The sequence below is a fragment of the Acipenser ruthenus genome, chromosome 25 (genome assembly GCF_902713425.1).
Source record: "Acipenser ruthenus chromosome 25, fAciRut3.2 maternal haplotype, whole genome shotgun sequence".
NCBI classification, from domain to species: domain Eukaryota; kingdom Metazoa; phylum Chordata; class Actinopteri; order Acipenseriformes; family Acipenseridae; genus Acipenser; species Acipenser ruthenus.
In genome coordinates, this window is record NC_081213.1 from 9,995,643 (window position 1) to 10,067,731 (window position 72,089).

The following is a 72,089-nucleotide window of genomic DNA, read 5'->3' on the forward strand; positions in this document are numbered from 1 at the left end:
CAGTTCTCAGCCATTCATATACATAAATATTCATATCCAATCACTCATGTATTGAAGTCAACCCTTATACAAGTTTACCACTTTAACAGCACAGCAAAGTGTAGTAAAGCACAGTGAAAGTAGGGTAAAGCATACAGTAGGTAAGCATTGTAAGTCCAGCGAAATGTGGTAAATCAGGGTAAACTATGGTAAATGCTTAGTATAACTGTGGGAAAACTGAAAAAAAATGGTGTAAAAACATCATGGTAAACTTTTATAAGGAATTAAGCAGTCAATAGATATGCAGTTGGGGTGTTGGGATGTTTCCATGGTTACACATATTATATATTTATTCATGCAAAAACCAAAGGCAGATTCCAAAGGTAAGAAGCTTGTAGTGCTGTTAGCTCTGTCTGTCCAGGACAAGAGCTCTGCTCCACACAGTCGAGGCGCTCAGCCTGGCCCCGATGGCAATCGTTTTCGGCCCGCCTGCCCTGCTTAGATTGGTGTTGAGATTGGGCTATCCCTGGCTGGAGTCTGCACCCAGGCCCCTGCCCTGCTCCAGCTCCCCTGTCACGAGGACTGAGATCTGGGCAGTAATTCAGGTACTCAGGCTGTCAGGATCACAGACCTATCTGCGTCAGACGGTGTTGTGGCTTTCAAGCAAACCACTAAGCTTAAAGATAAACATTTCTCACAGTCATTAATTCATGCTTTTAAAAAGAGCTTTATTTTCGTTTCTGCAACCGCATTATTGATTTGTTTCTCTGTGAACGTCTAAGATTTCTCGCCTCAAAAAAGGTTGCGTCTGTGGGAGTTTAGACCCTGGTTAGTAACAAGTGTTGAGGCTGATTAATGCTGCAGAACCGCTGGGGGTGGGGTAGAAGGTGTGCTGGGTGAGCCATACAGTGCAGTTTCACGTCCAAAACCGAACCAGGTAACTACAGACCAGTAAGCCTGACTTCTATTATATGTAAACTTATGGAAACTATAATAAGATATCAAATGGAAAATTACCTATATGGTAACAATATCCTGGGAGACAGTCAGCATGGCTTTAGGAAAGGGAGATCGTGTCTAACTAACCTGCTTGACTTTTTTGAGGATGCAACATTGAAAATGGATAACTGCAAAGCATACGACATGGTTTATTTAGATTTCCAGAAAGCTTTTGACAAAGTCCCGCATAAAAGATTAATTCTCAAACTGAACGCAGTAGGGATTCAAGGAAATGCATGCACATGGATTAGGGAGTGGTTAACATGTAGAAAACTGATTAGAGGAGAAAACTCAAAATGGAGCGAGGTAACCAGTGGAGTACCACAGGGATCAGTATTAGGTCCTCTGCTATTCCTAATCTACATTAATGATTTAGATTCTGGTATAGTAAGCAAACTTGTTAAATTTGCAGACGACACAAAAATAGTAGGAGTGGCAAACACTGTTGCAGCAGCAAAGGTCATTCAAAATGATCTAGACAGCATTCAGAACTGGGCAGACACATGGCAAATGACATTTAATAGAGAAAAGTGTAAGGTACTGCACACAGGCAATAAAAATGTGCATTATAAATATCATATGGGAGATAGTGAAATTGAAGAAGGAATCTATGAAAAAGACCTAGGAGTTTATTAAAATGGGGTCCTGAATCACTCAAGACACAGCAGCGTGCAGGTGGACCAGCTGCTCACTGGCCTGAGCCAGGTTTAGCAAGGGGTTTAAAATGAAGTCATTAAGAGCAGGTCATGCTGATAACAGGTTGGAGTCTGTCGAGGAAGGTGTAACATCTGGATAAACAAGATAGGAGTGCCACATAGATTTGCTGCAAACTGTTCAAAAGGCTCCCAGATGTTTAAAAAGCAGAGGTGCCATTGAGAACTAGTTAGGAAGCCCTTTTTTACTGGCCGTCTGCTCGCAGGGACGGTCCTGTGCCTCTCAATCCTGCTCCTTGTAAGCAGAGGCGAGCACGGCTCAGACCACGTTTACCTTGGCCTGGCTGTAGCATTTTTGTAAAACCCCAACCCCCCCCCCCCCAATCCGAGCCCTACAGATCCGCGATCGCTGTCTAGACAACCGACAGAGAAGAAGACCAAACACAGTGGGTTCATGCATGAACCTTCACTTGAAAGTGCTCCAATGAGGGGTGATGGGGCACAGTGCTACCTGAACATGACACGCAACACGACCCAGTATGTGACAATACAAAGAACTCTTTTCTGAGAGGAATAAAACGACTTTAACTTTATAAATCTAGCAGAATCATCTTGAAAGAGCAATGCAGTATTGTTCTGGCTAGTTTTCTATTGTTCCTCATTATGGATCGCTACAGCTAGAGATAGCAAACATGTCCACACTCTTTCACTTGTTAAATCACTACTGTAGCGTGTAGCAAACGAGTCGTGCTCTGTAGGGTGAGATTTCTTTGTTAAACACGTTGGGATGGCGTGGCAGGAGAGACGCTATATGTTAAACCTCACTCTCTCACACATCAGTCAGATGTAGAGTTCCATGTGACAGGATTCTTGTAACGAACCCTCCACATAATCAAGTTTGACTGGCTAAGCATCACAGCACTTACTGTAGCAAACACAGTACGATGACGCAATTGGAAAATAAATGCCAACAAATTGGCATCTGATCAGATTGACTTCCATATGAAACAATGCAAACATTTTAAGACATTATAAAAAGGAACCTGTTTTTATTGGCTTAATTGTACTTCTGCCTGTATAGAACATTGAATTAATGAATTGAAACTCACCAAAAGTTTTCTAACTGTGAACATTTTTATTGGGGGGGGGGGGGGGATGCAGGTAATGGGGAGATCGAACACACTGCAGCGCTGTGGCAGGATAGGTGAGCTTGTGCACAGAGCCCCGGAAGCAGTCACACAGCTCCTCAACTCAACCGACCCCAGATCTGCACACAGGAGCCAAGAAGCAGGATTTGAAAGAAGAGGCAGATTTTATTGCATCGATACAGAAAAGGGCTTTACTACAACAAAGAATTACAGGCACAACACTGGTTACAGCCATTGGACTGCGGAGGGCTCCTTAGTTAAATTAAAAGTGGTTATTTTGACACAAGGTATTTAGAGTGTGTTGCCGCTACAGGAAGTGGCTGAAAAATTGGACTTTTTAAAGATTTTGAGCAAAATGTAGGGACACCGGGACCTTTGATGGAAAACCGGGACTGTCCCAGCTAAACTGGGACGCCAGGTCACCCTACTGTAAACCGGGACGCCTGGTCACCCTACTGTAAACCGGGACGCCCGGTCACCCTACTGTAAACCGGGACGCCCGGTCACCCTACTGTAAACCGGGACGCCTGGTCACCCTGTGTATCCAGTTCTCACACGCAAGCTGTAATATGGAGCTAACACATACAAAAACAATACCATACTACTACAGTAAACCACGGAGCTGGCTGGCTGGCAAGAAGCAGATGCAGGGAGCCCCATCGCTGTCAGCTGTTTAGGGTCCCTTGTAGGCTGGGGGGTCCCCTTTGGAGGGCAACATCAAGGCCTCATGGTAGGAGGGAAGCACAGCCTGGGGGAGGGCAATGCAAGCGTTATCATTAGGGCTGTATTTTATTTCATGGTCAAAAATAGGTGTTTCATGATTAAACAGAAAACAATGGTGTTCTCACATTCAGAATGGATCATTTTCTCTAGAGATATTAATGTTCCTACATATTGAAAGGCTGAAAAATAGTCAATCCTAAATTGTAGAATATTTTTTTATATCCACCTTTTAAAGACATTCTATTTTCACCATCAGTGAATTATCAAACAAAATAAAAACATAAATACATGTAAAAATAACAACAGACACATGCAAAGTCCCCTTCATGTACTGGTCTCAATGACGGCCGGAGTGGGTGGCGTCAGACCAGAAGCAGGAAATAAACAGACAGAAACTTGGAGTTTTGACGCGCTCAGCATTTAATAATTAACAGACCAGAAAAACAAAAGGTTTGAACACAAAACACAGGACAGGACACGGCACTATACGCCAAAATAAAAAGACAAACAAAACGAACTATACCGACAAAACACGGTGAGCAGATTTTAACTATTATTATTATTATTATTATTATTATTATTATTATTATTATTATTATTATTATTATTACCTCCGTCTCCAATCCCGTTCTCCACTCACCGAACACCCAACCCCGAGTGAATGAAAATGTGTCTATATATACTGTTGTGCTGGGATTCAATTACTAATTAATTATTCACTTGAATCCCAGCACGTGAATTAATTCTGTGCAACCCCATGCTCACATATTACATTTAACCAGCACGTGAAGTGATTTGTGCCCTCCTCGTGCCTAAATATAAATCTACATTTTAAATCACACGTGAAACACAGACCCGTTTATATCCCGTGTACCAATGACTATACACCAACATTAACACACGCACCATACAACACATAACACACACATGCACACAGGGGCGGGGCGCGTTGCCACAACTGGACAGAGCGATCTTCAGCAGAAATATTTCCGATCTTCGATGCAGCTGGCGTCTGTTTCGTTGAATCATTTACCAGGAAGGAAGCAAACTAAACCGGCTGCAAGGTTCCTAAATGCAGTGTAACAGGCAGTGCATCAATAAGGCAAACGATTGCTGTATTTATTTTAGTAATAAAAAATCTGTGTATATATACACTATTCTTTCAAAAATGGGAAATACATATTATACGGCATTGAGTATATTTCACGGAAATGGTGAAATCCGTGATGACGGTGAAAAACTGCACCCTCTGCTTATCATTGTGGTTTATCAGCCTTCTCGTTCCTCTTCTCCATCTGCTGTCTCACTCCTTCCTGTCACATGATAACAGCTTCTGAACGAGGCGATGATTTAAATGCCCTTCTCCATGTTTTTCAGTGCTCTGCTTCTGAACGAGGCGATGATTTAAATGCCCTTCTCCATGTTTCTCAGTGCTCTGCTTCTGAACGAGGCGATGATTTAAATGCCCTTCTCCATGTCTCTAAGTGCTCTGCTTCTGAACAAGGCAATGATTTAAATGCCCTTGTCCATGTTTCTCAGTGCTCTGCTTCTGAACGAGGCGATGATTTAAATGCCCTTCTCCATGTTTCTCAGTGCTCTGCTTCTGAACGAGGCGATGATTTAAATGCCCTTCTCCATGTTTCTCAGTGCTCTGCTTCTGAACGAGGCGATGATTTAAATGCCCTTCTCCATGTCTCTAAGTGCTCTGCTTCTGAACGAGGCGATGATTTAAATGCCCTTCTCCATGTTTCTCAGTGCTCTGCTTCTGAACGAGGCGATGATTTAAATGCCCTTCTCCATGTCTCTAAGTGCTCTGCTTCTGAACGAGGCGATGATTTAAATGCCCTTCTCCATGTTTCTCAGTGCTCTGCTTTGCTCAGGGTGCCAGTAAACAAAACAAAGCCATTCTCTATACTCCACAAACAGAGCCACAGTGAACCTGGCTCTTTTCATTGCCAGATACAATGTGTTATAAGGGTCTACATTGCTTTAGTTCTAGTATTAGAAATGTTTCCTTTGCCTTTCCTTTCCTTTTATGGATGCTTCAGTAGCTGGACAGACATATGAAAGACAGACAGATAGACAGCTAGGAGGCATAGGCAGACAGTGAAAGCAGACAGACAGACAGACGTGTGTAGATAGACAGCCAGCTTAATCTTACCATGGGCTTGCATTCGTTGTCGCTGGGAGGCTGGTTGCGATTCTTGATGAACCTGTAGCACTTCCCCACACAGCTCACAGTGTAGATCTGAAACAGAAGCAGACCACACCAGTGAGCGCACGCTTCACAATGGCTGGGTCTCAATATAGAGCTAACCTACTAGACACATTCTCAGTGTAGTTTTCTTAAACATTGTTATGCCTGCACATTAATAACCGTTTTTGTGAGGCAGGACTGGGTGTGGGTTGGCAGCAAACTACTTGCTCCATCTCTGATGTTCTCACCAAGAGGTAAGTTTGTAACAGCAGTGTTTAGACTTGCTTAACACCCCTTTAAAAGGGCAGGCTGGGTTATTAATAGTGCTACTATTACATGTGTTTTACAGGCTTGCCTAGCACTCCTTTTCGGTGTGGGAACCAAATCGACTGGAAAATGTCCTTCGTTTTACTCTGTACACAGAGCTCAGTCAATACGGTCGGCAACGGAATACACTGCATGAGGTTTTTGCTGCTGTGATCTCTTAATGATCGTATGCCTCCGTGTCAAGCAGACAGACAGCCAAGGAATGTACTACCTTTCCAGGTCAATACAAAAGGAGTGCTGCCCTGGCTCAGAGAGCTGAAACCAGAGTGCAGGGCAGCCAGAATTGCATTAGGAGCAAGTGTGCCTCCCTGCCTGCCTGCCTGCCTGCATCCCTGCCTGACTGCTTCCCTGCCAGCATCCCTGCCTGACTGCTTCCCTGCCTGCCTGTCTGCCTGCCTCCCTGCCTGCCTGTCTGTCTGTCTGTCTGCCTGCCTGCCTGCCTGCCTGCCTGCCTGCCCCCCTGCCTGTCTGCCTGCCTCCCTGCCTGCCTCCCTGCCTGCCTCCCTGTCTGTCTGTCTGTCTGTCTGTCTGCCTGCCTCCCTGCCTCCCTGCCTGCCCGCCTCCCTGCCTGCCCGCCTCCCTGCCTGCCTGCCTCCCTGCCTGCCTGCCTGCCTGCCTACCTCCCTACCCGACTGCCTGCCTACCTGCCTGCCTCCCTGCCTGCCTGCTTGCCTGCCTGCCTACCTCCCTCCTTCATTCCCTGTCTGCTTTCCTCCCTGCCTCTCTGCCTCCTTCCCATCTGCTTGCCACCTTGCCTGCCCAGGAGCCCCACATGGTGTATGAGTCGATTTGGATGTGGAACAAAATCTGCCAAGCAGCTGAACGGAACGGCACTAAGAGCAGGATGGAATGTGCAGTACTTTACCAGGCTGGCATGGGCCCTTAGAGGCTTGTGAATAACTTTAGTAAATGCTCTCCTACCAGTATAAGTAAGGTTAGCAGGTGAAAGATATTATGTTCTGTTGCACTGTGGGCCATAAAAATGTGATGCCCGCCTCTGTACCACTGATTGGCTGTGTGCACTTTAGTAAGTGATGGGTGGGTGTGAGGTCCTACAAAAGAGGGATGTTTGGTAGCGGGTGACAAAACCCTCCTCTCTCCTCCCCTCCCTTTTCCCTGGAGATGTTTTTTTAGGCAATTAACTGTTTAGGACCGAATTGAGTGTAAATGTGTTGGTGTGTGTGGGGAATATTGGGATGGCAGGGAGGGGTTCAATTCCTCGCTGCTAGAACACACGTGGGAATGTGGCTGGGGCCATAACTGAATGATTAATGATTAATTAGGCTCCAGCCACAGGTGTATAAACAGGGAAAAATCTGTGTTGTTTGGTGTTGGTGTGTAGGTGAGTGGAACCAGTGGAGGTACTCTGTGTTAGGAGTTTATGGTGAAGGCGAATGTCCAGTCGTTTTTGTTGTTTTGTTTTGGCCACCTTGCCTATTTGTTTGTTTGTTGTGTTTGTGTATTTAAACATGCGCAATAGCGCTCAAACTGCAGCTTGTTGTGTCTGAGCCTCTCTCCCTGACGGAAACAAGCCTTGCCAGTGACGCTACCCTGTCACAGTCCTCTTGGTCGTTCTGCAAAAAATTTGGGGGAAAGGGCAACCTCATTGCACTTGGGTAGAGAATACAATTCCTGTTAATTTCATTCAAAATTAAGAACAGAATTGCTCAGAATTACAGTAACCCCTCCCCCCTGCTCTCTGGTCCAGTATTGGGGCCTCTATGGAAATGGGTATGCATACCTGAAGGGCTGTACAAATACCTTGGGATAAGTCAATAAATTCCTCAAACAGTCTCTCTTTCTCTGAGTCAGTCCTGAGCAGACTGGGAGGGGGGGTTCGATTCTCGAGACTTCAAGCCGCAAAATTTTAAAAAAGCAAATCAACACGTGTTTTATTCAGAGCAACCCACCAAAAATCCACAAATCGGGCCTAAAACAACGCAGAGCTGTTAGGTAAAGAACCGGAATGTATGTTTAAAAGAAATGAAAACAGCAGCTTGAGAGGGAGGGCATCTCTGGAAGCACATACGGGGCAGAGGGGGGGCATCTCTGGATGCACACACAGGGATGGGGGGCATCTCTGGAAACACACACGGGGCGGAGGGGGGGCATCTCTGGATGCACACACGGGGATGGGGGGCATCTCTGGATGCACACACGGGGAGGGGAGGCATCTCTGGAAGCACACACGGGGCGGAGGGGGGGCATCTCTGGATGCACACACGGGGATGGGGGGCATCTCTGGATGCACACACGGGGAGGGGAGGCATCTCTGGAAGCACACACGGGGCGGAGGGGGGGCATCTCTGGATGCACACACGGGGATGGGGGGCATCTCTGGATGCACACACGGGGAGGGGAGGCATCTCTGGAAGCACACGGGGAGGGGAGGGCATCTCTGGAAGCACACACGGGGAGGAGGCATCTCTGGATGCACACATAGGGAGGGGAGGCATCTCTGGAAGCACACGGGGAGGGGGGCATCTCTGGAAGCACACACAGGGCGGAGGGGGGGCATCTCTGGAAGCACACGGGAGGGGGGCATCTCTGGAAGCACACACGGGGAGGAGGCATCTCTGGATGCACACACGGGGGGGCATCTCTGGAAGCACACACAGGGAGGGGGCAACTCTGGAAGCACACACGGGCAGGGGGGCATCTCTGGAGGCACACGTGGGGAGGGGGGACATCTCTGGATGCACACACGGGGAGGGGGCATCTCTGGAAGCACACAAGGGGCGGAGGGGGGGATCTCTGGAAGCACACACGGGGCAGAGGAGGGGATCTCTGGAAGCACACACGGGGCGGAGGGGGGGATCTCTGGAAGCACACACGGGGCGGAGGGGGGGGCATCTCATTAAAGGGGTCAGTGTCTCAGCTTATACAAAGTTTGAAGTTGCCTTTTCTAGATGTAGACTTGGGGAAAGTTACTCCTCTTTGCTCAGCGTCACGTTTGGGGTTTTATTTACACTGGGTATCTCTCGCCCATTTCCTGTCTGGAAGGAGGAGTGCAGAATGTTTTTAGAAATGTTTATTAAGAAAGGGAAAGGTGTATGTGTATGTATATATATATTAGATGGGCTTCAGTGAGTTACAGGAAAATAATTCCATCTAGAGTTTCTGTGATGTCATAAATTACAAGACCGAAGGTTGATTGCCTTTAAATTGTTTTCATTTTTTTTAACGTATTCTCATTTTGTTAATCATTAATGAACATTTCTGTACTGTGGGTGTTGTCGAGTGATTGTAAACTGGACATTTTGTGTTTGAATTGTGATGGTCTCGAGGAGTCGAAAGTTCAAGTATATTTTCTTCTAGAGAAATTATAAGCGGGGCAGCAGTGTGGAGTAGTGGTTAGAGCTCTGGACTCTTGACCAAAGGGTCGTGGGTTCAATCCCTAGTAGGGGACACTGCTGCTGTACCCTTGAGCAAGGTACTTTCCTAGATTGATCCAGTAAAAACCCAACTCTATAAATGGGTAATTGTATGTAAGAAAAAAAATAAATAATGTAATTATATGTAAACATAATGTGATATCTTGTAACAATTGTAAGTCACCCTGGATAAGGGCATCTGCTAAGAAATAAATAATAATAATTATCACTTTTTGACATCACTACTGTGGTATTATGCCTTTTTTTCGAATGGTTCAGGATGCAAATACAGCCTTCATCCATGTATTATATATATCTCTGGAAACATATATACAGTGCCTTGCGAAAGTATTCGGCCCCCTTGAACTTTGCGACCTTTTGCCACATTTCAGGCTTCAAACATAAAGATATGAAACTGTAATTTTTTGTGAAGAATCAACAACAAGTGGGACACAATCATGAAGTGGAACGAAATTTATTGGATATTTCAAACTTTTTTAACAAATAAAAAACTGAAAAATTGGGCGTGCAAAATTATTCAGCCCCTTTACTTTTAGTGCAGCAAACTCTCTCCAGAAGTTCAGTGAGGATCTCTGAATGATCCAATGTTGACCTAAATGACTAATGATGATAAATAGAATCCACCTGTGTGTAATCAAGTCTCCGTATAAATGCACCTGCACTGTGATAGTCTCAGAGGTCCGTTTAAAGCGCAGAGAGCATCATGAAGAACAAGGAACACACCAGGCAGGTCCGAGATACTGTTGTGGAGAAGTTTAAAGCCGGATTTGGATACAAAAAGATTTCCCAAGCTTTAAACATCCCAAGGAGCACTGTGCAAGCGATAATATTGAAATGGAAGGAGTATCAGACCACTGCAAATCTACCAAGACCTGTCCGTCCCTCTAAACTTTCAGCTCATACAAGGAGAAGACTGATCAGAGATGCAGCCAAGAGGCCCATGATCACTCTGGATGAACTGCAGAGATCTACAGCTGAGGTGGGAGACTCTGTCCATAGGACAACAATCAGTCGTATACTGCACAAATCTGGCCTTTATGGAAGAGTGGCAAGAAGAAAGCCATTTCTTAAAGATATCCATAAAAAGTGTCGTTTACAGTTTGCCACAAGCCACCTGGGAGACACACCAAACATGTGGAAGAAGGTGCTCTGGTCAGATGAAACCAAAATCGAACTTTTTGGCAACAATGCAAAACGTTATGTTTGGCGTAAAAGCAACACAGCTCATCACCCTGAACACACCATCCCCACTGTCAAACATGGTGGTGGCAGCATCATGGTTTGGGCCTGCTTTTCTTCAGCAGGGACAGGGAAGATGGTTAAAATTGATGGGAAGATGGATGGAGCCAAATACAGGACCATTCTGGAAGAAAACCTGATGGAGTCTGCAAAAGACCTGAGACTGGGACGGAGATTTGTCTTCCAACAAGACAATGATCCAAAACATAAAGCAAAATCTACAATGGAATGGTTCACAAATAAACATATCCAGGTGTTAGAATGGCCAAGTCAAAGTCCAGACCTGAATCCAATCGAGAATCTGTGGAAAGAACTGAAAACTGCTGTTCACAAATGCTCTCCATCCAACCTCACTGAGCTTGAGCTGTTTTGCAAGGAGGAATGGGCAAAAATTTCAGTCTCTCGATGTGCAAAACTGATAGAGACATACCCCAAGCGACTTACAGCTGTAATCGCAGCAAAAGGTGGCGCTACAAAGTATTAACTTAAGGGGGCTGAATAATTTTGCACGCCCAATTTTTCAGTTTTTTATTTGTTAAAAAAGTTTGAAATATCCAATAAATTTCGTTCCACTTCATGATTGTGTCCCACTTGTTGTTGATTCTTCACAAAAAATTACAGTTTCATATCTTTATGTTTGAAGCCTGAAATGTGGCAAAAGGTTGCAAAGTTCAAGGGGGCCGAATACTTTCACAAGGCACTGTATAATATACACACCCCAGTCTCCTGTTTGCTAGGACTCAAGGGAGACACATTGTCTCTAGAGGAGACACAGCAATAGCTTGTTGCTTGTCCAGATGGAAGATCCCTTAGCCAAGAACTACATTTCCCAATAACCTCTGCTGCACTGTCATCTTCTCAGTGTGTTTCATGTTAATGTGTCTGTTGCTTTTAGCACTACTCTACACATCTTGAAATCGGGTGTTTAAAGTTATGGATGTACAATATAAAATCCAAGCTTAAATCGTATTAGTCTTCTTCAAAAAAGAAAGTCATTTACATAAGAAAGTAAATAAGATGACAGGCGAGAGCCCATCACTGCTTGTCTGGTTCCTAGTTGCTGATTGATCTCAAACCTTTTTCAAGTTGGGTCTTAAAGGATCTCAGTGATTCAGCATCAACAATATAAGCCATAATCTCACCATTGTCTGTGTATCTCTTACCCTCTGTCCTATGCCTCTCCACTTAATTTCTAGCTGTGTCTTCTAGTCCTGGTTTCTGTGCTGTGCAGAGCCCCAGGGAACAACACTACCCAAGGCCCTGATTTATACAACCATAACTCTTGCTACAAGCCAAGACTGAGCACCAAACCAGCCCTGCATTTAAAGGGTCAAAGAAATGGAAGGCCTACCTTAATAAGCAGAACCAGGATGAAGATGGTGGAGAAAATGATCATGAACTTGTTGACGTCCTGGGGTGAGAGCTCATGCGCACCATTCAAGTAGATCTAGAGGGAGACGAGGGAAGGGTTAGTAACACTCTGCCAGCTGCAGGAGAGAACACAGTCAGAGACCGACCAGAGACCTGGGCCTGCCGTCTCGGGTAAAACAAGCCAGACACAGTCAGATCCATCAACAAAGTTTACTTTTCATTTTTTTTGATAAATACAATCTTTGGAAACTATGGGAAGTTTTAACAAGAATATTAAGGCATCTCTCACCCATTTCTTGAGGAGCTCCTCATAGTTGAGGGTCCCTGGGAGCCCCATCTGGACGTAGAAGAGAGACAGAACGCTCAGGACAATGTCAGCGCTCTGCAGGACCAGGAAGCAGATGAGCAGGCCCTCCCGCTGCTGCAGGGGAGAGAAACACAGTCACCCCCTCAATCGACACAGCGCCAGAAACACAGTCACCCCCTCACTCGACACAGCGCCAGAAACACAGTCACCCCCTCACTCGACACAGCGCCAGAAACACAGTCACCCCCTCACTCGACACAGCTCCAGAAACACAGTCACCCCCTCACTCGACACAGCGCCAGAAACACAGTCACCCCCTCACTCGACACAGCGCCAGAAACACAGTCACCCCCTCACTCGACACAACGCCAGAAACACAGTCACCCCCTCACTCGACACAGCGCCAGAAACACAGTCACCCCCTCACTCGACACAGCGCCAGAAACACAGTCACCCCCTCACTCGACACAGCGCCAGAAACACAGTCACCCCCTCACTCGACACAGCGCCAGAAACACAGTCACCCCCTCACTCGACACAGCGCCAGAAACACAGTCACCCCCTCACTCGACACAGCGCCAGAAACACAGTCACCCCCTCACTCAACACAGCACCAGAAACACAGTCACCCCCTCACTCGACACAGCTCCAGAAACACAGTCACCCCCTCACTCGACACAACGCCAGAAACACAGTCACCCCCTCACTCGACACAGCTCCAGAAACACAGTCACCCCCTCACTCGACACAGCGCCAGAAACACAGTCACCCCCTCACTCGACACAGCTCCAGAAACAGTCACCCCCTCACTCGACACAGCTCCAGAAACACAGTCACCCCCTCACTCGACACAGCGCCAGAAACACAGTCACCCCCTCACTCGACACAGCGCCAGAAACACAGTCACCCCCTCACTCGACACAGCGCCAGAAACACAGTCACCCCCTCACTCGACACAGCGCCAGAAACACAGTCACCCCCTCACTCGACACAGCGCCAGAAACACAGTCACCCCCTCACTCGACACAGCGCCAGAAACACAGTCACCCCCTCACACTTTACTTATCATGCTATAACATGAACTGTGATGCCAGAGCTACAGCAGCCAGCATCCCAAGACCAGTTCCACTCCCATTTCTACCAGCAATCACAGCAATGACACCAGAATGTTGAAAAGAGAAACCAGACACATGACTTTTCAAGCTGTGTTGTCTCTTGTGGTCATGTCTTATATTTCGGTGTGTGCAAGTCATCACTGAGGCTCTGTTCCCATCTCTGATCTATCTCAGCCATGGAGGGCCGGTGATCAGGGGTTTCACTGCAGCTCACACGTTCCGTTTGCTCTCGCAGTCTCAGCAACAGGAGCTCATTTTATGTATTTATTTTTGTGCAAGTTTCCTCAGTAATGAGCCCTCACATTCAGGGGCCCGGCAGATACCTGTAATTTACTTTCCACTAGAAGCTATTTCAGAAAGGGGAATTTCCAGGTAAACACTGTCGCACAAAAGGATCAATGTTAGACCCTGTTTGGGGATTCCAGGATCGGAGCAGTGTGGAAGGGAGCATGGAGAGGGTGTGGAGGTGGAGATCCAATCAAGATGGGAAGAATGGATAGTAAAGCACTGAGCAGCTTCTGAGTCCAACACACACATACTAGATAGAAATCTCTTTCTTTACTTCATAAAAATCTATTTATGGATGACTAGCGCTTTGACATATTGACATATTTTAGATGTAAAGACTGAATATCTGTAAGAAACAAACTAGAACATGGATATTTAAAGCATTGGTGGTGATCACTCTTTCAGTTAATAAGACTATAATGTAGCCAAGTCCACAGGAAACACAACTGTGGTGCGGATATGAAAGCAACTTCCAACCGAGCACCGTATCAGCTCTCTGGCAAAATAAATTTGCATGGTATTTTTGCAGTTTACCCATGGTTACACTATGCATTTAGCACAGATTAACAAGGCTTGTAATATGCACTACTATACCTCTGTGTTGGCCATGCTTTCACTATGCTTCACTACACTTTGCTATGCTCTTGCTCTGGTAGGCTTTAATAAGGGAAGACTTGTTGAGGTTGTTTAGGTAGTGAGGTCGACAAGCATTTGGAATTGGAACTGCACACATGAACGACTTTCATACTGGTGACTGCAGTGCCTTTACAAACCAGTACCTGCAGTGCCTTTAGAAACCCAGTGCCTTTACAAACCAGTACCTGCAGTGTCTTTACAAACCAGTACCTGCAGTGTCTTTACAAACCAGTACCTGCAGTGTCTTTACAAACCAGTACCTGCAGTGCCTTTACAAATCAGTGCGCTTTCCTTTAATACAAAGGGCAGGCCGGGGAGTTCCTGACACACCTCCACGCGGATGCCTCCCTGTGTAAAGGAAGAGTGGAACACCCACTAGTCTGGGGCTCAGGCCATCAGTGTAGCTACAGAAGAGAGGCAATCGCCTACAACACTGTAGTGAAAGAAAGAAGTGGACTTTCACATGTCAATGTAAAAGAACAATATACCGGCTGCCCAATTATCTCAACAGCCGTGTAGCCATTATGGTTTTGAAATCAGTTTACCTACCCTTTATTCTACAGCTTCCGTATTTTAAAATAAATAACACTTGTTTATTTACTTTGTAATGGATCTCCTCCTAGTAGTTGATTAGTTAATAACACTGCGATCTGCATAGGACCCGTGCCTACCTCTCTACACAGCCTGCTCTCACAGGACCTGTGCCTACCTCTCTACACAGCCTGCTCTCACAGGACCCGTGCCTACCTCTCTACACAGCCTGCTCTCACAGGACCCGTGCCTACCTCTCTACACAGCCTGCTCTCACAGGACCCGTGCCTACCTCTCTACACAGCCTGCTCTCACAGGACCCGTGCCTACCTCTCTACACAGCATGCCCTCACAGGACCCGTGCCTCCCTCTCTACACAGCCTGCCCTCACAGGACCCGTGCCTACCTCTCTACACAGCCTGCCCTCACAGGACCCGTGCCTACCTCTCTACACAGCCTGCCCTCACAGGACCCGTGCCTACCTCTCTACACAGCCTGCCCTCACAGGACCCGTGCCTACCTCTCTACACAGCCTGCCCTCACAGGACCCGTGCCTACCTCTCTACACAGCCTGCTCTCACAGGACCCGTGCCTACCTCTCTACACAGCCTGCTCTCACAGGACCCGTGCCTACCTCTCTACACAGGATGCTCTCACAGGACCCGTGCCTACCTCTCTACACAGCCTGCTCTCACAGGACCCGTGCCTACCTCTCGACACAGCCTGCTCTCACAGGACCCATGCCTAACTCTCTACACAGCCTGACCTCACAGGACCTGTGCCTACCTCTCTACACAGCCTGCCCTCACAGGACCCGTGCCTACCTCTCTACACAGCCTGCTCTCACAGGACCCGTGCCTACCTCTCTACACAGCCTGCTCTCACAGGACCCGTGCCTCCCTCGCTACACAGCCTGCTCTCACAGGACCCGTGCCTCCCTCTCTACACAGCCTGCTCTCACAGGACCCGTGCCTCCCTCTCTACACAGCCTGCTCTCACAGGACCCGTGCCTACCTCTCTACACAGCCTGCTCTCACAGGACCCGTGCCTACCTCTCACACAGCCTGCTCTCACAGGACCCGTGCCTCCCTCTCTACACAGCCTGCTCTCACAGGACCCGTGCCTACCTCTCTACACAGCCTGCTCTCACAGGACCTGTGCCTACCTCTCTACACAGCCTGCTCTCACAGGACCCGTGCCTACCTCTCTACACAGCCTGCTCTCACAGGACCCGTGCCTACCTCTCTACACAGCCTGCTCTCACAGGACCCGTGCCTACCTCTCTACACAGCCTGCTCTCACAGGACCCGTGCCTACCTCTCTACACAGCATGCCCTCACAGGACCCGTGCCTCCCTCTCTACACAGCCTGCCCTCACAGGACCCGTGCCTACCTCTCTACACAGCCTGCCCTCACAGGACCCGTGCCTACCTCTCTACACAGCCTGCCCTCACAGGACCCGTGCCTACCTCTCTACACAGCCTGCCCTCACAGGACCCGTGCCTACCTCTCTACACAGCCTGCCCTCACAGGACCCGTGCCTACCTCTCTACACAGCCTGCTCTCACAGGACCCGTGCCTACCTCTCTACACAGCCTGCTCTCACAGGACCCGTGCCTACCTCTCTACACAGGATGCTCTCACAGGACCCGTGCCTACCTCTCTACACAGCCTGCTCTCACAGGACCCGTGCCTACCTCTCGACACAGCCTGCTCTCACAGGACCCGTGCCTAACTCTCTACACAGCCTGACCTCACAGGACCTGTGCCTACCTCTCTACACAGCCTGCCCTCACAGGACCCGTGCCTACCTCTCTACACAGCCTGCCCTCACAGGACCCGTGCCTACCTCTCTACACAGCCTGCCCTCACAGGACCCGTGCCTACCTCTCTACACAGCCTGCCCTCACAGGACCCGTGCCTACCTCTCTACACAGCCTGCCCTCACAGGACCCGTGCCTACCTCTCTACACAGCCTGCTCTCACAGGACCCGTGCCTACCTCTCTACACAGCCTGCTCTCACAGGACCCGTGCCTACCTCTCTACACAGCCTGCTCTCACAGGACCCGTGCCTACCTCTCTACACAGGATGCTCTCACAGGACCCGTGCCTACCTCTCTACACAGCCTGCTCTCACAGGACCCGTGCCTACCTCTCGACACAGCCTGCTCTCACAGGACCCGTGCCTAACTCTCTACACAGCCTGACCTCACAGGACCTGTGCCTACCTCTCTACACAGCCTGCCCTCACAGGACCCGTGCCTACCTCTCTACACAGCCTGCTCTCACAGGACCCGTGCCTACCTCTCTACACAGCCTGCTCTCACAGGACCCGTGCCTCCCTCGCTACACAGCCTGCTCTCACAGGACCCGTGCCTCCCTCTCTACACAGCCTGCTCTCACAGGACCCGTGCCTCCCTCTCTACACAGCCTGCTCTCACAGGACCCGTGCCTACCTCTCTACACAGCCTGCTCTCACAGGACCCGTGCCTACCTCTCACACAGCCTGCTCTCACAGGACCCGTGCCTCCCTCTCTACACAGCCTGCTCTCACAGGACCCGTGCCTACCTCTCTACACAGCCTGCTCTCACAGGACCTGTGCCTACCTCTCTACACAGCCTGCTCTCACAGGACCCGTGCCTACCTCTCTACACAGCCTGCTCTCACAGGACCCGTGCCTACCTCTCTACACAGCCTGCTCTCACAGGACCCGTGCCTACCTCTCTACACAGCCTGCTCTCACAGGACCCGTGCCTACCTCTCTACACAGCATGCCCTCACAGGACCCGTGCCTCCCTCTCTACACAGCCTGCCCTCACAGGACCCGTGCCTACCTCTCTACACAGCCTGCCCTCACAGGACCCGTGCCTACCTCTCTACACAGCCTGCCCTCACAGGACCCGTGCCTACCTCTCTACACAGCCTGCCCTCACAGGACCCGTGCCTACCTCTCTACACAGCCTGCCCTCACAGGACCCGTGCCTACCTCTCTACACAGCCTGCTCTCACAGGACCCGTGCCTACCTCTCTACACAGCCTGCTCTCACAGGACCCGTGCCTACCTCTCTACACAGGATGCTCTCACAGGACCCGTGCCTACCTCTCTACACAGCCTGCTCTCACAGGACCCGTGCCTACCTCTCGACACAGCCTGCTCTCACAGGACCCGTGCCTAACTCTCTACACAGCCTGACCTCACAGGACCTGTGCCTACCTCTCTACACAGCCTGCCCTCACAGGACCCGTGCCTACCTCTCTACACAGCCTGCTCTCACAGGACCCGTGCCTACCTCTCTACACAGCCTGCTCTCACAGGACCCGTGCCTCCCTCGCTACACAGCCTGCTCTCACAGGACCCGTGCCTCCCTCTCTACACAGCCTGCTCTCACAGGACCCGTGCCTCCCTCTCTACACAGCCTGCTCTCACAGGACCCGTGCCTACCTCTCTACACAGCCTGCTCTCACAGGACCCGTGCCTACCTCTCACACAGCCTGCTCTCACAGGACCCGTGCCTCCCTCTCTACACAGCCTGCTCTCACAGGACCCGTGCCTACCTCTCTACACAGCCTGCTCTCACAGGACCCGTGCCTCCCTCTCTACACAGCCTGCTCTCACAGGACCCGTGCCTGCCTCTCTACACAGCCTGCTCTCACAGGACCCGTGCCTACCTCTCTACACAGCCTGCCCTCACAGGACCCGTGCCTACCTCTCTACACAGCCTGCTCTCACAGGACCCGTGCCTACCTCTCTACACAGCCTGCTCTCACAGGACCCGTGCCTACCTCTCTACACAGCCTGCTCTCACAGGACCCGTGCCTACCTCTCTACTACACAGCTGTCTCTCTACTTGAATGTGAAGACGTTCATTTTGACCCGTATGGTTTGCATCCAGCCCTCGCCTTCCCATTCAATTCAGTGGGCTGAGATGCCAATTCATTACAAACTTCTAAAACTGTTAAAAAACCAAGGCTTTAAAAATAAAAATAAAAATGTTCATCCCCACAACACCATCCTATCAAGTCCTCTACTGTGTTTCTGTTCATCTTTTTGTTTCCAGACTTCTTTATTTTCACTGCAACTCCTGTGAAGCCCATTTATCCAGCAACACAACACCATATTCACTTTCTGTGTCACAAGTAATAGAACCCTTCCTGCACCTTACACTTCTCTGTGGACTCAGCTGGGGTCATATTATCTGTAACACAGGAAGGAAGTGACATGGGGAGTGGAACTGGGGAGTGCTGCGGCAGGATAGATCTTCACCAGCATCTACATGAAAACAAACCTCCCTGGTCTGGATTGTGAAGAAGTAGAAAACATAGAAGAGGAAACTGAGAGAATCCTGCGATAGTGCAACACTGAAGACCGTACAGGACCCTGAAGTCATCGCTGTCCTCAGAAAGGGAGGCTCTTACCTTGAGCACCCCATACAGCAGGCTGAGACCGGTGACAAACATCCCAAAGATCAGAAAGAAGTTGGTGGTTGTATCCACTAAAGGAGAAAGCAAAAGGGGGCATAGTTACTGTATCACATAACATTTTAACTGGTAACACTTGTGATAAAGTGTGGGGTAAAGTGATGGAGGGCAGGTACATAGGGCCACGCCTGGAAAGAAGCATATACACTTTCTGACCACTGATATAAGAAATGCAGTTCAGGGAGATAATGGCGGCGGGCTAAAAGACTACATTTCTCAAGGGGCTTCGAGTGGCTAGAGTACAGGAGAATGGGTTGCACCTGTGCTTAATTAATGATGGGTATTTAAACGCCCCACCTGAGGGGTTCTTTGGCAGTGTGGTGCTAACGTCTGTGAACAACAGAGGAGACTGGAGTGGAGGAATATTAAACACGGTAATAACGACAACTACTGTAGGTTGTGTGTGTCTGTTTTGAAACCAGCAAGAAGCTTAGCTGCCTGGGTGACAGTTAGGGTAAATGGCTGTTGTGTTAGTAAGTTCTCCAAAAAGGAGATAGAGTTTTATTTTGTTTTGGAATTTTTGTTTAAAAATTGGTGACTCTGTGTCCCCATGGCAGGACACAGTAAAACTAATTAAACACACAGGTCCCGCCCTGTAGAGGACCGCTGTGAAAGACCTGCTGAGTACTGTGGTAAATAACACCCCACATTGCCACACACTTTGCATGAGAAGTCTCTAATGATGGTGTATTTACATAGTAGTTACTTAGTAAATACATGTGTACTTACACATTATTACAATGTTATTATGCATAGTTACAATGTGCTTAATGTGTAAATCTTTTTGCATGATATAACCCTAACCCTTTTCTGATAATTGTGCACTTACATATACAGTATTTCAGTAGTTCGGGACAAACACCAATCACAAAATGTTTTAGTACAAATATTTATTGTAGAGAATGCGGAGTATGCGATTTAACAGAAAAGTATGCTGTATATACACATTCATTTGGCATCAAACCTAACTTGGTTTGAGGGTTCGCTGCCTGGCCAACTGGACGAGGCTGAGACCCCCATTTGATAAAATATAAAAACTGTTAAGAAAGGAGGAGATGGGGAGGTGGTGGGTTACGATGAAATCAAAACACAACTGAGAGATAAGTGAAGCGGGTATTTATAGTGCTAACAATTTAAATTAGCTAATGTGTAAATTGAATGATTCAATTTGGTGACGCGGAGATTGGTGTCTGACCCTCCTCCCGAACTTTAATTATAAATTTCATTTCAGTAGTTCGGGACAAACACCAATCACAAAATGTTTTAGTACAAATATTTATTGTAGAGAATGCGGAGTATGCGATTTAACAGAAAAGTATGCTGTATATACACATTCATTTGGCATCAAACCTAACTTGGTTTGAGGGTTCGCTGCCTGGCCAACTGGACGAGGCTGAGACCCCCAAAAAGAACAAGCCGGTCTCAATGCCACAATTAGAATTGAATATAGCCCACTTGAAGGTTTAGCCAACCTTTAACAAATGATCATCAGCACGCATGAGAGGAAAACAAAACCCATTTTTGGGAAATAAACCTCTGGGAATCCATGGCTGATTCGATTGCCCTTCCTCCAGGCAGGCTACTAACACTTAAGAGCACATTTCTGTAAAAGCATTTTTAGGCTCCATAATATTTGTTATAATATAAACTTGGTAAGCACTGGAGGATCAACAACCTAACCGTTTGATAAGAGAGTCTGGAACTCAGTGGAAAAAAGCTGCTACGATTCTGAAGGAAGGACCGGAAAACTGCTCAGCTGCGAATCCGGACCTGGAAATAAATCAGGTGAAAGAAGAACAAATGTTGGGCGACGATTGTTCAGTTTTCGTTAATAAACAGCGGGCCTGAGGGTGATGCGCCCTAACAAAGATGGAGATGGACAAGAGAGAAAGGGGTCATATGGGCTAACATGGGAGTTTAATTTATAAACAAATTGAAAAGCTTTCTCTAATCTTCCTGGTCCGTTTTACTTCTTTTGAGCAGGAAGGAAAGGGTATCAGATGAGGGGATTGCTAGGTCAGAGATTAAGGGGTGAATCTGGGGGTTGAATTTGAGAGCGATGTAGACTCCCAGCACCTATGGGAACCCAAGAAGGCTAAGAGAAAGAGCTGTAAGGTTTTATCTAAAACAGGCAGGAGTAGCTGGAGCAGACGAGAGGCACGAAGAGAGTACATTGATGGCAATAGGTAGGCAAGCAGGAGGAGAAAGAGATTCTGATAGTTGAAGCCCTTTCAGCATTAGTGAAATTTGTGAGTTGCAGAGTGTAGAGCTGGGACACTGAAATTGAGTTTGTAGAAAAACTTGATGCCGGAAATTCAAATCTTATAGCTCTGTTCTTAAGGGACAGAAAATAGGATGACGCTACGGGCACTGAATGATGGAAAGGAATGTTGAATGCAAAGTGAAATTTTAAAGCAATTCCAGGATGACCAGTACATTTGCAGTGAGCGGGGAGTGATGCTGAGAAGAGTTGTTTCTTGAGCCTGCAGAAATCAGGGAATGCAGCAGGTGGCTCACGTGAATGTCAGGTCTGAAAAATGAGGCATCTGAGTTTGCAGGAGGTCTTCTTTGGAAGCCAATGCTCTGAATCTCTGCGTTTGGAAACAAGAAAGAGAATCGATTATATTCAGGTGGCCGAGAATGTGTTGAGCTCTGAAAATGAACTGATGAGTAACAGGTAATCCTTCTGAATATTCTCATTATATGGTGGGAGAATGAACGATCTTGTTAAAGATTTAGACTGTAGGTGAATTATGTAAGTGGAGAAAAATGGATTTTGAGCCCAGGAAGACCCCCAAAAGGAGTGTGGCTACAGCAAATGGACACATTTTGCGCAATGACGAGGAGTGATCGGTTATAGGAATAATGCTGAATTCGTTGGGCCATGGAGCAGAAAACCAATTTTCCCTTGTAGTATCCTCCAAAGCCAAGAGAGGGAGCTGCATCTTTGAACGGCTGAATGTCTTTGTGCAGCAGGAGACAGTTGTCATAAAAGAAAGTACTGCCATTCCTTTCTTTTAGTAGGAGCTCCCACAGGCGGAGTTCCTTGCGAAAAAAAGGAACCAAACCATGAGTATGACATCATTGAGGGAATCGACAGAAAGGATCAAATAGAGAGAAGGTAGGAGATAAAAGCTCTGCCTCGAGGATTTATCCTCATTGCGTACAAATTGCAAAGCATATGACATGGTTTATTTAAATTTCCAGAAAGCTTTTGACAAAGTCCCACATAAAAGATTAATTTCTCATATTGAACGCAGTAGGGATTCGATGAAATGCATGCACGTGGATTAGGGAGTAGTTAACATGTAGAAAACAGAAGGCCTCCAGAGTATGCAGTATTGCGGCCCTGACTGATATTCAAAGAAATGGGAACGGTTTTGAAAGTGTTTGAATAAACTGCAGATAAGCTGAAAGAAGAAAAGCATCTCACAGAGAAGAGACCACTATGGGGTCATGCTGGACACCCATGGCGGCCAGGGAGGTCACTGCAGGGGCCTGCTGAATGCCTGCAGTGAGGGGAGGGTAACCTAAAAGGTTACATTTGGAAGACCGCGGAGGTAAGGAATAGAAGGGGGCTGTGGGGCCCTGTTGAAGCTCACAGCTGGTAGAAAACCATTTGACAGAGAAGGGAGCACTATGGGGGCCTGCTGGACGCCCATAGTGGCCAGCGAGGTCACTGCAGGGGCCTACAGTGATGGGGGGTGGGGAACGCGGGAGCAGCCGCTCCCAACTGTAATTACTGATTAGAGGAGACATCAAAATGGAGCAAGGTAACCAGTGGTGTACTACAGGGATCAGTATTAGGTCCTCTGCTATTCCTAATCTACATAATGATTTAGATTATGGCATAGTAAGCAGACTTGATAAATTTGCACACAACACAAAAATAGGTGGAGTGGCAAACACTGTTGCAGCAGCGAAGGTCATTCAAAATTATCTAGACAGCATTCAGAACTGGGCAAGCACATGGCAAATGACATTTAATAGAGAAGTGTAAAGTACTGCACACAGGCAAGAAAAATGTGCATTATAAATGTCATATGGAAGATACTGAAATTGAAGGAATCTTTGAAAAAGACCTAGGAGTTTATGTTGACTCAGATATGTCTTCACCTAGACAATGTGGGGAAGCTGTAAAAAGGCCAACAAGATGCTCGGATATATTGTGAAAAGTTTTGAATTTAAAATCAAGGGAAGTAATGTTAAAAATGTACAATGCATTAGTAAGACCTCACCTAGAATATTGTGTTCAGTTGTGGACACTTCATTAAAAAAAAAAAAGATATTGCTGCTCCAGAAAAAGTGAAAACAGCGACCAGAATTGTCCCGGATTTAAAAGGCATGTCGTATGCGGACAGGCCAAAAGAAATGAAGCTATTCAGACTTGAACAAAGACTACGCGGTGATCTGATTCAAGCATTCAAAATCCTAAAAGGTATTGACAAAGTCAACCCAGGAGACTTTTTGAACCAGGACCAGGGGTCACAAATGGGAATTAGACAAAGGGGCATTCAGAACAGAAAATAGGAGGCACTTTTTTACACAGAGAATTGTGAGGGTCTGGAACCAACTCCCCAGTAATGTTGTTGACGCTGACACCCTGGGATCCTTCAAGAAGCTTCTTGATGATACTCCGAGATCAATAAGCTACTAACAACCAAACGAGCAAGATGGGCTGAATGGCCTCCTCTTGTTTGCAAATCCTCCCATGTAGTTTAAATGGCCTAGGAGGGACAGAAGATTGCGTTTAGTAGGGGGGGGGGGGGGGAGGGGGGACCGGACAGAAAAGTGGAAATATAAAAAATACAATCCCCTGAGGACAGGCTCAATGGGCATGATTTTAAATGTGTTTGATATATTGGCTTTAGCCAGTCATGCGTTTTTCCCAGCAATTTTGATTAAGAATATGGCGTGGTTGATTTGCATATTGCAGGGAGCAATCTTCATGAGGGACTGTTGATGCTGGATGTGATGGAGTTACGGTGAGCGGAAATGAAGGAAGTTACAGGCGGAATAGCACAGGTTCCTTCAATGAAGTTATTACAAATCTGGCAAAACAATCTCTAGATACAAATGCTCAAAACTGCCGATGAGCAAAAAGAAAAGCATTTCACAGAGAAAGAATCACTACGAGGGCCTGCTGGACGCCCATAGTGGCCAAAGATGTCACTGCAGGGGCCTGCTGGACGCCTGCAGTGAGGGAAGGGAACCAGAAAGGTTATAGTTGGGGTGAAGGGAGCACTATGGGGGCCTGCTGGACGCCCATAGTGGCCAAAGAGATCACTGCAGGGGCCTGCTGGACGCCTGCAGTGAGGGAAGGGAACCAGAAAGGTTATAGTTGGAGGTGAAGGGAGCACTATGGGGGCCTGCTGGACGCCCATAGTGGCCAAAGAGGTCATTGCAGGGGCCTGCTGGACGCCTGCAGTGAGGGAAGGGAACCAGAAAGGTTATAGTTGGAGGTGAAGGGAGCACTATGGGGGCCTGCTGGACGCCCATAGTGGCCAAAGAGATCACTGCAGGGGCCTGCTGGACGCCTGCAGTGATGAGGGGGTGTAACCAGAAAGGTTACAGATGCATATTATACAACAGTGGCGGGTGTCAAAACCCCAGGATAGATCGCGGGAGCAGCCGCTCCTAACTGTAAAAACAATCTCTGGATACAAATGCTCAAAACTGCTGAAGCGCAGAAAGAAAAGCATTTCACATAGAAAGGATCACTATGAGGGCCTGCTGGACGCCCATAGTGGCCAAAGAGGTCACTGCAGGGGCCTGCTGGACGCCTGCAGTGAGGGGAGGTAACCTGAAAGGTTATAGTTGGAGCCAGAATGCTCAGGAACTGCTAAATGAGCCTTTGATTGACAGGTGCGATGGTCCTGCTTTCGGATTTTTCCAGTAGTAGAAGCGCTTCGTGGAGATGCAGTCGGTGCGGGCGAGGTGTTTCGAGTCCGCTTATAATACGCGTAAATTGGGCTAGCTTCTTGAGTCGCGGGTTGGAATTTGTAAAAACACCCATACTGACATGGGTTGGGCTTGTTTTGCGATACTTGGCAACACTGGGTAAAGCAACAATCAGTGCTGACGTCATAGCGCCTGCGACGGGAAGGATGAAATAAAGTAAACAAATTCTCCTTACGTGCTGTAGATTTGAATGGGATGTTGTTGCTACGAAGATAAAGCTGGAGCCGGGAGATCGTCCAGTCTCTGATGTCAGGAGTTGCGGAGGAACGAGTGGCCAGGCAGGAGCCACGGCAGACAGGAGAAGCAGACATCTGGGCAGAGAAGTTTGGAGTGGTAATACCGCCGACCGAAGTTGTCGTGGAGTTGGCCCGGGAAGGGCTGGTTGAACTGGTTGCGTGGATCTCGGCTCCGGGGAAACGGCAAACAGATCATCATACGTAGAAACGGAATAATCCAGAATGCAGCCCATGATGCGTGCATGTACGATGAAATCAAAACACAACTGAGAGATAAGTGAAGCGGGTATTTATAGTGCTAACAATTTAAATTAGCTAATGTGTAAATTGAATGATTCAATTTGGTGACGCGGAGATTGGTGTCTGACCCTCCTCCCGAACTTTAATTATAAATTTCATTGTGCAAAAAAGATTTAAACATGAAAGACGTTGTAACTATGCATAATAACAAGTAACTACTATGTAATACCACAGTAATTAGAGACGCTTCATGTAAAGTGTTACCTTTTAACCTTACTAATTTAAACAAATCATGGCTTAGAATTACATCACAGTGAAAAATAGGGCCCATGCAGCATTTTATTTGAACTGCTTCAGTTTATGTTCCTTGGAGCAGTGAACTCACAGACACGTTCCTTGAAGGAGAGGAAGGGGGGGTGAGGGAATCCACAGCTGTCTTTCCCATAGGAGACTTTCACAATGGTGTCCATCAACAGAGTGCAGCTGAACATCTGAAACACATGAGCGCAACACTGAGTTCATTGTATTGGTTGTTTTAAATGTTGTTGAATTTACCATAGTTCACCATGGCTTGCCATGTTTTTAAATATGTTTTACCGTACTTCTCTGGGCTTTACAATGCTTACCTACACTTGACTGTGCTTTATTACACTTTGCAATACTTTTACTGTGGGACACATTTTTATAAGGGTTGACGACGTTGCTAGCGACAGTTGACCTGTACACCCATCCAAAGTTATACATCTATGCAATGTCTAATACATACAGAATCAACACACACATTCCTCTTCATGGGACCGCTAAGAGATCCTTCACACTTTATCAACCAGAACTAGAGTCCACATCACCCAGTGATATAAGAATATAAGTCAATCTAAAAAGTGTCATTTAAGTGTCTTATTAAGGTTCTACTCCCACCTCGTGGCATTCTGGGGGATGTAGTCCTGCAGCAAGCTCCTGGACTACAGCTTTCCTCCCCCTGCTCTGCCTCACCTGTCACAGGTATATTTTTGGTCAGAAGGTTTCTCTTATTATCCCTGGGGAGGAGATGTTGTGGAGGCGGTACTACGTATGTCACACTTCACATTTTTCCACATATCTGGAGAATCGCTTCTCCAGCTGTCTTGAAACTTGATATTAACGTTATTTAGCAGACGTTCCTGAGAGAATCAGATGATGGGGATACAGGGGGAGGGTGTGTCTGTCAGTACGTGGTCACTGTTTTATACTGATAGCTCGGATTTTGAATTTGCAAGCGTGGTGGAGGATGTATGTTACTTGTTTTATTACCAAGTTCCTTAGTTTTATCGATAATAAACTCTGAGATATAGATGAGAGATGCTACTTGGAGGTTTTGTGGCTAACACTGCCCTCCTGACTCATTTCCTGCTGTGTGCAGCCTCATCTTGATAGAGCATTTTAAATACCAGAAAAGCGGAAGTGTTGATTTCTGAAATGCCTGTTCATCGTCAGCAAGATATTGAGAGAGAGCTCAGAATTTAGCAAGATCAACGCAAGAGAGGGGGAGGGAGATATAGGCGCAAACCAAACCAGTAAACTTGTTTTTGTGATTAAAAATATCTCAGCTCTGTTGCGCTTCCTATTTTCTGTGCACTGCTCAGAGCCTCGAGGTCACAGCAATGAAGACAGCTCCCCTACTAGTACAAATAGTCATACAATTACATTGTAATAAACGAGCCATTACCAATGCTTCCTGCTTACCTGTTACTAGCAATGTTAGACAGGAAAAATACAACCTTTAACCTCCTCGCTTATTCTAACTGTTAAACTCCACAAGCTTGTGTTTCAAATTCAACAACATACCAAATATTACTGGTACCATAGCAATGTATTAGCCCTTTCAAAGAAGTCGCATTTAATGTTATGTGAAGACAATCAGGGAGAGAGATGACAAAGGGAGGGAGGCGTTGCATTTAATGTTATGTGAAGCCGTACAAGGCAGGAGTTGGCAACTTGTCCATATGTGGACACGCATGTCCGTGGCAAAAGTTATCAGTGTCTGGCAAACAGTGTGTGGAATGCAGCTATATCTGAAAATTGCAAGCATGCAGTACCACAGCACCAAGTGATTGGAACATACTGCACTGCTCTACATCCAGATTGCATTCCCTTAGTGCACACCCTGACACTGGGCAACCCATGCAAGGGGGCAATGAGAAAAAGAAAAAACAAAAGAGAAAAGAACATGAAGAAAAAAGGACAAGAAACAGCTGGTAAACAAACATACAAACCCTGAAGTTCTTCTTTTTAAAAACCAATAAATCAGGAAGTGGGCTGTTTCTACACTAGCCAGAAAGACAGCTGTGTTAATGTAAAATATACAGTGAAACACACAGTGAAATATGAGCAAAACAAGACTGAAGATACTCAGCTGAATCTGACTTCTTATTGAAAACGCGTTTTGCTTACTCCAGTCTGTATTATTATTATTATTATTATTATTATTATTATTATTATTATTATTATTATTATTATTATTATTATTAATGTAATGAACTCCTGCCTCTTTAAATGAGAAAGTTTCACTTTACACTCACAAAATGAGACTCGAGTGTTCTCAAGAGGCATTGAATGTATATTTGTTTTGGTTAAAATTTTGTAAAACAAACAGCTGTTTTTCTCCTTTGATGAAAAATAAGAGTTACACACTGGAGGAAATGCTTTGTAAATTAATCCCCCAGAAACCTGATAATACAGAACAGAGCTCCTCTAAATGAAACCCGATAATACAGAACAGAGCTCCTCTAAATGAAACCTGATAATACAGACCAGAGCTCCTCTAAATGAAACCCGATAATACAGAACAGAGCTCCTCTAAATGAAACCCGATAATACAGAACAGAGCTCCTCTAAATGAAACCGGATAATACAGACCAGAGCTCCTCTAAATGAAACCCGATAAAACAGAACAGAGCTCCTCTAAATGAAACCTGATAATACAGACCAGAGCTCCTCTAAATGAAACCCGATAATACAGAACAGAGCTCCTCTAAATGAAACCTGATAATACAGACCAGAGCTCCTCTAAATGAAACCCGATAATACAGAACAGAGCTCCTCTAAATGAAACCCGATAATACAGAACAGAGCTCCTCTAAATGAAACCGGATAATACAGACCAGAGCTCCTCTAAATGAAACCCGATAAAACAGAACAGAGCTCCTCTAAATGAAACCTGATAATACAGACCAGAGCTCCTCTAAATGAAACCCGATAATACAGAACAGAGCTCCTTTAAATGTAACCTGATAATACAGACCAGAGCTACTCTAAATGAAACCCGATAATACAGAACAGAGCTCCTCTAAATAAAACCTGATAATACAGAACAGAGCTCCTTTAAATGGAACCTTATAATACAGAACAGAGCTCCTTTAAATGAAACCTGATAATACAGAACAGAGCTCCTTTAAATAAAACCCGATAATACAGAACAGAGCTCCTCTAAATAAAACCTGATAATACAGAACAGAGCTCCTTTAAATGAAACCTGATAATACAGAACAGAGCTCCTCTAAATGAAACCCGATAAAACAGAACAGAGCTCCTCTAAATGAAACCTGATAATACAGACCAGAGCTCCTCTAAATGAAACCCGATAAAACAGAACAGAGCTCCTCTAAATAAAACCTGATAATACAGAACAAAGCTCTTTTAAATGAAACCCGATAATACAGAACAGAGCTCCTCTAAATGAAACCCGATAATACAGAACAGAGCTCCTCTAGTCTAAATGAATCACTCATTCTATTTTTGAAGTAATATAGTCTCAATACTCAATTCTAGCCCTGACCTCACTCATATCTGCTAGAACAGCATTATACTGTAGCCAGGACTTGCTCAAATGATGTGGGTCTTGGAGTGGTTCATTATATCAATGTTTTTTCAGTCCAAGTCAGTGTTTACAAGTGTAGAATGAAATCCCTGGAAAGACAATAATAACCCAGAGTGTTGTAATAAATGGGTGAAGTTGTCCTTCATTTAGAATATAATAACCCAGAGTGTTGTAATAAGGAAAAAAATCCCTCATTTAGAATCCATGTGTTACTGTCACGGCAAAACTGCACAACAGGGCTAAGAATCAATAGAACAATTATGGTTCTAGAGTCGTCAGCATTGCAATACTACTTGAGCTGTGAGTAGAACCCTACAGAGCACTACACTCAGCCCAGAGTCACCTACACCAAAGATGTTACAGGACACAACAAGATACTCATTCAGATAGTCTATGGACTTGAACAAAAAGGAATTCAACAAATACATCATATTAACAAAATAACATTCAAAAAGCCCAAGCTGGAACACAAAGGCCTCAGCTGTCTTATTTGAGATTGGCGTTTGGAAATATTTCCAGCCGCATATTATTTCATTCACACCAGCTGCCAATACCAACAGCCCTGCTTCTACTAGGTGCGAACATAACAGGAAGCGCCAATGTTTTCAGAAAAATAACTGCAAACCAAAAAAATATTCTTTAAAAAAAAAAGACTTTGTTTTAAAAGAAGATGAAAGAGCTTCTGGATGTATCTGTGGTGCTGCAACTGGAGTTCAAGAAACTCCTTCAAAACTAGATCTAAAGACTTGCATTGAGACTCCATCTCTCTCTAGTTCTCTCTCTCCATTCTCCAACATGAAGACAATGGGGCTGACTTTCAAAGCACCTTTACTCAAAACAGTAAAAAGAACAAACTCCGAAAGGGCACCTGTCAAAGTTACAAACACAGCAGGTATTCCTTTTAACTCAGTTTAAAATGAGTCTCACTTTTAGCAGTCAAGATAATACAACTGGAGCCCTGGGGAGTGAGTGGTGCAAGGCTGGTGTTCAGACTAATTTTAGCCTTTAGCCTAGCGCTGTACGGTGAAAGCCTTACCATGTGGACGAGGCCGATGGCCATGGCCGAGGTGCGGACATGGCAGCACAGGGACCTGGAGGAGTCCAGCAGGGTCAGGGGAGAAGTCTTGGAGGAGGTCATTTCAACGCGTATCTCTCGACCGGGTTCCAACAGGACTGCTCAACACTGCGGGGATGCTTGTTTCTGAGTTCAGACTTCCTTCCTGTGCTGTGGCTTTATCACGTGGCTGCACTGCAGTGCATCACACGTATTCCACTAGAAATGTTTTTTTTTGCTTTTTTTAGTGTGTGTAAAAATGAAGCTTCCCCATGGGTATAATGTAAGGAGATATCAAGAAATGAACCAACCCATCTTTGATTTAGCCATCTCTGATCGAATTGTTTATAATAATGAAGTAAAATTGATCTGTGAAAGAGATTCTGTACCATTGATATGGCTAAATTATGTGCTGGTGAAACTGTTCATTTTTACTGGACAGCACAGGTAATGGAATCATAGAATACAGCTGTGTAACCCTGCAAATATGAAGTCAGCATCTAAAATGGTCTCTGAGATATGAGGAGAATTGAGAGTGTGGTGACGAGCTTAGATTAGATAAAGGAGCATTCAGAACAGAAAATAGGAGGCACTTTTTTACACAGAGAATTGTGCGAGTCTGGAACCAATTCCCCAGTAATGTTGTTGAAGCTGACACCCTGGGAAGCTGCTTGATGAGATTCTAGGATCTGCAGTTATGGATAAGTGTAAGTGTTCCTAAAGGTGCTAGCGCTAGGTTCACAATAACCAAAATGAAATTATTGGAAGGGGAGAGGGTCTTAATACCACTGTGTGGCAGGGCAGATAGCGCTGGTCAGCAGCAGGAAAGCAAATGAGAGTCAGGAAGCTACAGTTTTAAGCGCAATGTGCACTTTTATTAACAAACAGAAAAAACTAAACAACGAAACAAGGCACAGGGGCCAAAATAAAAGGTTCAAACAACGCACCAGAAACACAAACTCTCCCATCAGGCTGGGCAGTCATCTTAACTAATGGTTTTCTCCTAAAAACAAAGGATTCAGCTCCCTTTTTATACCATGTGGCTGGGACTTGATTGATGATCAATTATTCAATCAAGATCCAGGCACACTCCACACGTGTATCTGCAGGGATGGCATTAACCACACACCTTCCAAACTTAAATACAAAATACCCCCACACTATTTACACCAGCGGGCTTCCAACCTGCTACACACTGATAGTGACAGGATTAGAAAGGGACACTCCCCACTGTTTAATATGTCTTTACAGACAGAATTAGACTGGAGCAGGGCTAAGCTACCTAGTCTCTTCCAGTCTATTCCATTGCAGGACTTTGTTCCAACCAATCCTGTTCTTCATGTGTTCATAGACCCTGCTGCTGAAGATCCAGTCAGAAAGGCCTGGTTGAAGCAATGGGATGGATTGGAAGAGCCCACAATCTTGTGTTCAACATGCATAACTTAAACCCCATGCTTTCCAGTTTGACCTCAAGAATAGGAAGCTCTGAAGAAATGACCTGTGATCTTGGGAGTGCAGGTTCGTCTCCTGGCTGTGCGAGGTCTTTGCTGGGGATTCCAGAGGGAGCTCTGTCTGTCTTGGCTAAAGCTGCTCCAGTGGGTTAAGGAGGTAAAGGCAGCAGGAACTGTTTCTCCTCGTCATGCTACAGCAGACCCTGCTGGCCAGGCTCCCAGTGAGCTCCAGCAGGTACCTGCAGGGCTGGCCTTTGTCCTCCAGAGGCCAGTAGCTCACTGACATCTGCTCGGGAGCTCCTGGGTGTGAAGAGTCCATTGACCTGGTCATGGAATTGGAGGACACCCACTGACCTCCAGCTCTCCTGAGCTGTTTCTCCCAAGTGGAGACCATGGTGAGGGGGTGTAATTGGGGAGGAAAGCAGAAGTAAAAATAATTGGGCACTCTAAATTAAAAAATAAGTTAAAAAACTGCCTATGGTCTCATAAGATTCGCTCAACATGAATGGAAATGGATTCTTGCAGTACCTCTTATTACATGGATGAAACGATGAGCTGAAATATTTTACATGATTTGAATTGATTGATTCCGGATGGATTCACTAGCGTTACAATATTTGAAGCGATCTGTAAGTAAATTGAGAGTGCTTCTGAAGTGTTCTGAAGCTGACACAAACAAGCAGACAGGCTGTCAGCCCCACTGCGAGGGTCCTGTACAGTACAGACTGCTTTATTGGTTTTGGAAAATGAGTGAGTCCAGCTCACCTCCCAGGGCTCAGTCCCGAGTGAGCAGAGCATGGCTTGGCAGGCAGGCGAGGTGGAAGGGGATCCAAGATCGACCGAAGGAAACAAAAATTACCGTGAAAAGTCAAATCAAAATAAATAAATAGGTTGAAACAGACGCTTACAAGCCAGCTAATCGTCAGAGGAATGTTTTCATCAATGTACCCTGTCCCCAGAGCCCCAGAGCCCCAGTCTGCACTGTCTCAGATACTGTGTAAACACCACAGCCTTGCTGAGTTAGATAAGGACAACACAGCAACGAGACCAAGGAAAGAGGTCTCATTTACCACTCGCAAACCCCGGTATTATTATAGAGAGCCAGATTCACAAAGCTTCAACTGAGGAGATACTGCAAGAATGTTGGAGTCTGTTTTTAGCAATAAAATTCATAGAAGAGAATCCATTACTTGTTCATGGAATACTGCTGTTTTTCCATGAATGAGGATGGCTCGATGAAGGGAGCAAGTGGGTTGTTTGTTGGTCCGTCCGTGAGTGGAATAAACACAGCACTCCCTGTACATTCACAGAGTGTTCTGTGTGTATGACAAGCACAATACATAATTAGGCTGTGTAATTATACCTAATGACCAGGAAGTGTAATTAAAACTAATGGAGTTTCTTTAAGTTTTATATTCCAAACAACACCATTTTAACTAACAAGTAGCTTCAAATGTAATTTTAATTAGATGGTGTTGGCAATCATTTCATGTCTGAGTGGGGGTCCTGCACTCCCCTGACTATATGACTCGTACCTTGAGCAGGTGAGTCATTGTTCTTGTAAGTTCTTGTAAGCTTGTTGGAGGCCTCAGCTACGAGAAGCAGTATTGCCAAAGATACAATCGAGCTGCAGACATGACTGCAAAGAGTTTCCAAAGCAGGGCCACACCACTTCCTTTCCTGAGATAAAGCCTGTTGTCAATCTGCAGATCTGGGGGTGTATAGCTGGGTAAGCACATTTCCTATAAGAAGCAGTGTGGCAGGGAAGCGTTGCAGTTTTGCTCCACAGCTTGAGTTCGCATGTTATCAAGCTTCTTGTACTTCGATGGTTCCCGGCGTCTCAATGGTCCTTTGTGAATATACTGCATGCGGGAGCTAGAGAAATGACAGGGCAGCTTGTAGCCTGCCTGGGAATTGAGAAACCAAAAATAAAACGTATGCTTGATTCCACTCACCTGCAATGCGTGTTTGTGACTGGTGAATAAGCAACTGGAGTCTGGATTTTAGAGTCTGGATTTCTCTGCGCCATCTTAGTCCCCCTCAACCTAACCTATCAATTTATCTAGCTATCAAACACAATTTTTGAAGGTGACTATATAATAAATAGAATATTCCGTGTTTGGAGAGAGTTGGGATGCTTTATATTGCTATAAGAAAGTGATCAACCTGGAACATATAGTATGTACATGCAGGCCTTTTGTTAAGTATATTCCATCTGCAATATTGAAAGTACTCATGACTTCAAGGTCATGTTGCATTTTACTCACCCAAAATACATTTTACTCACATAGGGCCCTATTTTGGTACGTGACTAAATTGACTAAAGGTATGTTTTTTTTAGACAGGTGTAGTCAGGGCTGGTATAGCCCTGATTTTCTAAGTACTAAGATGTACTAAGATGGGCCAGTCGCAGCGCAAACATACCGCAATCTGCATTTTCCTCGCAACAATTCGCATAGTTTGCGTGTTGTTGTATGTACTAAGAGAAAATACTTTAATAAAGAGAGCCGTAATATACTCATTTAAATATCTGTTGCGTCATCTTGATTCTTAGTGTTAGATCTCCCTCCCGACCTGAGAGGGTGCTGTGTAAAGGGAACAGAGTACCCTGGACTGGATGGCCTGACAATTCATTCCCAGGGTTAGGTGGAAGTTGGCCATCTAGAAAGGGGCGGAGCTACGGTACATGAAATCATCGATCGGGAAGGGAAACAATGTGGCATCTGCGGATTGGAGGAGTGGTTGCACTTGTTAACGAAGGGGTCATGGTTGACGGTATTTAGGCGGACGTAGTGATGTGATCTGTTCCTTTTTGTAATGGTTGAAGGAGAACCAGCACTAAAACAAGACAACACTTGTTTCACACTTTGTTTCACTGAAGAACTGTATTGTCACCACGAGCACTAGAGCACACACTGTGGACTGCGTCTGCGTTACGTGGGGGTGAATAAGAACGGGACTGTTTATTATTTCAGCACCAACCCGTGGATTATAAACAGGGTAATACACGCCGCTGCATTGCCTGTTAACATTGGTATTGTTTACTGCTGTTTCACCATCAGGCAATTGGATTATGAAAATAAAACACCATTGCACCTGGATTGTCTGTCTGATTATTGATCACCTGCACCTGCATACTGTTAACCACTTTGCCACAGGACCCCACCTTCACCCCCAAATAAAAATGTGTTTCTATCAAAAAAGCTTTTCATAATCATACAGTAGCCCCTCGCTAAACCCAACATGTTTGTCCGACATATGGAGGTAGTAAAATTAAATGAATACCTAGTCTTTAGACTGTAGGCTACCGATAACACAACATACATCATGCTGCTGCACTGCACACATTGGTGTACAATGTGAATAAAAGATTATTTTAAATTGAAACTAAATGATTTTAGCGGTTTTTTATTATTATTATTTTTAACTTGGCCTAATTAGTAGCCTAGAGACAATTAACACACAACAGATAATGGTGCCGCATTGACAAGTTATGATACTTACAGGAGGACAGTCAGTTCTCGTCAAACGAATTTTAAGGGACCAGCAACACATTTTGCATTATACCACTAATTCATATTATCATAAGAAGCCTATAAGTCAAATGCATACTGTCAGTTTTTATTTCAGATAGTCAGGGGTGCAGTGCTAAATTGTGCAAAATTACAAACCACCTGCACATTAATAGAATAGGTGTGTTTCCTGTTCCTATACAGATGCTCAGAATGAGCTGGAGGGGTTAGCAGCACATGTGTGCAGTCTATTGCTCCCAGCACGCTGGGGAAACCAGAAATGTCATAGAAATTTGTTTTCATCAAGGCTTGTAAGTACACCCTGCTTTTAGGGAAAAATAGGTATTTGGGCTTCCAAAAAACATTGAGCACAACTGGCAATAAACGAGAAATAGCATCTTGGGAAATGCCAGCAACAATTGCGACTGTTTAAAATGTGCTTTCAAAAGTTCTTAACAAATTGATGCAATTGTAAGTGTTGTAATTGCCGGCAGCTTTAGTACATCTCATTATAATATTTGATATCCCTGATTTGCACTATAACCCACACACCCATAATTACATATTCATCTAAGGCTGAACCACAAAGAAAAACTGCTGCTGTAAAGCAATCCCTAAACAGTCGCTAACAGCATTGCGCTTGTTTAGTACAATTCACCCCAGGCTTCTGACTCGTTTGCAGCTGGTTTGAGACTATTACGACAGCCGCAAAACTTTAGTACATCTACCCCTGAGTGTTTAATTACGAGTTTAAGCATTTAAATCACTTATGCTCAAGATGACTAAATAATCTCCTACAGGTAAGCTTGATTTAGACCTGTCAATATGTAGGTGTGAGTTTTGAAACCTGCAGTCACTAACGTGCTCATTGATTAGGCAGAATATCACTTCGGATGGTAATGAGCAGACAGGGCTCAGAATTGACTATATTTTCTTTCTTTAGTTGTTTGTAAAGGTCATTTGCATTTCTGAAAAACAAAAACAAAACAGGAGATGTTCTTCACAATAAATAGCTGCAAACCCCAATACAACTGGAGAGTCTGCCTCTTCGGTTTTGGAGAAAATCAAAAAGGACAGGAAACCTCATTTTTTGTCTGAGGAAGTAGAAATACTTGTTGATGCAGTTCTTCATTTATATAAAATCTTCCCGCAAGGCAAAAGATCAACAGATAAAATCAGAGCGATTGTATAAAATGATTATTTTGTTTTTTGTGACAACTGTGCAGTTTTCAGAAAAGCATATATATTTATTCACGTCTCTTTAGTCACTATTTTGGACACGGTGGACTGGCTTATACCAGAGTTGTCTCCTATGAATCTTTGATATGGAGAATATTTTACGCCAAAATGGGATAAGAGTGTTTTTAAGCTATTTTAAACTGACTATCAACTACTAATTTATGAAAGCTATGTTTGGATTATTTTAAAGGGGCTTGACCTGCTTTTATAACTTGTTGGTCAAAGAACAACTTGGACTTCATGTAGCTGGTTCGTGAGAAGAATATATTATACCGAGGATATTGATAGCAAGTGTAAAGATTTGTTTGTGGCAGCTCTTTTCCTGGTTCCTTCCCTCTATTACAATAGGCTCCCCTCTATCCATTCACTTCGTTCCAGTCTCACTATCTTCAGTTTCACTACATTTTTACCTCATACCCCTCCCCTCTCTATCACGTCACTGCTAGTTAGTGTGATTCAGTGCGCTCCCCCTCTCCAGTACTCTGGTGGTAGGGCGTGTCACTGCCATCCAGTGTGCTCCCCCTCTCCAGTACTCTGGTGGTAGGGCGTGTCATTGCTAGTTAGTGTGATTCAGTGCGCTCCCCCTCTCCAGTACTCTGGTGGTAGGGTACATCACTGCTAGTTAGTGTGATCCAGTGCGCTCCCCCTCTCCAGTACTCTGGTGGTAGGGTACATCACTGCTAGTTAGTATGATCCAGTGCGCTCCCCTCTCCAGTACTCTGGTGGTAGGGTACATCACTGCTAGTTAGTGTGATCCAGTGCGCTCCCCCTCTCCAGTACTCTGGTGGTAGGGTACATCACTGCTAGTTAGTGTGATCCAGTGCGCTCCCCCTCTCCAGTACTCTGGTGGTAGGGTACATCACTGCTAGTTAGTGTGATCCAGTGCGCTCCCCCTCTCCAGTACTCTGGTGGTAGGGTGTGTCATTGCTAGTTAGTGTGATTCAGTGCGCTCCCCCTCTCCAGTACTCTGGTGGTACGGCGTGTCACTGCTATCCAGTGCGCTCGCCAGTAGTCTGGTGGGAGGTGAACCTTGTATCTGTTCTAGTAGAGTTTAAGGAGGAGTTTGTTACATCTTAGCACAATGGTTATCTTCACTGCCACAGGAACAGCAAAGCTGTGCATGTGGGTCTCCAAATCCTCTGATAACTCCTCACATAAATCCAATATTGCTTGTGTATTTAGTTGAAAACGATTAATAATCGGATCATCTGTTTGGTCCAAAAAACTAATAGGGGTCTGTATGATCTAGAAAAAGGTTACCTCCTCATTCTCATTATCCTCCTTCTTTCTGTCTGCACTGCAACCATTTCAAAAAAGAATCTGGTTTCAAAAGGGTAATGAATGTCTGTCTTTTAAAAATAGCGACTAAAGGTACACCAAGTAGAAGCAGGTGTAACTCAGAAAGTCCTAAAAGCCTAATAACAGCCGTGTAAATGCTTTGGAAATCCCACGTAGCGGTATGTCAGCTAATTTAACTCGCCGTTAATAGCTTAAAATAGTCAGACGACTAAATCCCACAAAGCATGCGTACACGTTTGAAAATCACACACACAACAAGTCACCTGTCTAAACGACCAAAACGCTTACACCCCTTAGTCACGTACGAAAATACAAACCCTAGTGTCTAAATTGGACAGCAAATGACCCAAAACCTTATTTGGAGTGCTGGGTATGGTGGAAAACGATTGTGTCCTCCAGGAGACAATATAGTCCTCAGCATTTGGATTTCGACAATATAATCTCCTGTCAAACACTGTATCACTCGGAGACAATATTTTTCCACTCAGCCCCAGTCCACAGCGTTGAAGGGGACAGTTTTGAGACCCACGGTGGTGCTCATTAAAATACAATGCTCAATTACTTTTTCCCCAGTTACCAAATTAAATAAATCAACTGTGCGCCACATAGTCTGTAGATTACACATTCCTGTCTCAACATCGCGGACAGAGCCTCTTTGCAAAAACTACATAAAAACTACTCTTTCGGACATGGGAAATAAATATGTCAGTGCCCCAAGGTGGTCACAAAGCACTCTCTCCTGCTGTGAAAACGACATCTCTTTTTTATTTCTGTAAAAACACGGCGGCTCGTTTTTTCTTTTTACAAGCCGATAGACTGCAGGGACACGTATAAATCATGAAGTTATAGGAAGAGATGGAATTTCCTGCTGAAATAAAAGCGCGTTCATGATTTAAAGCTGGCTGGCTTGCTATTAAAACCCTCTGCCTGTATAGTTTCCATCCTGTGTGTGCATTTCTGTGTGGTAGCACAGAGCTGCGCTTGTCTGAATCCTACAGCTTGTGCAGTGGCTGTTCCTGTGTTACACACACAGCCACATTCACTGGGGAGAAATGGACATTCAACTCATTATTGTAAATGATTAAGGGAGTGATGACCAAGGCTTTATGATCCCCTCACATACCAGCTCCAGACAGAAATCCTCTAGACGAGAAACAAGCGGGACGTTTATCGTCTGACTGCGGCCCAGCATATTAATTCCATTTCACTTATGAAAATATCGTAAATATTTTTTTAAACTTTGCTGACTTGCTTTTTATCATTTTGTATAAAAAGCAGCACAATGTTTTAATTTGTACTGTGGAGAGTCATTGCTTCTCATCAACTTAAGTCTCAACTAATTTCATGAACCTTCCTCTCCTTTCTTAAATGCACAAACCTGCTGGCTTGGTCGTGGGATTGGAAGATGCCCACTGACCTTCAGTTGTCCTGTGCTGTTCTGGGGAATTGCTATGGTGAGAACTCTCTAAATTGGTGAGAAAACTAAGGGGTAAAAAGAAAAAAAAACAATAGTAATGGTACTCAGAACAACAGAACAATTGCAAATATGTCATTTGAAGTTACTCTTAAACCTACTCCAGTCAAAAGAGGCCAACAAGGGGGCTCCTGAGTGGCGCATCCAGTAAAAGCACTCGCTAGAGTGCAGGATGCGCTCTATAGCCTGGATGTCGCGAGTTCGAATCCAGGCTATTCCACAGCCGACCATGGACGGGAGCTCCCAGGGGGCGGCGCTCAATAGGCCAAGCGTCGTCCGGGGGGAGGGAGGGTTAGGTCAGCCAGAGTGTCCTCGGCTCACCGCGCACCAGCGACCCCTGTAGTCTGGCCGGGTGCCTGCGGGCTTGCCTGTAAGCTGCCCAGAGCTGTGGTGTTCTCCGACGCTGTAGCTCTGAGGTGGCTGCACGGTGAGTCTGCAGAGTGTAAAGAAGCGGGCGGCTGACAGCACACGCTTCAGAGGACAGCGTGTGTTCATCTTCGCCCCTCCCGAGTCAGCGCAGGGGTGGTAGTGGTGAGCTGAGCCTAAAAATAATTGGATATTTCAAATTGGGGAGAAAATAATAAAAAATAATTGGCAACGACTAAATTTATAAAAAAAAAGAGGCCAACAAAAAAAAGTCTGAGTACCCTTTCCCCTCTCCCCTCCTCTCCTCTCTCAGTGCTGTGATTGTGTCTGGCTGGTGTCTCACTCTCTCCTCTCTAATTGAGTGTCTGGGCAGTGTCTCACTCTCACTCTCTGATTGAGCGATTGAGTGTCTGGGCGGTGTCTCACTTTCTCCTCTCTGATCGACTGTCTGGCTGCTATGGCATTGGCTCTCCTGGGTGTATTAGAGGTGCAGAGCTTCAGGAAGTGGGCTCTTGACCACAGGAAACACAACGGCAACACTGTACTGCACTGCACGGTACTGCACTGCACTTTACTACACTGCACTGTTCTGTACTGGAATGCACTGCACTGTTCTGTACTGTACTGCCTCCGCTCTTTTCCACTAACCAGGACAATGTGTCTGTGAGTCTGGTGTGGCTCCTGTGCTGTACTGAACTAAAATAGATAAGCAGCCCCCATTTGCACAAACATGTGGACTCCACTCCAGTTTCTTATAGCACTCAGGCTGGTTAGTTCAGGTTTCACTGCCCACATTAATTGTCCCCAATGACTGCTTTGCTTATTATTTTCCAAAAGGACCTGTAAGAATTTAGGAACTAATATTGTAGTGACATTACCCAGCAATATATGCACTGTAAAACAAATGTCACAGTTTAGTCTAAAATGAATTTGAGCAAAACCAGCCACCTGTAAGCATACCAGATATGAGTCAACAATATATATGTCAGTTCCTGTTTGAGAGTGCTAGAAGGCGGCAGTACCCCAAGGCTTGGAAATAAAAGGAGGCTTGTGAATGGGGAGGAGGAGGAGAGGGAGGGGGGGAGGAGAGGGGGAGGAGGAGAGGGGGAGGAGGAGAGGGAGGGGGGGAGGAGAGGGGGAGGAGGAGAGGGAGGGGGGAGGAGAGGGGGAGGAGGAGAGGGAGGGGGAGTGCTGTACATTGGCTCGTTTCAAACTCTGTGTTTTTCTAGAAAATGTTAGGGAATACTGCGGGCCTTACTGCTACATAATTTAGTACACATATTAATCAAAAGAAATAAAGAAGGTACTTTGAGGGGAGATTGTTTCTCTAGGCGTATCGAAGCGCATTTTTAACATAGCAATGCAATCTGTGCCAGACTAACCTGGGGGGGAGAGATTTCAGGGCAAAGCGGAGGAATTTCTATAGGACTCTTCTATATGTACCATAGTTCATCCATTACTTTAAACATGACCTCAGTGCTCAGGCACACAGTGTTCATTTCAGAGGTCACCCTGCTGTATGAGAAAGTCAAGCAGTCAAACATGCATTCTGTGGGACCATTCCATCAATGGCAGCCTAATTCCATTGCACCTCAGTACAGGACTAGGGGTACAGAATCGGGGCCGGTCATAAAATCTGCATGAACATAATGAAGCTAAGAAACTTTATAGCATAGTACTGGGCATAGTATGATGCTTAGTTTTGGTTTGAGGTTTTCAAGTTAGTTAATAGCATACCTTACAAAATTACATTTTACCATATCTAAATGCATTTATGTTTAAGATTGTGTTCAGTGTGTTGATTCAAAAAACTAGTATGTTTTTGACTATTTTGGTGTTTTATTTATTTACGCACTTTATTATGAATCAGAAAATAGTTTAAACAGCTAAATAAGTATGTATTTGTTAAGTACAGATTTGCAATTTGACAGTCTGGAGTAAATAAATAAAAAAGTATATTCCTTTTTCTATTTGGTTATATTATATATTTTTTGAAGTTATGTATGTCATTTTAATATAGCTGTTGCTTTGTTTATATTCCTATGCATGTTATTCCTATTCTTGTTTTAACTTCCTTCTGAACATGTGGTCTATGGTGAGCTACACTGCCCAGTATAGAGGCTTGACAGCAGAGCATCGCCGGTCCTCAACACAGTGACTCCCAATACAAAGTATGAAAACACTGAGAGGAATCTGGAGACGGCCGGCAGTGGGACACGGCATTCTTCCGCTCAGTATCTGGAGACATCTGGCAGAGGGACACGGCGTTCTTCCGCTCAGTATCTGGAGACATCTGGCAGAGGGACACGGCGTTCTTCCGCTCAGTATCTGGAGACATCTGGCAGAGGGACACGGCGTTCTTCCGCTCAGTATGTGGAGAGGCTGGCAGAGGGACACGGCGTTCTTCCGCTTTGTATCTGGAGACGGCTGGCAGAGGGACACGGTGTTCTTCCGCTCAGTATCTGGAGACGTCTGGCAGAGGGACACGCCGTTCTTCCGCTCAGTATCTGGAGACGGCTGGCAGAGGGACACAGTGTTCTTCCGCTCAGTATCTGGAGAGGCTGGCAGAGGGACACTGCGTTCTTCCGCTCAGTATCTGGAGAGGCTGGCAGAGGGACACTGCGTTCTTCCGCTCAGTATCTGGAGAGGCTGGCAGAGGGACACGGCGTTCTTCCGCTCAGTATCTGGAGAGGCTGGCAGAGGGACACTGCGTTCTTCCGTTCAGTATGTGGAGAGGCTGGCAGAGGGACACGGCGTTCTTCCGTTCAGTATCTGGAGAGGCTGGCAGAGGGACACGGCGTTCTTCCGCTCAGTATCTGGAGAGGCTGGCAGAGGGACACGGCGTTCTTCCACTCAGTATCTGGAGAGGCTGGCAGAGGGACACGGCGTTCTTCCGCTCAGTATATGGAGACGGCTGGCAGAGGGACACGGTGTTCTTCCGCTCAGTATCTGGAGAGGCTGGCAGAGGGACACTGCGTTCTTCCGCTCAGTATCTGGAGAGGCTGGCAGAGGGACACTGCGTTCTTCCGCTCAGTATCTGGAGAGGCTGGCAGAGGGACACGGCGTTCTTCCGCTCAGTATCTGGAGAGGCTGGCAGAGGGACACTGCGTTCTTCCGTTCAGTATGTGGAGAGGCTGGCAGAGGGACACGGCGTTCTTCCGTTCAGTATCTGGAGAGGCTGGCAGAGGGACACGGCGTTCTTCCGCTCAGTATCTGGAGAGGCTGGCAGAGGGACACGGCGTTCTTCCACTCAGTATCTGGAGAGGCTGGCAGAGGGACACGGCGTTCTTCCGCTCAGTATATGGAGACCGCTGGCAGAGGGACACGGTGTTCTTCTGCTCAGTATCTGGAGACGTCTGGCAGAGGGACAGGTGTTCTTCCGCTCAGTATCTGGAGAGGCTGGCAGAGGGACACGGCGTTCTTCCGCTCAGTATCTGGAGAGGCTGGCAGAGGGACACGGCGTTCTTCCGCTCAGTATCTGGAGAGGCTGGCAGAGGGACACGGCGTTCTTCCACTCAGTATCTGGAGAGGCTGGCAGAGGGACACGGCGTTCTTCCGCTCAGTATCTGGAGAGATACTTCCTGGTCCCATCCAGGAATTGATTTTATTAGTACCATGTCAAAAGAAAGAAAACATGCCTGATTTGGGTCTAAAATTGGAACTGCAGGTTGTTTGAATGGATTATCACACAGGTAACACAGCAATAACAATCTATGATGTGGAAAGGAACAGAAAAGCCAGAATTTTGCGGTGACCCCTCAATTTCCCGATTCTGGTGAAATCCACGAAATCGTGAATTAGATAGATCCCTAATTATGAGTGATAGGCAGATGGAAGATTCAGCCTGGCAATGAACAGTTTCTAAAAAAGGGACCCTATTACCAGGGGTTAATTTGTAACGATTTTTTCTGACAAGTGAGAATTATACAGTTTGCAAATGATGAACCTCTGAAAAAAAAAACAAACGTATTTTTTGTTGTAAAAAAGAACTCTATATACATAACTTGAAAAAAAAAAAAAACCTGCTTTCCTGTCTCATGAATGAAATGATGAAAGTCTACCGTAACGATATATGTTAGGCTGCAACATTACCAGTATGTTTACAACCCAAACAGCGAACACCAAAAAACTAGCGCTCCCCCTTTAAGGACCACACATTTTCCAGGGGGATGCTCCCCCAGGACCAGGGGTTTTTCTGGCTGTTCTTGACTGTCTTCCTATAAAAATTCACAGAAAATCTATTTTTACATAAGCACCTTGGAATTATTGTCCTTGTTTTCAGAACACTCTGGGGAACGTTATAACATACTTCAGAACCCATAAAAGCTTCTCTCATTTTTTTCAAAACTATAAACTATATTTTGGGGGGGGGGGGGGGGGGGGTAAATACATAAATAAAACGTTGAGGTTTTTTTTATGATTATGTATTCCGCTTAGTGTTTTCAAAGAGATAAATGTATAAAGGCATGTTATTCTATGACCTGAGTGACCTGAGTGATGTTTGGGCAAATTACAAGACAATTGTTTCACCTGAATGATGTTGTGATGTTTTGCCTTTCTGTCTTTGAAATTTATCACAAAATACTACTGATTTTCCACTCCAATAAGTAAATTAAAAACTGGATATTTTTCAAAAACGTAATTTGTTTTTAAAAATGATTATTCAGTAGACTTCAACTGACATTGAATTCTGTTACCTGAAGGGCCTAAAACACTCCCTGAAACTGTTGAAACATTTTGAAATATGGGCAAAATATCAGACATTCTTTCACCTGAGAGTGATTTGATGAAAAAGCAAACATCAATACATGGTTTAGAACATTTATTTCAAAAATAAATAATACTGAGAGCACCTCTATTATGTCAAATAAACCTGATCCACTAGAATCAGACGGCAGATTTTCTGTCAACAATGATTCATCTAATCGTCTTGCCATCTTGAAATGCAATTCTGTAGAGTGGAAACGTTGATATTATTGTGTGCATGTCGATTTCTGTACATAAACACAGAATATCTATTAACAAAGCAGTATTTTACAAACAGCAAGAACAGAATCAACAGTGCTAAATACATTACAAAATGCTATTATAAGCAAACATAGTACAATTGCAAAGTCATAATAAATGTTTATTCTCAGGATCTTCATCAGCAATAATGGACACGACTCTCAATTATTTTCTCAAAATAAATATTCCTACATAAAATAATAGTTCTTCATTCCATTATTGTCAGTAATAATGAAAAACAATCGTAACTGATATCAGTTTGGTTCATGAAACAGTATCTGCTTAATTTCACTGATTTCTTGATATTTGTAAATGTTGTAAAACACATATATATTAAACGCATGAGACAGAATCAATGTTCTTATATAATTATAAGTCGAATGCATCAGATTTACAGAGTTCTTCAATGTTTTCTTTCTGCATGTTGCTGAAAGCTTTCTCCGCCATTTAAAATGTAAATGCACCTCTCAGTGGTGCTGCATGAAAAAAAAAACTGTCAGGGAGTGAGATTCAATACAAACAATCACAGGCCCAGTGTGGCCGTGTTAACACGATCACGGTCCTTAAAGGGTTACAACAGTGTCTTCACTCCTGTTCATCATGCCACTGGTATTGTTCAAAGATTATGCTAAAACACTGTTAGGAAAGGTGGGCATGCAGCTACCGACACAAACAATAATACACGAAGCTCTGATCCACAAGCACATTAGAGCTTGAAGCATAGAGCTGCTGTAAATCCAGGTCAGTGCATTGGGTCCAGAAACAAACATGCTCTCCCTCCAGTACAGTTTACAAACTTGTAACACAGCCTCACACTCTTATAGATGAACCCCTGCTTGTAACACAGCCTCACTCTCTTGTTGTAGATGAACCCCTGCTTGTAACACAGCATCACACTCTTGTTGTAGATGAACCCCTCCTTGTAACACAGCCTCACACTCTTGTTGTAGATGAACCCCTGCTTGTAACACAGCCTCACACTCTTGTTGTAGATGAACCCCTGCTTGTAACACAGCCTCACACTCTTGTTGTAGATGAACCCCTGCTTGTAACACAGCCTCACACTCTTGTTGTAGATGAACCCCTGCTTGTAACACAGCCTCACACTCTTCTAGTAAATGAACCCCTGCTTGTAACACAGCCTCACACTCTTGTTGTAGATGAACCCCTGCTTGTAACACAGCCTCACACTCTTGTTGTAGATGAACCCCTGCTTGTAACACAGCCTCAGACTCTTGTTCTGTGCTGCACAAGGATACTGTGCAGGGTCTGGTCACATCCTGTGTCAATAGGGAAAAGAAACCAAGATCTTCCATTAAACTAAGAACTAGAAACACTCAATAGTACTACATTGAGAACAAAACTGGAAGAAAGTTAATTAATTCAATATCAAACTATATCGACTACAAGACATTGTTCACGGGGCGGAGCTATGCCACCTGATAATGTTTATTGACAGAGTTAGTAAACATATACACATGGAGAGAGGGGCTCCGCCTCTTCAAGGCCCAACATTTACTTGATCGATAGACACGACAAACAGGAGGGGGGCCACCGTCTTTGAGGTGACCCGACATACCAAGAGGGGCACCGTCTCTGAGGTTACCCGACATACGAAGAGGCTCGCGAACTGGAAAGAAAACATAAAGTTAGTATTTGTTAAAACATGTAATGCGTGGTGTTCCACCTCTTTGAAGCCCAACATAATAGAAGGGGGGTTCCGTCGCTGAGGAGACCCGACAAACAGGAGACGGGCCACCGTATTTGAGGAGACCCGACAAACACGAGGGATGCCACCGCTTGGAGACCCTCACATAGAGGCATCAGACCGGAAAGAAGAATCCCAAAAGAAACATACATGCAGATGGAAGGGTTTGGCCGGGGGTCCCCTCTGACTCATGGAGAACCCTCCTCTATGAGGTAAATGAAGCGGAGCTTAACAAAGGGTTGGAGAAAATGGAATCACTAACCCCCCAAAAGATGGACCCCCGGCTCCCCGCTGACGCAACCAAGAGAGAACCGCCAATGCATTAAAAAAACCAAAAAAAACATTTAGACGAAAGAAAACAAACACTTAACATGACAAAGGGGGTAGTTGACTGTACCCTAATGACTATGTGAAGACCCTCTGCACAGTGGAAAGAAAAAAAACCCTTTCTTTAATTTTATTTCTTAGGGGGAAATCTTTGGTGGCTCAGGCAGAAAGGTCGTCCCCACTCCGGACATACTAGCAATGGACTGATGTGCGGAGGATATTTCAGATGATGTATATAACTTTCAACTGCTGATGAAGTCCAGCGCCCCATATTTTTAATTAAATGCTGGTTAATGTTGGCTTTTGCGGCTGAAGTGGCTGCCCCTATTCTAAATGAATGAGGAGTGTAGAATTGCGAAGGAAGACCTGCTCTGGATACCACGGTGGAAAGGTGTGTTGAAAACCAATGCCTTGATACAATGGACCGGCTTGAATTGATAAACAAAGGGTCGGAGGATGAAATGGCTTTGCGTTCTGCAATGTACTTCAACATGGAAGTGAAGGGACACAGAGGAGAGTTGATCTTAGAAAGCTGAATACATTGTCCTTGCCGCAGTTGATCTGTTTTTGAAATGCGAAGAAATAAGATGAAATGAGAATCTGGGATGAGCTTGAGGTCACTGCAGCGGATACCTAGGGTAGGAAAGCTGGCAACAAAAATCCAAAAAATGCAGATAGACATATGACTTCAATAGTTAAATCATCAAATGGAGAAAAACAGCCATGGCGGAGAATTGAAATCAATTTACTGAGAATGTCTATAGAAATAGGTAGGCGAGCAGAAGAAGGAGCCGGAGAGCACTTGGAAATTCCTCGTAAAAGGAGACGAACCGCTGGAATTGATAATAGAGTTGGGGAATTGATGGACATCATGCGAAATTGATGCTGAATTCCTGACAAATATAGTCTGATTGTAGCTGGTGCCAGATGTAGAGAGTCCTTTGCATGCACTATGAACGCCATGATCCAGTCCTGGTTGAATGGAGTAGGATTAATCCTGCTTTGTAAACAGAAAGTTACATAACATGCCCAACCTGTAGAGTACGAGGATCTGGTAGATGGGGCAAGTGCTGATGCCATGTAATCTTGTGCTGAATTAAGAAGTTTATTAATAGTTGGATTTAGTTGAAAATCAGCTGCTTGAACTGTGGCGTTGCTGCTGGATATTTCAGAGCTGAGGGCAGCAAACTGTGGAATTTGGAAATCTGTAAACGGGAAAGAGCATCAGCTGCATTATTAAAAATGCCCGGTAGGTGGCGAGCTTGTATTAGGAAGTTATTAGAGACTGAAATCCATACTAGCCGCCGCAGCAATTGCATTATAAGAGCAGAGGAGGAACGTCCTTTATTTATAATATGCACTGTAGTTGAATTATCACAGTAAAATAGTATTGATTCCTTAGACCAGAGATGACCCCATAGCTGGGCATCTGCTACTATTGGGTATATCTCTAGCAGAGCAGTGGATTTTAGATGAGGAGATATGTTCTCGATTTCCTCAGGCCATGTACTGCAAAACCATTGATTATTAAATAGACCTCCGAATCCCAGAGATGAGGCATCAGTAAATAAAGCCATATCGTGAGGAGCTGAAATGAAATCATCATAAAACATAGAGAGACCGTTCCAGTGCTGAATAAGCGCAGACCACATTTTAATGTCTTTCCTAGCTTCTGAAGAGATATTTAAATAGGAGACCAGATTTTTTGCTGTTGATGCCAGCGCTAGCAGCCGAGATATAAACGTCCTCCCCTGTGGAATGATACGTATTGCAAAATTAAAGTAACCCAGCAATGAAAGCAGTGCCCGTTTTTTAATTGTTTTACTGATCTGAAAATCCTGAATGAGCAAACGAATATGGTTAAGTTTAGACTCAGGCAGGCGGGCTTCAAACTTTTCTGTATCTAGAATGATTCCAAGGAATTCCAAAGAATGAAGGTGACCGATTGTTTTTTCTTCGGAAAGCAGAATGCCAACTTCAGAAAATAAGCTTTTAAGATTGGAAATCGCTTCTGCTGGTGCATCTGAAGGAGGAGAAATTACTAAAAAATCGTCCAGCAAGTGGAGCAAGAACGGGACATGATAGTGTGGCAGGATGACAGAGGTTTGAGGCTCAGAGACAGTGGAAGGGGCAAAATAATGATCTTTATTAAACAAAAAACAGTCAAATAAATAGGCACAAAGGCCCAAACAAAAGGTTTAAACAAAATACAGAAATGTAGGCTGGGCATTTGCCTTCACTACAGTTTCTTTCTCCAAAACTAAACAGCACAGCACACCAACCAACAAGAATTTTTTGGGATTTTTTGAGGTTTTTTTTTTGGCGGGAAGGAGGACCACCGGTGGAGGTCCTGTCCGGATGGGCCACCAGCTGACTGGTGTGGGCGCTGTGAGCTGGATGGCCACAGCTGGGCAGGATGCCCCCACAACCCGGACCAGGAGCAGCTACCAACCCCGTCCTCGGCAGCCACCCCACCAACACCGCCTTCACCACCATCACGGGAGATCTGGGAGTGGTTGGTGCACCCCGAAGCGGACCTCTTCCACGACCTCCCCACAGCCCTCAGCACGCTGTGGCATCGAGATGGGGAGAGGTGGGAGGAGTGGGAGAGAGAGCACCACCCGGGGTCCCTCCAGGAGATAGCCGTCATGGTCCTGGCATACCTGGCGATAGACATGGGGGAGATCCCCCTCCTTGAAGAAAAGGGGGTGGAGCTGCTGCCGTCGCTCAGAGTGGGGCAGCCGCTGCCGTCGCCCAGAGAGGGGGAGCCGCTGCCGTCGCCCGAGAGGGAGGAGCCCGAACGTCCACAGCCTGAGAGGGAGGAGCCCGAACGTCCACAGCCCGAGAGGGAGGAGCCCGAACGTCCACAGCCCGAGAGGGAGGAGCCCGAATGTCCACAGCCTGAGAGGGAGGAGCCCGAACGTCCACAGCCAGAGGGGGAGGAGCCCGAGCGGGAGGAGTCGGTGCGTCCACGGCCCGAGCGGGAGGAGTCGGTGCGTCCACGGCCCGAGCGGGAGGAGTCGGTGCGTCCACGGCCCGAGCGGGAGGAGCCGGAGCTGTCTCTCCCTCCACCGCCAGCAGAGGGGGAACAGCCAGAGCTGTCTCTCCCTCCACCGCCAGCAGAGGGGGAACAGCCGGAGCTGTCTCTCCCTCCACCGCCAGCAGAGGGGGAACAGCCGGAGCTGTCTCTCCCTCCACCGCCAGCAGAGGGGGAACATCCGGAGCTGTCTCTCCCTCCACCGCCAGCAGAGGGGGAACAGCCGGAGCTGTCTCTCCCTCCATCACCAGCAGAGGGGGAACATCCGGAGCTGTCTCTCCCTCCACCGCCAGCAGAGGGGGAACAGCCGGAGCTGTTTCTCCCTCCACCGCCAGCAGAGGGGGAACAGCCGGAGCTGTCTCTCCCTCCACCGCCAGCAGAGGGGGAACAGCCGGAGCTGTTTCTCCCTCCACCGCCAGCAGAGGGGGAACAGCCGGAGCTGTCTCTCCCTCCACCGCCAGCAGAGGGGGAACAGCGGGCGCTGTCTCTCCCTCCACCGCCAGCAGAAGATGCTGGAGGTCCCTCCCAGCCTCTGTACCGGCTGCTGAAGGGAGCACGGGGACAAACTGCCCGGTGGCTAAGAGGCACAGCACCGCCCAAGGATGCCTGCCTGTCCGCATCGCCTGGGGTTGCCTGCCTGTCCGCTGTCGCCTGGGGTGGAGCTACTGTCCCAAGCGCCAGGGGGTCCAGAGGGTCCCGCGCCGCCAGGGGGTCCAGAGGGTCCGCGCCGCCAGAGGGGCCAGGGGGTCCCGCGTCGCCAGGGGGTCCAGAGGGTCCAGCGTCGCCGGAAGGACCAGCGTCGCCGTTCCCGCCTCCGCCACCAGAGGGAGACGAGCTGCTGTTCTCGCCTCCGCCATCAGAGGGAGACGAGCTGCTGTTCTCGCCTCCACCACCAGAGGGAGACGAGCTGCTGTTCCCGCGTCCGCCACCAGAGGAGCTGGAGCGGGCTTTACCTCCTGCTGCCAACAGGGAAGAGGAACTCTGGCTACTGCCACCCTGGCCGGAGGTTCCTGCAATGTTGGCCACGCCCAAGGATGCCTGCCTCGCATCGCCTGGGGTTGCCTGCTGCTCTGCTTTTGTTCCTCCTAGGGTCCCCGAAGGTCCTGCTTCGCCTGGGGTCGCCGAAGGTACTGCTTCACCTGGGGTTGCCTGCTGCTCTGCATCGCCTTGGCAGCCACCGTTTGCAGAGTACGAGGGAGAAGTGGAGCTCCCGCTGCCGTCTTCATGGCCAGGGGCTCCCCTCCCGAGCTTACCTCCCGAGGGTCCGCTGCCGTCGTCACCTCCTGAGGGTCCTGCTTCGCCTGGGGTCGCTGCCAGTCCTGAATGGCAGCAGGAAGTACTGTGGCCAGAGCCTCACAAAGGGGAGCTGCCGGCCACGAAGAAGGGGGGGGAGGTGAGGAGACCACTTCCACCACAGCCCCGACCACCACCTCTGTGCCACAGCCCGGCACCTGGGGGTTGGATCCCTCGGCCTGGGCTCTCGGACACCCAGGCTCCATGTCTGGACCTTTGGTCGCTGGGCCTGACTCCCAGGTCGCAGCACCACCAGGCACAGGAGGTCGCCTGGTCTCCTGCTTCTCTCCCCCTGGTTGCCCAGACGTCGCTGCACTGTCGCCTGGGCTTGCACCTCTGCCTGGGGCTGCAGCCGGCTGGTCGCCTGCCTGTGCTCCCGACGCCCCATCCAATGCACCTGGGTCCCCTTTCGCCAGGTCTTGGTCCCGCCAAGAGGGCGCCGGGATATAGACTGACCCTCCCTCAGCAATGGGAGAAGGAAGACCTCCCACCATGGCCGCCCCCATGGGCCACTTGCTTCCCCTCGTCCGGGACTTTGGGACAAAGGGGGGAGGTGGCCGTTGGGGCCAAGTGTGCTGAGCACAAGGGGGGGGACATTGAGAAGAATCCAGCATAATGCTTCTGACAGGGTATCAAATATCTGCGGGCTGCTGCGGCAGCCGAAAGTCAATTGAGTGGCAAAATAAAACTTCCCAGCATATACCAAACAGGTGACGGAGAGAAGGATGGATTGGCATTACTTTAAATGCGTCTGATATATCTGCTTTTGCTAACCAGGAACCACGACCTGCTAATTTAATTGAATGTATTGCGTCTGCAATAGTGATGTAATGCAGGGAAAATTGATCTTGGGGAATTAATGAGTTAATGCTGCTGGTGCTTGACCCCCGTGGTGCTGATAAATCAATAATGAGACGCTTTTTTCCTGACATTTTCCTCGTGGCAATGCCGATAGGATTAATTCTATATACTGGAAAAGGAGGAGCTAAAAATGGACCGACTATAAATCCTTTTTTAATTTCTTTTTCGATGAGAGACTGCACTGATTGTGGTTCTTGAGTCGCTGAATAAAGATTTTTGCTTTGGAACGAGGAAGAAGGAGTAAGATCGGTTGAAAAACCATTTTTTAATCCGTCGATCAGGTAATTAATTAAGTTACTGTCGGGATGATTCTGTAATTTACTTGATAACGCCAGGATGTTTATAGGAGTAAAGACGGTGAGCATCGGGGAAAGTCACTTGCGTTTTAAAGGGCAGATTGTATTAGAGTGAGCGTCTCCGCAATTGTTGCACATGTGGATAAAATTGCATTGCCTATTCGAACAGAAGCCAGTATTGAAATTGTTGCAGATTTGTCTTCCTCCTGAAAATCTGATACTGCGCCCGTATTTGTCTTTCCTTGTAGATTGATCGAGGGGAGCTGAAGAATGTATAGGATTAGGTACTGAAGATCTGTATGAATTAGCGGCGAAACCGGGTGCTTTAGAAGTTGATGCAATTGCAGCTTTAGGGCAGAGGGCTGTTGAATGAGCTGTTGAAGCGCAGACCCCACATGCGTTAGCCCTTAGACCACCAAAAATTCTATTAAATAGATCTGGATCAGGTTTTGCCCAATTGATGATGTGATTATCTGCTGCCAATATTGATGCTGCTTTTGCAGAGAATGCTTTATGATACTCATAAAACATAGTCCCTCCGTATCTGACAGACAGCTCCACGATGTAATATTCGTAAGATTCCAATTCAGCTCTGTGGTTAGGATATACCGAGCATAACACATCTCTGAATATGGAGAAAGCAAGGACAAACTCCCCTAATGTAAGATTTTTAAGCAGTCTGGGATCTCTGGATTTTAGAGTTACCGCCAATTCTCCACAATCGACTACTCTATGGTCCAAGAATTCCGAAGTCGTCATTAATAGTGAAACAAGATTAATGTCCTTACCTTCGAGAATGATACGTCTGATTTGTGGAGATATAGTGTGACGTCTAGCTGCCGTTGGAGAGGAGGATCCGTAGGTAGAATGCGGTAGCAAGGTTGTAAATTGGAGAATCTGCTTCGCTGGCTGAAATTAGGGCTGGACCGGAAGAAGCTGTAGGCGGCGCTGCAGTATTTGATGCTGAAATTAATGACTGCGCTGTAGATTGTTTTCCCTGTTCCATAATAGACACCCTTTTTTCTAGATCCGACAGTTGAGAACTGACAGAAGATAGAGTATCGGAAAAAGGCTGCATAAATGATTTTATCTTGTTGAATATTTGCGAATGTTGGATTTCAATGGCTGGCTGCTGGTTAACGGTGCTAGTTGTGGGGGTGGTTAGATTCGGAATAGACTGACTGCTGTCTGTTTTAGGACGCTGAATGGCTGGGCGCAGCTGATTATGTTTTTTCTGAGGAAAGACTGGTTCTGCTGAGACTGAATTGCAATAGAGAATGAAAAGAGACTCTCTATCACTCCCTGCCGGAATCGCATTAACGTTTTTAAGGAGGGTTTTTATCAATTTATTCATGGGCCACCTATAGGTTAACATATAAAGACTTCTAGTTCAAATGTTTGCCATTGAATAAAGTTTATTTTAGTATTTAAAACATATAGTGCTGTCATGAGAAAAATGGGCTTTACTGAAGTCGAAGTGAGATGAAGAAGAAAACAAAAAGACCATCAGAAAAACATCAAGAGGCTTGTGAGATCAACAGCAAAACAATGTGAGTTCATGTTTTTATTACTTATTTCTTAGCAGACGCCCTTATCCAGGGCGACTTACAATTGTTACAAGATATCACATTATTTTTACATACAATTACATTATTATTATTTTTTTTTTACTTACATTTACCCATTTATTCAGTTGAGTTTTTACTGGAGCAATCAAGGTAAAGTATCTTGCTCAAGGATACAGCAGCAGTGTCCCCCACCTGGGACTGAACCCACAATCCTAACCACTACTCCACACTGGGCAGCAGTGTAGAGTAGTGGTTAGGGCTCTGGACTCTTGACTGGAGGGTTGGGGGTTCAATCCCAGGTGGTGGACACTGCTGCTGTACACTTGAGCAAGGTACTTTACCTAGATTGCTCCAGTAAAAACCCAACTGTATAAATGGGTAAATGTATGTAAAAAATAATGTATAAAACATAATGAAATTGTATGTAAAAATAATGTGATATCTTGTAACAATTGTAAGTCGTCCTGGATAAGGGTGTCTGCTAAGAAATTAATAACAATAATCCTCCGGTCCAGAGCCCTAACCACTACTCCACACTGTGCCTCAGAAAATTTACTTTCCCATTGACTTTTGCATAATTTCCTCAGTAACGTTTTTCTTCAAAAAAGGGAAGTGTGACTATAATAAAATAGCAGTCTCTTCCTGCCTGACCCACTACAAAGGCAATTGTGACATCACTCTAGCTGTGAGAAGCTTGCACTCTGATTGGCCCCTGACAAACACTGCAGGACATGCAGCGCTCTCAAAGATCCCCCTTCACAAACACTGCAGGACATGCAGCGCTCTCAAAGATCCCCCTTCACAAACAGTGCAGGATATACAGAGCTCTCAAAGATCCCCCTTCACAAACACTGCAGGGCATGCAGCGCTCTCAAAGCTCCCCCTTCACAAACACTGCAGGGCATGCAGCGCTCTCAAAGATCCCCCTTCACAAACACTGCAGGACATGCAGCGCTCTCAAAGATCCCCCTTCACAAACACTGCAGGGCATGCAGCGCTCTCAAAGATCCCCCTTCACAAACAGTGCAGGATATACAGAGCTCTCAAAGATCCCCCTTCACAAACACTGCAGGGCATGCAGCGCTCTCAAAGATCCCCCTTCACAAACACTGCAGGGCATGCAGCGCTCTCAAAGATCCCCCTTCACAAACACTGCAGGACATGCAGCGCTCTCAAAGATCCCCCTTCACAAACACTGCAGGGCATGCAGCGCTCTCAAAGATCCCCCTTCACAAACAGTGCAGGATATACAGAGCTCTCAAAGATCCCCCTTCACAAACACTGCAGGGCATGCAGCGCTCTCAAAGATCCCCCTTCACAAACACTGCAGGACATGCAGCGCTCTCAAAGATCCCCCTTCACAAACACTGCAGGACATGCAGCGCTCTCAAAGATCCCCCTTCACAAACACTGCAGGACATGCAGCGCTCTCAAAGATCCCACTTCACAAACAGTGCAGGATATACAGAGCTCTCAAAGATCCCCCTTCACAAACACTGCAGGACATGCAGCGCTCTCAAAGATCCCCCTTCACAAACACTGCAGGGCATGCAGCGCTCTCAAAGATCCCCCTTCACAAACACTGTTATCTTCTGTCAGCTTGTGCACTGACAGGATGGGTGACAGTGTCAAACTAATACAGCAGAACCAGATGTCCATTTTATTAATATGAAATCATTCAATATTTAGCTTATTTGAATATCCCCAGCTTACTTACAAATGACATTTAATAGAGAAAAGTGTAAAGTATTGCATGCAGGCAATACAAATGTGCATTATAAATATCATATGGGAGATACTGAAATTAAAGAAGGGAACTATGAAAAAGACCTAGGAGTTTATGTTGACTCAGAAATGTCTTCATCTAGACAATGTGGGGAAGCTATAAAAAAGGCCAACAAGATGCTCGGATATATTGTGAGAAGTGTTGAATTTAAATCAAGGGAAGTAATGTTAAAACTCTACAATGCATTAGTAAGACCTCACCTAGAATATTGTGTTCAGTTCTGGTCACCTCGTTACAAAAAGGATATTGCTGCTCTAGAAAGAGTGCAAAGAAGAGCAACCAGAATTATCCCCGGTTTAAAAGGCATGTCATATGCAGACAGGCTAAAAGAATTGAATCTATTCAGTCTTGAACAAAGAAGACTATGCGGCGATCTGATTCAAGCATTCAAAATCCTAAAAGGTATAGACAGTGTCAACCCAGGGGACTTTTCTGACCTGAAAAAAGAAACAAGGACCAGGGGTCACAAATGGAGATTGGATAAAGGGGTATTCAGAACAAAAAATAGGAGGCACATTTTTACACAGAGAATTGTGAGGGTCTGGAACCAACTCCCCAGTAATGTTGTTGAAGCTGACACCCTGGGATCCTTCAAGAAGCTGCTTGATGAGATTCTGGGATCAATAAGCTACTGTGGCAGGATGACAGAGGTTTGAGGCTCAGAGACAGTGGAAGGGGCAAAATAATGATCTTTATTAAACAAAAAATAATCAAATAAATAGGCACAAAGGCCCAAACAAAAGGTTTAAACAAAATACAGAAATGTAGGCTGGGCATTAGCTTTCACTACAGTTTCTTTCTCCAAAACTAAACAGCACAGCACACCAACAAACAAAACTCACCCAAAAACTCCTCTCCCACAAAGGGTTTCACCTGCCCTTTTATAGTCTGTGGCTGGAGCCCAATTAACTAATAATTAACAATTAAACACTTAAGGCTCCAGCCACATTCTCACATGTATTTTATAGGGAGGAATTTAACCCCCTCCCTGCCAATCCAAAACAAACAAGAATTCTAAGAAAAACAACAGTAAAAATAACAATAATAAACACAAATTATAGGAGCGAGCTGGCACCCCATCACATTTCCCCCCCCCCCTTGTGCGCAGCACACTTGGCCCCAACGGCCACCTCCCCACTTTGCCCCAAAGTCCCGGACGAGGGGAAGCAAGTGGCCCATGGGGGCGGCCATGGTGGGAGGTCTTCCTTCTCCCATTGCTGAGGGAGGGTCAGTCCATAGCCCGGCGCCCTCTTGGCGGGACCGAGACCTGGCGAAAGGGGACCCAGGTGCATTGGATGGGGCGTCGGGAGCACAGGCAGGCGACCAGCCGGCTGCAGCCCCAGGCAGAGGTGCGAGCCCAGGCGACAGTGCAGCGACGTCTGGGCAACCAGGGGGAGCGGAGCAGAAGACCAGGCGACCTCCTGTGCCTGGTGGTGCTGCGACCTGGGAATCAGGCCCAGCGACCAAAGGTCCAGACATGGAGCCTGGGTGTCCGGGAGCCCAGGCCGAGGGATCCAACCCCCAGGCGCCGGGCTGTGGCACAGGGGTGGTGGTCGGGGCTGTGGTGGAGGTGGTCTCCTCACCTCCCCCCCTTCTTCATGGCCGGCAGCTCCCCTTTGTGAGGCTCCGGCCACAATACTTCCTGCTGCCATTCAGGACTGGCAGCGACTCCAGGCGAAGCAGGACCCTCGGCGACCCCAGGCGAAGCAGGACCTTCGGCGACCCTAGGAGGAACAAAAGCAGAGCAGCAGGCAACCCCAGGCGATGCGAGGCAGGCATCCTTGGGCGTGGCCAACATTGCAGGAACCTCCGGCCAGGGTGGCAGTGGCCAGTGTTCCTCTTCTCTGTTGGCAGCAGGAGGTAGAGCCCGCTCCAGCTCCTCTGGTGGCGGACGCGGGAACAGCAGCTCGTCTCCCTCTGATGGTGGAGGCGGGAACAGCAGCTCGTCTCCCTCTGATGGCGGAGGCGGGAACAACAGCTCGTCTCCTTCTGGTGGCGGAGGCGGGAACGGCGACGCTGGTCCTTCCGGCGACACTGGACCCTCTGGCGACGCGGGACCCCCTGGCCCCTCTGGCGACGTTGGACCCTCTGGACCCCCTGGCGGCGCGGGACCCTCTGGACCCCCTGGCGCTCGGGACAGTAGCTCCACCCCAGGCGACGGCGGACCAGCAGCGACCCCATGCGACGGCGGACCAGCATCCCTAGGAGAAAGCACACTGAGAGTTTCTCTAGACGATGCGGGCAGGCAGGCAACCCCAGGCGATGCGGACAGGCAGGCAACCCCAGGCGATGCGGACAGGCAGGCAACCTTGGGCGGTGCTGTGCCTCTTAGCCGCCGGGCAGTTTGTCCCCGCGCTCCCTTCAGCAGCCGGTACAGAGGCTGGGAGGGACCTCCAGCTTCTTCTGCTGGCGGTGGAGGGAGAGACAGCGCCCGCTGTTCCCCCTCTGCTGGCGGTGGAGGGAGAGACAGCTCCGGCTGTTCTCCCTCTGCTGGCGGTGGAGGGAGAGACAGCTCCGGCTCCTCCCGCTCGGGCCGTGGACGCACCGACTCCTCCCGCTCGGGCCGTGGACGCACAGACTCCTCCCGCTCGGGCCGTGGACGCACAGACTCCTCCCGCTCGGGCTGCGGACGTTCGGGCTCCTCCCTCTCGGGCTGCGGACGTTCGGGCTCCTCCCTCTCGGGCTGCGGACGTTCGGGCTCCTCCCTCTCGGGCTGCGGACGTTCGGGCTCCTCCCTCTCGGGCGACGGCAGCGGCTCCCCCTCTCTGGGCGACGGCAGCGGCTCCCCCTCTCTGGGCGACGGCAGCGGCTCCACCCCCTTTTCTTCAAGGAGGGGGATCTCCCCCATGTCTATCGCCAGGTATGCCAGGACCATGACGGCTATCTCCTGGAGGGACCCCGGGTGGTGCTCTCTCTCCCACCTCTCCCCATCTCGATACCACAGCGTGCTGAGGGCTGTGGGGAGGTCGTGGAAGAGGTCCGCTTCAGGGTGCACCAACCACTCCCAGATCTCCCGTGATGGTGGTGAAGGCGGTGGTGGTGGGGTGGCTGCCGACGACGGGGTTGGTAGCTGCTGCTTTCTTCGCTGCCTTTGTTTTTTCCCCATTCTGCGCACCGCCAAAAAACCTCCAAAAATCCAAAAATTCAAAAATTCAAAATTCAAAAAGAAAATACTGCTCTGAGCCTCTAGGTGGCGCTATCCCACTTCTAACATCACGTGTGGCAGGATGACAGAGGTTTGAGGCTCAGAGACATTGGAAGGGGCAAAATAATGATCTTTATTAAACAAAAAATAATCAAATAAATAGGCACAAAGGCCCAAACAAAAGGTTTAAACAAAATACAGAAATGTAGGCTGGGCATTAGCTTTCACTACAGTTTCTTTCTCCAAAACTAAACAGCACAGCACAGCACACCAACAAACAAAACTCACCCAAAAACTCCTCTCCCACAAAGGGTTTCACCTGCCCTTTTATAGTCTGTGGCTGGAGCCCAATTAACTAATAATTAACAATTAAACACTTAAGGCTCCATCCACATTCTCACATGTATTTTATAGGGAGGAATTTAACCCCCTCCCTGCCAATCCAAAACAAAACAACAATCACAAAAACATAATGAAAACAGTAAAAATAACAACAATAACAAAACACAAATTATTGGAGCAAGCTGGCACCCCATCACACTACTAACAACCAAACGAGCAAGATGGGCTGAATGGCCTCCTCTCGTTTGTAAACGTTCTTATGTTCTTATGAGGAAGCAGACCTGTTTTGGGACAGGATTGTTTATTACTTCTTTCACCCTCACCTGCCCTCACCTAACCCTGTTATTAAATTGTTGTATCAAATAAAACTTTCAAAACTGTATTGAACTTGATTTTGTTCTTTGCACCAACACCATCTTGCCCTCGGTCACCCACAGGTCCCCATGTGGCTCCACTGGTAAAGACACGACCCCGTGGTGTGCAGGGTGAGTCACAGACAGGAGAGTGTAGATCCTGTCCAGGTGTCTGGTGAGCTCAAACCTGACACCTGCAGGGCTTAGTCCTCCTGGGACCAGACACTCCCTGACCCTTACTTCTGTTGTGGGGGATTGCTGTGGGGAGAAAACAGGGTAGATTAATGAGTCACTCTAACATTGCCTGCCTGTTGGGTTCAGTATCACCTACTGCTGAGCCATCCATAATGTTGCTCTGACTGTCTGAGTCACAGCAGCTTCCCGGTGGAACTGGCTGCCCAGTGGTATACGTGATGCAGACATCATTTTATTTATTTCATTCATTCAAATTTCACCTGCCAGGATAGACTCTCGAGTTGCAACAACTTCTTTCCAAGAGTGTCCCGGATCCATCAACCAAACACTCGGTTGCAACAGTTACCCCTGCAGACACACTATGCACGATAAACAAGTATAGCAGAGACAGGACACTTGAAATGGCACAAACCCTGAAGCGAGCGGAGGGAGTTAACACGATGCTTACTGAAGTGGGCTCTTTACAGGTGCTGCCACTAGGGTACCAGCAATGGTAGCCCTAGTGTCAGATTTAATAAAGAAAACTTTAAAAGTTTGCAACACAAGGCGAGCGCTAGCCTCACTAAAAGAGACGTCCCGCTCCAGGAACCTACTACACTACGAAACCCTCTCTATACTGGTTGGGATCAACATCCCCTAAACTAACTGAAGTCCCGGCCTCCCAGCGACTCCGGGTCTTTACGACGGTCCTGCCTGGGCAGAGCCTTCACAGGCACCGTCTTGCAGTTGAAGGGTTCTGTAGCAGTTACCCTGCGGAGTGGACGTTCTCCTCCTTGATGTAAACAAAGCGCCTGTCTGTGTAGCATGGCAGTGCAGTCGCCTCAAGCTGTGGCGTAGATGCCTCTTGAGCTCCACGCAGCCTCCCAGGGCACGCCCCTCCCCAGCCAATCCAGACCTCCCAGTCAGCTCCGCGCCGGACGAGCATAGCTGATCAATTGGTTGCCTAGCAACGCGTATCCTGTTACGCATCCCAGCTGCACACATCCGTGCTAGAACCAGCGACAGGGTCCTCCATGTCACACATGCGTACAGTTTGTAGTTTATCTGCAATTTAAGCTACAGTACTGGAAGAAAAGCATCTGCTCTGCATTTAAATGGTATTTAAAGGACAGTCAGGAGGCTGACTTGCAATTAAACTTTTTTTTCACGAGGGAATGGAATGTGTTTTTAGTATTGCTCCACAAAGCAGCACCCCTAGTTAGCAGGATTTGTGACCAGCTGGTTTTAGCATGTGCTTTTGGGACATTTTCAATAACCGTTCTACTGTATGCAAGCTTCTAATGCATTCCACCTACTAACCGATTCTCGTGAGATTGCAAACGTTTAAAACAAAACCTGGACCACTGGAGGTACTTGAGGGACGGGGATGAAAACCATTACCCTGAGAAGAAACGCTACAGTTGCCTGCAGTTCTACAGAATCCCCACTGGAGGCCGCCCCTGAGTTGCATCAGGTCACGCTGCTGCTGTGTTGGCAGTCTGACAGGTGGAAGCGGAGTCTCGTTTCATCGGAACACGAGGAGCACAGTGAACAAGCCCCACATTATAGGAGCTCCCAGCCACATACACACCACCTCCGAGCCACAAACCCGAAACACACCCAACATCAATACATTTTGACATTTGTACATTTTTTTTATTAAACATATTTTCAGACATCAGAACTGTCTAGCGCCTTTCAGTGGTCCTATAATAACACAGAGGGTTGTGTTTCTCAAAGGCATTTCTGGGCTTGAGCCCCGGACTCCCACGGGAGTCTGTTAAAAATCATGAAGGAGTCTTTATGGACCTAGCCTGTGATAGCGAGCGTCAAGGAGCTCTATTCATGGGTATATTCTATAGTATGGGCAGTACCCATGCATAGCACTCGGGCTGTGGCCACTTTATTAGGAAGGCTTACATGTCATAAATCACACATGAAAGGTGAGTTAACAATCAGACCGTTTGTCCCTCCCTGACCCTGAATACTGCCCTGCCCTTTAAAACTGTGTATCGATTCTCCACTGTGAAGAGCTTTGGGACATCTACAGCTATCTGCATCACCTAGAATTTTAGGATAATTAGATTATTTGACATTATATATATATATATATATATATATATATATATATATATATATATATATATATATATATATATATATATATAACCTTAATTTAGGTCAAGTCCAGTATTTCATGTTAGATTTTGAAATGTCACATTGTTCTATTTTTGTCAGTTTTGCCTTTGCTTTGCACTTGTCCCATACGACAAACCTTATTTACTACAGCTTTATCTTTCATAGCAGATGCCCTTATCCAGGGCGACTTACAATTGTTACAAGATATCACATTATTTTTACATACAATTCCCCATTTATACAGTGGGGTTTTGTCTGCTGCCTGTCTGTCTGTCTGTCTGTCTGCCTATCTGTCTGTCTGTCTGCTGCCTGTCTGCCTGTCTGTCTGTCTGTCTGTCTGTCTGTCTGGTGTCTGTCTGTCTGCCTGTCTGTCTGTCTGTCTGTCTGTCTTTCTTTTCTGTGGCGCTGCAGAGAGCTCGTGCAGGGCATTGGAACTACTGCACATGATTTGAAAAGAAGAGACAGAAGGAACAGGGATGAAGTGTGCCCTCTTGTAGGTAATGGATTCAGGGGACAGATTGCAGTGCACCCCTTTATAACTCTGTAATCAGGAGCCATAGTTACAAGACCGTGTTATTTGTGTTCCGCCTTATAATGAGAACAAAGGCTCTAGCACAGGGGTGGCTCTCCCTGGTCCTGGAGAGCCGCAGGGGGTTCTGGTTTTCATTCCACTTGGGTTCTCAGTTACTTCATGAGCCAATTGTTTTCTAATTGGTCAACACTAACACTTGTTCCAGGTCCATTGCTGATTTAAAGCTGCCCAGAAAACCTGCAGGATTTGGCTCTCCAGGACCAGGGTTGGCCACCCCTGCACTAGTGAATGGTATTAAAATGGGAGTGACGGCCATACAGCAATATAACCGGCTCCGCGGTATAAAGCTGTGCTGCTGCTTCTGTTAGGGAATGATTCTCTAGCTGTTCATCTGTGGAAATGTACAGAATAGTATAGAGTAAGAATTAGCAATTAAGTGTTTAATCACAATTTGATTAAATGTAAGTGTGACCTACAATCTTAAGGATGTGCAGACAGACCAACACCACCCATATCCCTAGAATCATATATCCTCAAAACTTAATGCTGCAAAATGTTAATACCAAGTTTCATGACAATTAAATAAACTGTTTTCCAGATAAATGCAAAAGGTGTGACATACAAACGTCTGCACGTCCGCCTCCACTGTCTCCCCTCGCAGAGGATTTCATCACCAGCGGGGATACTGAAGTACGAGGAGGGGCTGGTAACACAACACTCTTATTCACTGCCTTTCGGGTCTGACACCTCTGGAGACCCAGGTTCCAATCTGGCTGCTCACAAGTGTAATGAGTTTGGCGGTCTCAACCTTATCCCCAGTGTAATTCCATCACCAAAGAGACAGCAAACACCTGGGCACAATCAGACTGTGAGCTGAGTCTCTGGCTGGGTCAGTCTGCTGATCAGATCAGAGACACACTGTGAGCCGAGTCTCTGGCCGGGTCAGTCTGCTGATCAGAGACACACTGTGAGCCGAGTCTCTGGCTGGGTCAGTCTGCTGATCAGATCAGAGACACACTGCGAGCCGAGTCTCTGGCTGGGTCAGTCTGCTGATCAGATCAGAGTCACACTGCGAGCCGAGTCTCTGGCTGGGTCAGTCTGCTGATCAGATCAGAGACACACTGCGAGCCGAGTCTCTGGCCGGGTCAGTCTGCTGATCAGATCAGAGACACACTGTGAGCCGAGTTGCTGGCTGGGTCAGTCTGCTGATCAGATCAGAGACACACTGTGAGTTGAGTCTCTGGCTGGGTCAGTCTGCTGATCAGATCAGAGACACACTGCGAGCCGAGTCTCTGGCTGGGTCAGTCTGCTGATCAGATCAGATACACACTTTGAGCCGAGTCTCTGGCTGGGTCAGTCTGCTGATCAGATCAGAGACACACTGTGAGCCGAGTCTCTGGCTGGGTCAGTCTGCTGATCAGATCAGAGACACAGTCCTCATCCTGGTCATGTGACTTTTTTATTTGGGGGACTTGTTTTAAAAAACAAATGTATATTTATATTCATATTTAGGAGTGTATTTGATTTACAGCAGCAATTTAAGAAATGTTTCATGAAGGGCTGTTTTTTTAAAGCTTGTTTTGTTTAATTAAATTAAGTTTGCAATTCCTGAAACCTTTTATTGAACAGTTTGAGTGGAACTGCCATTAGGTCTGGCTTACAGTACAAAAAGTAATGGATAAACTATGACACATGTTTTTGAAAAAGAGTGGATTTAGTTTCAAGTTGTTTTTCTGGGAAACGTGTCTGGTTTGCTTGCATTCCCCGTGGGTAGTTTTTGCAGTAGAGATGCTGCATGCTGCCCTGTTTGAATTGCATTGATCTGTTAACACATTGATACAGTTGTTAACAGATCGACGACGTACAGGATGAAGTGCTCAGTGCACAGTGCAGACTGTAGCAGGGTGAAGGTAAGAAAGTGGGGTAAAACCTGGCCTCCCAACAGGTGGTGACGCTGGAGCAATTGACCCGCATACCTTAAGTACAGCGGCGGGTTGTGGCAGCCATCTTGGGAAGGACAATCACACAGGTGTTTTCGAGTTGCACATTCGGCAAAGCCAGAGTTTTTTCATGGACACAATCGGCTAACAATTGGTCATGGAGGCTTGCCGGGGGTGTGGCTTGGAGCATAAACGGGAACTGTGTTGATCAGCGAGGGAGTTGTGCTTGGGGAGACAGACGGGGGAATGCTACCTGGAAGGACCTGCTGTGCTGTTGCTGTGCTGTGCTGTGCTGTGCTGTTGCTGTGCTGTGCTGTGTTTACACCAAACTTGTGCTTTAACCCAGGGTTCCAGAAAGTAGGAGAGCGTGGACACTGGGAGTGGAGCTATTTTGGACGGAGAAGAGAACAGTGCCACAACGAATCTACCAGGGAATGGGGCACTAGCACCTGGGTGAGAGCAGCAGGAGGTGGGCGTTTCCTTCCTGCCAGGAGCGAACAGTGTGTGGGGTTGGGGTTTGAATGGGACTGTGGGGTACCTTGTGTTGTGTGATCATGGATACACAATATCACTTTGTTGCACCAGATACAGTGACTTTGTGCATTTGTACCACACTCCACCCAGGGACCCAGACAATGTAATATTTCAATATAGATCACATCCCATAATGCTAAGCAACATATTGAAGTGTTTTAAAGATGATGTTCACGTTAAGCAATGGATGCAAAGTAGAAAGCATTACCAGGCCTCTCTGTAAGCCATAACCCCGCTGCCACCTGCAGCAGTGGGTTGTTATCCATTCCCATGCAGGCTCTGTTACAGTTCAAACATGTTTTAAACAAAAGGGCTCCAGTGTAGAGGCAGGGTAAGATCAGAGATGATGTTATTTATTAAGACTAGTGTTCAAGAACACAGATCAAACCATACTGGCCTGCACATGTTTCAGTGTTTGGGACAATGGTGCCCCTGCCTGGCCAAACCCCTGTACTGCAGCGAAATGAGCCAGTACACTGCAGAGGGAGGAAAGAGAATTCTATTCAGGAACACTCAGGATTGGAGCATCACAAACAAAACAGCATATTCAGATACGTTACCAGCTGAAGCAATGAGTGCCACAACCCCCCCCCCCCCCCCCCCAGTCCCCCCATGCATTTCCCATTGTTGTACGACCCATTTACTATCATTTACCATGGTTTGCAATATTTTTTATACGCTTTATCATACCTCTCTGTGCTTTACAATGCTTCCCTATGCTTTACCAGACCTCTCTGTGCTTTACAATTCTTCCCTATGCTTTACCAGACCTCTCTGTGCTTTACAATGCTCCCCTATGCTTTACCAGACCTCTCTGTGCTTTACAATGCTGCCCTATGCTTTACCATACCTCTCTGTGCTTTACAATGCTGCCCTATGCTTTACCATACCTCTCTGTGCTTTACAATGCTTCCCTATGCTTTACCATACCTCTCTGTGCTTTACAATGCTTCCCTATGCTTTACCAGACCTCTCTGTGCTTTATAATGCTTCCCTATGCTTTACCAGACCTCTCTGTGCTTTACAATGCTCCCCTATGCTTTACCAGACCTCTCTGTGCTTTACAATGCTGCCCTATGCTTTACCATACCTCTCTGTGCTTTACAATGCTTCCCTATGCTTTACCAGACCTCTCTGTGCTTTACAATGCTTCTCTGTGCTTTACCATGCTTTCACTGTGCTTGATTACACTGTGGGAAACCTTCATAAGGGAAGCCCTCTTCATGTTATCTTCAGGTATAATAGGCATATACACGAGTAACACAGCAGAAACTTCTTTTTTTTTTTGGTTTCACAAAGGGGGAGTTATCAAGTACAGGCACAGATGACTGTGGCAGTGACGTCGACCCTATTCACACTGCCAGCATAACGCGCGATCACCGCTGTAGAAATGGTGTTGTGAATGACAATCGTGTGCTTTAAGAAAGGGTCTCAACGGGCATGCACTCTGATACGTGAAGAGTCACGTCAAAGACTTCATTTTTTGTTTGTTGAAATGTATTAATTTACTAACAGATCAACGATGCCGTGCAGAAGTGCTCAGCGCAAAACAAACTTAGCACAGACAACGTCATCTTTTAATATCGACCATACTGACGTGCTCTAAAGATGGACTCACACTAAAAAAAAAAAAACAGATGTAAAGTAGAAAGAATTACCTTAAAATGAGCAAACGCGCAAAATCTGGCATACATGCGCAATCGACAAGGTAATATACTCTATTGACATGATGCAAGGTATCATAAGTCAAGCTGCCTTGAAAATATGTATGATTGCATTAAATACTGCGCTATCACGACATCTCTGAGAACCGCATCTAATCTACCACCTTCATTACCATGGCACAGTCCCTGTTTGCTATGAATGTCAGCAAGGTGCGATGTGACCATTTCACCAGCAGAGGTCATCTGTAATACAAAACTCACAGCTCTGATTAAAAATACAACATACCCCCAAACCTTCACTTTACCCTGCGTGTGTGACCCCTGGGGAATGTACCAGATAGCAGGATAAGAGCTGTTGATATCAATATGCATGTGCTACACCCAATGTGCTAAATCCACTAGTCTGAAAAATAGACAGCAAGGGGATCCAGTGTGGCCAGTATAAACCCTGACAGGAATTCCCAACACGTTGATGTCTCTGGAAACGTCTGGACAGCCCCACAGTTTGTTCCAGACAGTGCATGTGAGTAACGTACAGTATACTGCTCTGCACTATCCTCCCTGGCACAGTGTGCTCAGTTCCTGTAGTAAGCGTTAGAATGAGGGGGCTGGAAGTGTAATAACAGGTTAGGTAATGCACCTGGATTTTCAAGTGGAACCCAATGAGCACACTTTGTGGCGTCCTGCAGGGCTGCCTTGCACAAACCCAGGTGCTTCTGTATTCAGGCTGTCACGAGAGAGAGCGCACTGCAATCCTGACCTGAACACCCCCTGCCCGACAGTCCTGAGCCTCTCTCAAACAGGCTGACTTGTGGTGGGTTTTTTGTTTTTAAGTAGAATGATTTCCACTGTGGGATCATCCGAGAGCCAAACTCAATCCACCTGTGACCTGTGCTTGTTTTGATCCCAGACCTCCAAGGAGGGATCCTAATAAATGAGCCAGCTGAGTCTGCTTGGGAATGTAGCTCATCCTTCCTGGGCTTTGTTCCATCACACAAGGTGGTGTCACCATGGAGATGCTCGGGCTGGCTGCACTGTTCTGCGGTCACAATAGAGCAGAAAACAGACCTGAGCCGTATCAAAGCCATGTAAACGGGGGTATAAGAGGTCAGACTAGAATTTCATTGATTTACATGAGGCAGAAGAAATTTAAATATTTATATAGTTCATCTAGCTTTAGAGAAGGGGAAGCAAGTATTTCTATTATTAATTCATAATGATTGGTTTCAGGAAATATTTAAAGGGCAGATAGTCCAGCAGCACCCTGGTAATGTGTTACAATTAGCTTGAAGGGCAAATACTGCAGGGGGTAAGAGTGCTCAGTCTGTGCACAGAAGCCATGCAGGTTTGTTCAGTCTGTGCACAGAAGCCCTGTGGATGAGTTCAGCCTGCAAGCAGACGCCAGCCTTTTTCGCTGGACCCATAGTAAACCTGCACCAGAATGAAGATTTCCAGGGAAACTGCAGTCCAGTCCTCATTGCACAGCAGCTCATCCAGTCCTCATTGCACAGCAGCTCATCCAGTCCTCATTGCACAGCAGCTCATCCAGTCCTCATTGTACATCAGCTCATCCAGTCCTCATTGTACAGCAGCTCATCCAGTCCTCATTGCACAGCAGCTCATCCAGTCATTGCACAGCAACTCATCCGGTCCTCATTGTACATCAGCTCACCCAGTCCTCATTGCACAGCAACTCATCCAGTCCTCATTGCACAGCAGCTCATCCAGTCCTCATTGTACAGCAGCTCACCCAGTCCTCATTGCACAGCAGCTCACCCAGTCCTCATTGCACAGCAGCTCATCCAGTCCTCATTGCACAGCAGCTCATCCGGTCCTCATTGTACAGCAGCTCATCCAGTCATTGCACAGCAGCTCATCCAGTCCTCATTGCACAGCAGCTCATCCAGTCCTCATTGCACAGCAGCTCATCCAGTCCTCATTGCACAGCAGTTCACCCAGTCCTCATTGCACAGCAGCTCATCCAGTCCTCATTGCACAGCAGTTCATCCGGTCCTCATTGTACAGCAGCTCACCCAGTCCTCATTGCACAGCAGCTCACCCAGTCCTCATTGCACAGCAGCTCATCCAGTCCTCATTGCACAGCAGCTCATCCAGTCATTGCACAGCAGTTCAAGTCAGTCCCTGTTTTACTGGGGGCTAGATAAGGCCTGTCCAAGCTTTCCTTCTCTTGGGTTTGCTGAATCAATCCCATAGTAAAACTGGAATAGCTAACACTCCTGTGCTATTGGAGTCAGTTCTGCCGATGAGCAATTCTGATTTGCTCAACACCTACGAAGTGAGAGCTTGCTTCAGAATTTCAGTTTGATTTTTAAATAGTGTGCAGTCGCAATGTGGAAAATAATAACCACCCCCATGTGTTCTGAATTCCTGAAGAAATTGACAGCATTTATCACTACACTGCACTTGCTCATTAAAATCTATACAGTGCTGGATCAAACGTGTGGGAGAGGCGGTTCATTTAAATCTGTTGCATATTTTTAAACAGGAGACAATTTTCTATTCAGGGATACCAAGATATTTCATGAGAAAGCAGTCTGAGTGAAGTTATCTGGCAACAGACTCCCCATCCCCAGTTGTTCTGCTTCCCTAGAAAAAGGAGAACATTTTGGGGGACCATTCTACTTGTGAGATGTCTTGCTCATTAAAACATTTAGCATATTTTTAAAGAGATGATTATCTATTCACAGATACCAGGGTATTTAGTGAGTAAGGGGTCTATATGCAGTGTGGAGGATATTCTATTCATAGATACCAGGGTATTTAGTGAGTAAGGGGTCTATATGCAGTGTGGAGGGTTATCTATTCACAGATACCAGGGTATTTAGTGAGTAAGGAGTCTATATGCAGTGTGGAGGATGATCTATTCACAGATACCAGGGTATTTAGTGAGTAAGGAGTCTATATGCAGTGTGGAGGATGATCTATTCACAAATACCAGGGTACGAATATCACTTAAATAGTAAGGGGTCTATATGCACTGTGGAGGGTTATCTATTCACAGATACCAGGGTATTTAGTGAGTAAGGGGCTGTGACAAGCAGTCTGTAGTGGTGACGCCAGACCTGGAAGAAACACACAGTACTGCGAAGTGAAATGTGAATTCCGCTGTTGCGTGTTTAATAATGAACAAAATAAAAAGGTTTTAAACAAAAACAGCACACGGCACTTGCAGCCAAAATAAATAGACAAACAAAACAGACTAACACTTAGACGAACAGTGGACTAACAGACAAACACGGTGAGTCAAAACAAATAATTATTCTTTTAGTTTCTTTTACTCTCCTTCTCTCTCCCGTTCTCTACTCACCGAACACCCAACCCCGAGTGAGTAAAGCGTGCATCTATATATACAATTGTGCTGGGATTCAATTACCAATTAATTATTCACTTGAATCCCAGCATGTGAACTAATCTGTGAAAACTCTGTCACCACTAACCTTCGACCAGATATTGTCTTGTGGTCTGGATCAGCACGCCTTGTTCACCTGGTAGAGTTAACAGTGCCATGGGAGGATGCTGTAGATGAGGCGTATGAGAGGAAGAAACTGCGGTATGCTCAACTAGCCACTGAAGCGGAACAGCGAGGATGGAGAGTTCGGGTTTACCCAGTGGAAGTGGGTTGTCGAGGAGTTGTGGCACACTCTACAACCCGGTTTCTCAGAGACGTCGGATTCAGTGGCCAAGAGTTGCGTCGCACAGTGAAGAACTTATCTGAAGCAGCAGAGAGGAGCAGCAACTGGCTGTGGTTGAGACGGAAAGATTCTGGCTGGGGACAGGTAAGTAAGCTGGGCTGAGTTGAGTGGGGGACGGAGGGGGGTGATGCTGGGACGCCAGAATCACCGTCGAGCCCTCTTGAGGTGTCGTGGGCTAGTCGACAAAACACTGAGGATGGAAGGTGCCCACTTGAAAACCCCAGAGATGTACCCTACTTAGCTCAATCCAGACGGTTGTCATGCTGATGCGCTGGGGAGGCCGCACTTTGGTTGATCCCCGGAGCCAGCATCGCAGCCGTTGTGTGTGCTGATGCGCCAGGGAGGCAAAATAAGCTGATCCCTGGAGCCAGCATTACACTTCAGCCATTAACACCAGACAGAAGGATATCTACATCATCATATGGAAGGAAACGTAAATGGATGGAGACACATATGGATCACATTAGTTTACTGTAAAGCTACGTCTTAGTTGGTGCTTATCTTGGCGAGAGCCGAGTTCAAATCAGCATGAAGTTTTAACATCTACTCTCGTGTAATGGAAATCATGTGCTCACATATTAAGTACTTTAAATGCATGTGAAGTGAAGTGCAATCCCTGTGTCTAAATACAATTATACATTTTAAATACTTGTGCTCATTACCCACATTATATCCTATGTACCAACTACAATACACCAACATTAACACACGCAACATACAACATAAAACACAGAAATACACACAGGGGCGGGGCACATTGCCACAGGGGCCTATATGCAGTGTGGAGGAGTATCTATTCATAGATACCAGGGTATTTAGTGAGTAAGGGGTCTATATGCAGTGTGGAGGATGATCTATTCACAGATACCAGGGTATTTAGTGAGTAAGGGGTCTATATGCAGTGTGGAAGGTTATCTATTCAGAGATACCAGGGTATTTAGTGAGTAAGGAGTCTATATGCAGTGTGGAAGGTTATCTATTCAGAGATACCCAGGTATTTAATGAGTAAGGAGTCTATATGCAGTGTGGAAGGTTATCTATTCAGAGATACCAGGGTATTTAGTGAGTAAGGAGTTTATATGCAGTGTGGAGGATGATCTATTCAGAGATACCCAGGTATTTAGTGAGTAAGGAGTCTATATGCAGTGTGGAAGGTTATCTATTCAGAGATACCCAGGTATTTAATGAGTAAGGGGTCTATATGCAGTGTGGAAGGTTATCTATTCAGAGATACCAGGGTATTTAGTGAGTAAGAAGTCTATATGCAGTGTGGAAGGTTATCTATTCAGAGATACCAGGGTATTTAGTGAGTAAGGAGTTTATATGCAGTGTGGAAGGTTATCTATTCAGAGATACTCAGGTATTTAGTGAGTAAGGGGTCTATATGCAGTGTGGAGGGTTATCTATTCAGAGATAACCAGGTATTTAGTGAGTAAGGGGTCTATATGCAGTGTGGAGGGTTATCTATTCAGAGATACCAGGGTATTTAGTGAGTAAGGAGTTTATATGCAGTGTGGAGGATGATCTATTCAGAGATACCCAGGTATTTAGCGAGTAAGGAGTCTATATGCAGTGTGGAAGGTTATCTATTCA

The 72,089-nt window shown here is 46.5% G+C and overlaps 1 protein-coding gene across 1 annotated transcript; it reads right to left on the reverse strand.

Moving 5' to 3' along the window:
* Nucleotides 1-2,774: 2,774 nt before the first annotated feature.
* On the reverse strand, nt 2,775-30,882 carry LOC117413636 (lysosomal-associated transmembrane protein 5). The gene is made up of 7 exons (XM_034022864.3): nt 30,719-30,882; nt 26,212-26,317; nt 19,327-19,403; nt 12,321-12,452; nt 12,012-12,107; nt 5,664-5,750; nt 2,775-3,527 (listed from the first exon to the last, which is right to left on the reverse strand). The coding sequence occupies exons 1-7, from the start codon at nt 30,818-30,820 to the stop codon at nt 3,453-3,455; spliced, it is 675 nt and encodes a 224-aa protein (XP_033878755.2). The 5' UTR covers nt 30,821-30,882; the 3' UTR covers nt 2,775-3,452.
* Nucleotides 30,883-72,089: the final 41,207 nt, after the last annotated feature.

Coding starts and splice junctions, on each gene's coding strand:
- LOC117413636 (XM_034022864.3), bottom strand. CDS start 30,820: ATGACCTCCTCCAAGACTTCTCCCCTGACCCTGCTGGACTCCTCCAGG. Junction 26,318..30,718: donor CCATCGGCCTCGTCCACATG/GTAAGGCTTTCA, acceptor CATGTGTTTCAG/ATGTTCAGCTGCACTCTGTT. Junction 19,404..26,211: donor CTCCTTCAAGGAACGTGTCT/GTGAGTTCACTG, acceptor TTTCTCCTTTAG/TGGATACAACCACCAACTTC.